The 72089-nt window shown below is 41.6% G+C and overlaps 1 long non-coding RNA gene across 1 annotated transcript; it reads left to right on the top strand.

Annotated features, from left to right (window-relative positions):
- The first annotated feature begins 11843 nt into the window (after nucleotides 1–11843).
- On the top strand, nucleotides 11844–33991 carry LOC115462763. The gene is made up of 4 exons (XR_003940954.1): nucleotides 11844–11855; nucleotides 18090–18092; nucleotides 32623–32629; nucleotides 33909–33991. It is a non-coding gene; the product is annotated as an uncharacterized LOC115462763 (long non-coding RNA).
- The last annotated feature ends 38098 nt before the right edge of the window (nucleotides 33992–72089 follow it).

Genomic DNA, 72089 nt, shown 5'->3' on the forward strand with positions numbered 1-72089 from the left:
TGCGAAAGGAAGGAGGACAACATATCATTTGATTACTTAGTTGACAAGACAATCTTGGCAAAGTAATAGAAACTATATTTATTAGTAATTCTGAAGTAGTGCTGTGCAAAATATGAAAAAACAAGCTAGATGTAAAATTTGTTGATAGATCGAAAACCATTGAAGGTTAGCAATATAAGAAGACATGCTTACGGAAGCCTGGTCCTTCAAAGGAAAATCTAGAAAGAAAGCAATATTAAGGGTAAGGGATTGCTCAAATAATTTAGGAATGAAAGCCCCAGGTATCTATTGGGTCTGCCTTGAATCTTCCCCTGGACCACACACTAAACAGATAGTGCTGCAGCAGTCAGACAGGATATTCAATGGGTCTCTCTGGTTATATGCCACTGAATATCCTGTTGAGACCAAGTCAGTGCTAGTTTACTGGACAGGAGCCTCTCCTACCTGGTTAACTAGTGCAGAATATTATTTTTACAGTTTATAACTATCAAATTTTATGCACACGAGAAACAAACCCATTCATAGTTATTTAAAGCACAAAACTATTTTCTTATCACAAGTTTGTAAATAGCATCTGTTTGTAAAATTTTGTATACTTCACAGTGGGGGTTATTTCCAAAGCCTTATTCACAATTTTCATATGGACATTTTAGCATTTACACCTAGAAACAGCATCCATATGCAAAAGGAGATTTTAGAAAGGGCTCAGCTTACACTTGGATGTCCATATTACGTAGAAATTACAAGATGGAGGGATGCTGGGAGTATGGTTTGGTCGTGGCCTGGGCAGGTCAAAAACCTACACATGTATTCCCTATTTCATAAAGAGAATGCTCATATTTGACTTAAAATTTTCACGTGGAGATTTTCAGCTGCTCCCTGGAATGTATAAGTTTTTAGAAAGTGTTGGTTTGGCCAGTCATGCACAGGAAGGATTAAAGGAGTTATGTTCCTTAATCCCTGATTGTTTATTTCACTCTCCAAGTTAAAAATAAGGATTACAGTCTCTATTTAATTAGCAGCATTCACATGTATAAGATTGCAAAACAACTGAGATATACGTACAATTGCTACCCTATCACTCACCCAGAAGCTTACGTTTGCAGCAACAAAATTGCACACAGCTCTCCTCTGACCCAGAACTCTGGAATTCCTTACTGACTCCCCTCAGGTTCTATCCCTCCCTCCAGCTCTTCAAGGCACATTTGAAAACCCACTTGTTTAGTGATGCCTATTCCTAAGCAGGATCCTCTCAGGGTGGGCCTGGAATGCACAGCTGGCCTTATGTGCTTTCCTCCCCTATCGTTTCTATCATTATTGTAGTTCTCCCTGCCTTCCCCTTATTTTTCTGTAGCTCTTGTTTGTACTGTTCTACTTTCACGTTATTTGTACTTGATGGCATGCCACCTAGACATCATTTTGATAGGCAGGATAGCAAATCTCTAAATAAACTTGAAACTTGAAAAGGCTCTTTGTTGGTATTTTCTAAAATACCACCAAAATTGAGCATGTCCAGACCTGTACACCTCAAATCCAGTCTCTACATTATATGTAAAATGGGGCTCCAGGTCTAGAACAGAAGGTTGAACTGTTTCAACAAAAGGTTGTCTCACAAGTTTGTAATGAATGATATGATGGTCCCTAAAGGGCTCTACTTTATAAAAGGACATCTATGTGAAATATACAAAAAGCTGCCCAGATATTAAATGAGCATACATAGGACTGTATTTTATGTGATCCAATATGCTTGGTTATCTGAGCACTGGCATTGAATATTGATGGTGACCAGATGACTTCCAGGTCTGCCCTGACTCTACCCCAGTGCCAGATGGTGTTAGGGCCATCTGCCTGGTTATTCAGCAGCACTATCTATGTAAGTGCTACTGAAAATCTGGGTACGGCAATCAACAGGACATATCTGGTAGGCGCCTCTCCTACCTTGATACATCCCGCTGAATATCCCTACATATACGATGAAAGATTTCCAATAAAAACTGGCTTCATTTATACAGTTGCATGCAAATATTTGCAGATGTGCTATAAAATGTTCTAACACTGGCTGCAGGATGCTTATGAAATGCGGAAGAATAAGAGGGCAGGGGACACTTTGTTCTGTTCTTAAACCATAGACATTTTCGTCATGTAAAGCTAAAAGGGAGAGGGAACTGGAGGGTTAATGAGTTATCATATAACAAGCAGACACATTTTCTGGAAGTAGTTGCAGATATTTTCATTGTTCATTATGCACCATGTCCACACATGTGCAGCCAAGCAATATGAATTTCCAGAAAGGCATTTTTTATTCTGGCTGCAGACTTCATTGAGCATATTGCTAAAAAGATATGGCAGAATGAAATGTAAATATTCTGAACATATTTTACCTAATCAGTTTTTTCTTTATTTCATGCTATGTATATCTTCCTGGAAGGCTGCACCGATTATGGGATAGCCTACGTTTGTCAGTTTTAAATCTTATTGGGGTTTTTATATTTCAGTTAGATGAAGAGAGTGGGTTTAATCTAAGTAGGATGCTTTGTAAGGGGAATAAACAGTTTGAAAGCATTGTCTTTACAAGCTCCAACAGATCCAAGTTGCTGAGTGTGTGGATAAGCTATCTTAAAGTCACCAGAACCACTCCTGCAAGCTGCATATATATTCCTAAAGCAGATATTCATCTTTGTCTTGTAATTCCTTATCTATTATTAAAACCTGTCCTCCTCAGAACACAGCTAAATGTGTTTGACTTGTGGTGTATCAGGGCATTGAGTAATTTAAGTCTACAGAAATGGTGACTGTGCTTATATTATTTAATATAATGCTGAACTGAGTGAAAAACTGAATTTGGGCTTCTATTTCTTCTTCTTCCTCAGTGCACGTGGAGGGGCATTTTCGAAAGAAATGTCTAAATCAGAATTTGGACGTTTAACAAAGACGTCCAAATAGGAAAGAAGGTCATTTTCGAAAAAGATAGATGTCTATCTTTTGTGTTTGAAAATACTATGGACATCCTGTGATTTGGACGTCCTTTGTTTTGGTCCATTTTCAAACGAAAGACATCCAAATAAAAGATGTCCAAAACAGAGGAGGAGTGGCTTAATGGTTAGAGCAGTGAGCTTTGATCCTGGCAACATGGGTTCAATTCACACTGCTGCTGCTTGTGACTTTGGGCAAGTCAAATGTACAAGGGGCATCTAAGTCTGAATTTGGACATTTTTTGTAAAATGTCCAAAATCAGAACAGGAAAGGTCATTTTCTACAAAAAAAAGTATCTCTTTTCCTTCTGAAAATGCCGTTTGGAAAATGTTTTGTGATTTGGATGTTTTATTTTTTGGTCCATTTTCAAACAAATACATCCAAATGCAAAACATACAAAATACACAAGAAAATCCACAATAAGGTGAAACCATTCACATGTTCTAAGTGTGGTAAACGCTTTGGTTGTAATGTAAATATCAAAGTGCAACAGAAAGTCCACGCGGTAGAGAAACCATTTGCATGTATAGAGCCTGGTAAAAGCTTTGGTTAGAAGGTAAACCTCACAATGCACCAGAGAATACACACAGGAGTGAAACCATTTACATGTCCTGAGTGTGATAAAAGCTTTGGTTGGAAAGAAAGCCTCACATGGCATCAGAGAATTCACACAAGGATGGAACCATTTACATGCACCGAGGATGTAAAAGCTTCAGTTGCATTGGGACAGCTAATTAGGGAATGTACACTCTTGCTATGAAGTATGGAAAAATAGCACTCTGGTATTTAGATATATGTAATGAGACCTCTTTTTCATTTCTAGATCTGAATTCAAAGCCCAAATATAATGATAAACAATAGACACAAGGCTCAGATGTTATTTAAAAAAAATAGAAAGCATGGCATCAGGTAGAATAGTGGAAAAGTGATATCCCAGGAAAGCAATAGGGCATCCTTGGGTGCACTACAGTGGACTTTATAAAATGCTCCCAGGTATACATCTTACCATTGCTCTCTTACCTAGTTTGCAGAACCCCCCAAAACCCACCCAAACCCCACTAGCCCCAACTGTACACCACTACCATAGCCCTTACAGGTGAAGGGAGCACAAATATGTGGGTAAAGTGGGTTTCTGTTGGGTTTTGGAGGGCTCACAGTTTCCTCCACAAGTGTAACAAGTAGGGGGAGGTAGAAGCCTGGGTCCACCTGTCTGTAATGCACTGCACCACTACTAGACTACTCCAGGGACCTGCATGCTATTCTAATGGATCTGAGTATAACATCTGAGGCTGGCATAGAGGTTGGCAAGTAATATTTTTAATCACATTTTTGTGGGGTAGGAAGGGGATAGTGACCACTGGGGGAGTAAGGGGAGGTGAGCCCCGAGTCCCTCTAGTGGTCATCTGGTAATTTGGAGCACCTCTTGTGTTGAGTAGAGGAGTAGTCTAGTGGTTAGTGCAGCAGACTTTGCTCCTGGGGCAGTGGGTTCAATTCCCACTTCAGGTATTTGTTATAAAAAACAGGTCTAGCTTAAAATCTTGGATGCTGAAAGACATCCTTGTCTTAGGAACACCCAAGTCCTGCCTTGAACATGCCCCTGGCATACCCTCTTGAGATTTGGACATCCTTCTGACGGACTTCAGAGAAAGACGTCCAAAAAAGAGGTTTTGATAATACTAATTTGGATGTTTCTGTGAGATAAACATCCAAATGCTGACTTATGTCACTTTTTGAACGTCTATCTGTTTTGAAAATGAGCTTGATAGTCAATTTGAATGTGCAACTTAATTGATTAATGAGCTAATTAGCACCAATAATTGGATGCTAGCAACTAATTGTTTAAATAGTTCACAAGCACACTAAGAATTCTATATCTTTGAAGAAATCATATTTGGTATGCTGTAGAGGATCTTCAGACCTACTGCTTCTTGGCTACTATATCTATGGTTCTTTATGTAGTCAAATGCACATCCTCATTGATCTAAAAAGATGTTTTATTTTCATATACTTTTTTAACGCACTTTTTTTTCATTTTTTTGTTTCCCATTTACTTAAATCTTCTTCATATGTCATATTCATTTAACCCAACATTTTAAAATATCTTCTTCATTACTTAACTGGCAGCAGAACGCTAACTCCAACTTTCATCCACTAGGAACCTCAGCCGACTTTGCCAGGTTTCAAGACTTCTTCAGGGTGGAGGTTCTCTGCAAATAACAACATGTAAGTTAGACGATGCCTCTTCACTCCTATATGTGAATACAACCTTAGATTTTACTTTTAAACAACAATTCTTCCTCCTACAGCATACCTGTTATTATTATTATTAGTATTTATTGCATTTGTACCCCACATTATCCCACCTTTTTGCAGGCTCAATGTGGCTTATAGGGTGTTAATATGGTATAGTCATTACATAATTTTACAAACAGTTGGTAATAAACTGGAAGTAGAAGAGGAATTAGTTAGAAGGTATTAGGTAAGGTCGTGTTAGAGGTGTTTTAAAGCGTTTGGGTGGTATACGGAGTAGTTTGTTTCATCAAGGATTATTTTTGTAGGCCTTGTTGAAGAGAAATGTCTTCAAAGATTTCCAAAAGCTAGTTAAGTTGTCCGTGGTTTTCAGGGTCATGGGCAGTGCGTTCCATAACTTCTCCTCTCTCCTTCATATGAAACAAAATGGCTGCGGCATCTGTGCGATACGCCCGCCTTTAAATCTTCATCAACTGATTGTACGTGTCTAAGTTCTGATTGGTGGACTGCCTCCTACCTTTCACCAATCAGATAACGGACCACCAATCCAATTCTGAATGTAACCCTGCTGGGTATAACGTGTTTAAATCAAATATCCACTTCTGCTCTTTCAGGTTGAGGAAATAATCCAGGTTGCCTCCCTCCCACCCCAACTGGACACTATCAAGGATCCTCCATTTAATATCTTCCAACTCATGTTTCTTCTCTATCCAGTGTTGAGTTAGTGGAGCACTCATCACTGCATTTTTTACTCTTGATTTATGTTCATTCAGGTGTTTTTTGATCGTCCTTGCTGACCTCCCTATATATATTAAAGGGCATGGGCATAAAATGAAGTAAATTACATTTTTCGATGTGCAGTCTGTTCTAGTTCGTGCTGTGATCTGTCGTTTTGAAACCGGATGTTCCCAACACGTCCCTTCAATGGTTGATGAACACCATTGACAGCTATTACATTTAAAATGCCCTGGAAGCTCCGTTTTTCTGAACTGTGCTACAAAAAGGCTTGACCCCAGATCCCCTCCTCTTCGTCCTCAGCTCCAGTATCAGACAGATGTTTTTTTTTCTTTCAGGAAAGAATGTTGCTAACCCAAACACTACTCTCTCCTCCCAGAACAAACACCCAGCTGATGGAGTGATGTGCTGTACTGCATGAGAGAACCCCATCCCCACACACCCCCTTCTCCTCTCAAAGCTCTTCTGTTTCAAGGCCTCCTATCTGTACCCTTCTCCACCACCGCTAACTCCAGACTCCGTCCCTTCTGCCTCGCATCACCTTATGCCTGGAACAGACTTCCCGAGCCCATATGCCATGCACCCTCCCTGCCCATCTTTAAGTCTTTACTCAAAACCCATCTCTTCTCCCTTGCTTTTGGCGCCTAACCACCTTCCCCATTCATGATACACTGACTACACTGACTACATAGTTTGTTATCTTTAGATTGTAAGCTCTCTTGAGCAGGGACTGTCCTTCCCCATGTTTTAACTTGTACAGCGCTGCGTAACCCTAGTAGCGCTATAGAAATGCTAAGTAGTAGTAGTAGTAGTAAGGCCTCATAACAGTTTCACTATCTATGTGAGCACAGACTACTCCTACTCCTCCTCCTCTTCCAGGAGACAGATGTTTTCTTACAAAACTCTCTGATCTCATGTGGCTGTTTTAAAAGGTATTGTTAACAACACGCTGAAGCGCCCCATATGGAGGACAAAGTTGCTAGTTTCAGAACTCCAGGTCATAATTTTACATGATCATTGATGCATATCCAGCACAAATCATGCAAAACACAGGAGTTCTTTTAGTAAAGAAGACTACCTCCGAAAAACCCTCCCTCTCCTTCCCAGGCAGGACAAGATCATGTGAATGAAATGTATAGTCCAAGCATGTTTGAACAAGTCTGTAGGCAGACCATAAGGGGCGTAACAGGTCAACATGTGATTACATGTGACAAAGAGATATAAAGGAAAAAAGTGTTACTACCACCCAGTTACTTTCCATCTATTCAATCTGTTCAGAACTCTGCTGCACGTCTTATATTCCGCCAGAACCGATATACTCATATCACCCCTCTCCTCAGGTCACTTCACTGGCTTCCAATCAGATACCACATTCAGTTCAAGCTTCTCCTTTTTACCTACAAATGCACTCAGTCTGCTGCCCCACACTACCTCTCTACCCTTATCTCCCCTTACGTTCCCACCCGAAACCTCCGTTCACAGGACAAATCCCTCCTCTCATTACCCTTCTCCACCACCGCCAACTCCAGGCTCCACTCATTCTGCCTCGCCTCACCCTATGCTTGGAACAGCCTTCCCGAGCCCTTACGCCAAGCCCCCTCCCTGTCCATCTTCAAGTCTTTGCTTAAAGCCCACCTCTTCAATGCTGCGTTCGGCACCTAACTCTTACCTTTCAGGAAATCCAGACTGCCCCAATTTGACTGCCCCTATCAGACTAACTGTTCACGTGTCCTTTAGATTGTAAGCTCTTTGAGCAGGGACTGTCCTTCTATGTTAAATTGTACAGCGCTGCGTAACCCTAGTAGCGCTTTAGAAATGTTAAGTAGTAGTAGTAGTATTGGGGATCAGAAAGATGCATTAGCTAAACATGAATACCTATGAAACCCCTAACATACAGAGGGCCAGAAGGGGTAAACAGGCCTTGTTGCTAAAGAGGGAGCATCAGTTCAGTCTTTTTCTTAAAGGTCTTGACACAGAGACTGAGGGCTATCCACCGGTAATCGATCTGACAGAATTACAAAACAGCGTTAGCAACCAGAACGTCCGGTATATACCTGAAATGGTAACAGATGACCCATTTCTATCCCAGGAAAAGACAGAGTCCTTACTGGATAAACTGCCATGTAGACAAAACCTGTTTGAGTCCCAAGAAGTCAGCGGTCCATCCTTGCAGGATGAGCTAGCTAATGGGCAAAAACTGCTCGACTCCCAATAAGTCAACATTTCTCTAACAGAAGACCTAGATAGTGCCCAGAATATACCAGTGACTGATAATGTAATGGATTTGACAAAAGATACATTTGGAGATACCATCGATGACACAGAATTGTATAAAGTGGCTGAGGATGTGGAAATCATGGATCTTCTAAACCAGGTGAAGGAATTGTCTCCCTCAGTTTCAGAAGTATGCATGTAGTTTTGTTTTCTTTCTGACAAAATATGATCTGGAGGGTTTACCCTGTAGTTGTTTTTTTTTGAACCGCATTTAACAGACTGTCAATATTCTGTTGCAGGTGAACCACAAAGAGTATAGAGACGTTGCCAAATGTCAAAGTATACAGAGACTTTGCAAATGGGTCTCTAGGCCTCAGGATGTCCGTGATATGAGATTGTGGCATGGTAGCTGTCTTATTAAGCAACCAAGGATCCATGCTCTTTACTGGAAAGCGTCTTCAACTCACTCATATGAAAACCAGTTTACTGCATGATACATCACTGCTGGTCCCTGGCTATGGCTAAAGACTGTCACTGTTGTGTGCTGGATAGGTGGGAACTAAACTAGCATGCATGCCTGAAATGGCACCCTAATGTAAGAGTGCAGAAACTATGGGCACTGTGCTTAGAGTATATTCTAGGTGTCATTCTGATAGCTGGGTATAAAATGGACATACTGATGGTTTTTAATTAAATTATTAGCACCATCATGGACCTCATCAAAAATGTAAAATCAGCACCTAATACTTTTGAAAAACTAGATACTATGGCAAACCATTTGAAGGTGCAAGATTATATAAATTGTATTATACTCAAAAGAAAACTTGATTCCTTTTACAAAAGTCTGTAGTTCTCAATATATTTGTATTTCTTTCAGACTTTGGGACATTGTGGAGCTTTGGGGGGGTGTTACAGAGGAGGGGGGATCTCCTTGTTTGTCCAATTGTATTCCTTAAAGACAGGTTTAACCAGAAACACCTCCCTATAGTCCAGGGTATGTGCCAGTAGGAAAGAAGAATATAAGGTTTGCATGACCTTTTTTTAGTTTTTAAACTAAAAACCCCCCACCACAACACAGAAATGGAATCTACAGAGAGCAGTGACAGTGATATAGTAAGATTTGAAAAACATGACATTGTCTATTCACACAAACTAATATAATCCTTAATGTACCAAAGGCATTTGTGCCCTATGCAGGAAGAACACAATCATTTTGTCTATCAGGGGCCAGGGAATAACAAAAAAAAAACCTGAAAAGTATCTGGCCATATACTGCTAGAGCATGCTTACAGCAGAAGAAAAGATTCTGTCACGACCAAATGACCATGTAAGCGCTTGCAGGTTCTTAAGCTATTGTGTTAAATCAATCAAAGTATTTAGGTACATGTGTTTAATGTGTTGGTATACCATCACGCTTATTTTCGAAAGAGAAGGACACCCATCTTTCAACACAAATCGGGAGATGGGTGTCCTTCTCGCAAGGTCGTCCAAATCAGCATTATCGAAAGCCGATTTTTTGACACCCTCGACTGCTTTCTGTCGCGGGGACAACCAAAGTTCATGGGGACGTGTCGGCAGGGTAGCGAAGGCGGGACTGGGGCGTGATTAGGAGATGGTCATCCTCGGCCTATAATAGAAAAAAGAAGGGCATCCCTGATGAGCACTTGGCCGACTTTACTTGGTCCATTTTTTTTTCACGACTAAGCCTCAAAAAGGTACCCGAACTGACCAGATGACCACCGGAGGGAATCGGGGATGACTCCCCTTACTCCCCCCAGTGGTCACTAACCCCCTTCCACCATAAAAAACAAGTTTAAAAATACTTTTTAGCCAGCCTCTATGCCAGCCTCAAATGCCATACTCAGGTCCATCGCAGCAGTATACAGGTCCCTGGAGCAGTTGTAGTGGGTGTAGTGTACTTCAGGCAGGTGAGTTTTAGGGGGGTTTGGGGGGCTCAGCACCCAAGGTAAGGGAGCTATGCACCTGGGAGGAATTTCTGAAGTCCACTGCAGTGCCCCCTAGGTTGCCCGGTTGGTGTCCTGCCATGTCAGGGGGACCAGTGCACTACAAATGCTGGCTCCTCCCACAACCAAAGGGCTTGGATTTGGACGTTTTTGAGATAGATGTCTTTGGTTTCCATTATCGCAGAAAACCGAGGACGACCATCTCTAAGCTCAACCTAAATGTCAAGATTTCAGCGTCCCCGACCATATTATCAAAATGAAAGATGGATGTCCATCTTGTTTCAATAATACACATTGCCCCGCCCCTTCGTGGCACCGTCCTTAGAGTTGGGCGCCCTTAGAGATGGTCGTCCCCTTTCGAAAATGTCCCTCCATATATTTTCACTACTAATCAAATATGATGTTCAACAAGCAAAAATCTTCACACACTGACTTAGTATATAGATTGACAAGGAAGGAAAAAGCCTTAAATAGCTTCAGGGATATCTCCCTTTAAAGCTGATTTGACATGTATAGGCTTAACAGTTCATCATCGGCATAAAAAACCTTCCATTGTTAATACACCTGCTGTTAATATATAGCAATCTGTCAATTTCTTAACAATCCTAATACTTTTAATCTTCAATTCAACTTAGCTTAAAATTGCTGGGATCACTGCCATTCTATATCCATTCCAGAAGTATAGTATCCAGAAGTAAGCTGCCTGTATGCCAGAAACCAATGTTGGCCACCATTTCATCCAACTGCATCAGGGTTAGTGGCAAAGTTTTCAAGTGCTCAGCCTCTTTGAGGCTTTTTCCTTCCTTGTCAATCTTTATACTAAGTCAGTGTGTGAAGATTTTTGCTTGTTGGAGAACTTCGTATTTGATTAATAGTGAGTACTTTCCTAGTTCTCACCTTATTATAGGCAAAGATCTGCTACTTACAAGGTATGCAGGAGGGACACTTGTTGGGAGTTTTTGGCTGGTGGGGCTTGGGGATCCCTGCCAGCCACATCATAGGTATGCTGCTACTGGGTGGGCCTGAACCCAAAGTGGGTGGGCCTGGGCCCACCCAAGCCCACCCTTGGCTACGCCACTGCTTGTAACTGCTGCCATGTGGAACCCACTAATCTTACAAAATGGTGCTTGTAGATGTGGCTGTGTGGTGTCCATACCAGTGGCATAGCTACTATGGGGCCACGGGGGCCTGGGCCCCGTAGAGTTGGCCCTGGACCCCCCTGCCGACGACCTTCTCAACCCCCCTTTCCCGCCGCCAACCCGCCGTCTGCTACCTTTGTTGGCAGGGGACCCCAACCCCCGCCAGCCGGTCTTCTTCCTTCGTTTTGTTTCTGAGTCTGACGTCCTAATGTCAGACTAAGAAACAAAATGAAGGAAGAAGACTTCGGCTGGCGGGGGTTGGGGTCCCCCGCCAGCAAAGGTAGGCGACGGTGGGCAGGAGGGGGTAGAGAGGGTCGTCGGCAGGGGGGGGGTCAAAGTTGTTGTTGGTGGTGCTGGCGGCAGCAGGGGGTGTCGGCAATGGCGGGGGGGGGGGGGGGTCGGTAATGGCGCTGGGGGGGTCGGTGGCACCGGGGGGGGGGGCTAAAATGTGCCCCCTCACCTCGGGCTCTGGACTCCCTTCCCACCGAAGTCTGGCTACGCCCCTGGTCCACACGGTGCTGTGTTGGTAGCCATCTTGACAACCTCTCCCCCGGCAGCGGGTACCTGCAAACAAAAGGATGTGTGTTCATTAGTTTCATGATGTTCTACTTTTTTTAAATCCCAGGATCAAGAAAAAGAGTTGACTGACAAAACTTCAACAGCAGGGGAACAGGCATAGTCACAGTCATTCACCAATCCTAGAGACAAACCCAACCATAATGTTGAGAAAAGAGGAGAGAACATGAACAATGCTGCGACTGCCAATCACCTCTACTGTTCAAAGAAACATCACAACCAGAGCAGTGGTTCAGCACACCAAAAAAGTAAGCATCTATGGTTTTTTGGTTTTTTTTAAAGAACAGCTCTTGCATCAAGCTGATTCTAATTCAAGGTTACTTAAGAATAGATGTTGCATCTTTTCTCATGGCTCCTGTTAGTCTTACAAAATGGCATTTGTAACTGAGACCATATGGCATCCACACATTGCGGTGTTGGCAACCATCTTGTCAGCGCTTGTTATTCTGGAGTCAGAAAACAACAAGGCATATGGTCCGCCAAATCCAACGTGGTAAAGTACAACAAAAGGCAGACCTTGTGAAAAGCACAGTCTTTATTAGTCAATTGAAAGCTCCCAAAGGTTTCAACATAAAACGCCCGACATAGCCATGCTTCGCCATAATAAAAGGCTACATCAGGGGCAGTAGTAACTTCAAACACAAAATAAAAAAACATTCAGATCCAAATCATAAAAACCAATGCAAAACATGAATTTGAATCATATCAAAAGAAGGAATAGAGGTACAGTTTTATGATTCGGTCATTATCGATGAACTCCCAGTTTCTCCTATGATATATCGTGCAATGTGATAAATAAACTGTGCAAAGACCTCCCCTTTTCTATTTTCGTTCCCTACATGCTTCCATGTTTTGCCTTCAGGCGTCTTCAGGGAAACAATAAGCTGTGACGGGGACTTCCCGTATCAACCTCCAAAGCAACAGGATGCCAACGCAGATATTCAATGTCAGGAGCCGCACATGCCCCAGCATTGAATATCTGGGCTTAGCTGAGCCCACGGCTGGAAGTGGCTTGCATGCCTCTTACTGCCACAAGCTGAATATCATCCCCTGTGTTGTTTAATGCAATATCTTTAATGACGGAAAAATAACTACACAATGTAGCAATGTAGCATAGTTTCATGCTTCAGTTTATTTTTGATGTACCACAAATCATATGAATATGCATCTAAGCGGTTAACAAAATATTAAGAAAAAAAGGTATGAATTTCCATTATTGACACTATTTAATGTATTGCGTGCCAACCCAGCTGTTAGTGCACACTCTTCGAAATTGTCAGCTTTATGTGTGTTAACTGAAAATTTTAACACCTGATGGCACATAAGCACCTAAAAATCTAAAACAATACATCATTCTCTGAAATTTTATAAATGACAGCTGAGTTTAATTTCATCTGGGCTTGCAGTATGCTGTGTATGTGTGTGTATCATATTGCAGGCTTGAATCATTTACTTTTAACATTGGAAAATAAAGTTCAAACTAAAATGTGAAGTACGTGGTAATTCATACATTGCGTACATGTGTGGTTTTGTGGTGTGTTCCACTTGCACACGTCACTTAGAAGGAAACTTAAATCATTTTTGGATACACATTGCAAACGTTGCTTCCAGAAAACCAATGATTTCAATTCTTTGAAGTAATATTTTTCATATTCTTTTATTAAAGCTGGGCAGGCAGAGCTTAAAGAGAACATTTTATTCTTTTGCTATTTCATATGCCTAATCATTCCTTCACCCCTCGAAGAGAAATGAAATCCCATCAATCATTCTTCGATTTCCTTTCCTCTGTTGAGATATCAGTTTACATTGCAACTACCCAGCACTTTCATGCTTCTTTACTAGTTACCACTAAAACTTAAAGACATCCTCTGTGGTTTGCAATATATGTGCAAAGAACCTATGTGAACTTTTATGTTTCTTCTCTGTGGGTTTCTTATATAAACCTTCAACTAGCAGATGAATGCATAACACATTAAGAACTTTATTTTGTAAATGAATGATTATGTGAGGCAATAACAGAGTATCTGCTTCTTACTCCTTAAACAGGAGCACTAGACAAGGATGTCCATTATCTCCCCTATTATTTAATCTGGTATTCACACCGCTCTTGTGTGCGATAAGATAATCCGATGGAATTATTGGCATAGTAGCCATGAGTATAAGCTCTCTGCTTATACAGATACCACTGAATTCTATAAATGACACTTTAAATTGCATGTGCAATTTAATTAATGGCCAATTAGTGCCAATAATTGGAATTTTAACAAGCAATTATTGATGCTAATCATGTTTAAGGGCCCTGTTTACTAAGGTGCGTTAATGTTTTTAGTGCACCTACACTTAGTGCGTACGTTAACCATGTAGGTGCCTATAGGGATATTGTAGGCATATACATGGTTAATGCATGTACATTTTTAATGTGCATTAAAAACGTTAACACGCCTATAATGCTGCTTAGTAAACAGGACCCTAAGTGTGTAAATTTAGGCACGGGATCCGTACGGGTCCAAAAAGGTGGCATGGCTATGGAAGGATCAGGGGTGGATCAGGGCATTCCTTTAATTTATGTACATGGTTATAAAATTCAGGGGATCTATGCCTAATTTGGGTATGGGGATTTACGCCAGGGTTTTGTTGGTGTAAACAGCTGCACCTAAAAGTAGTCGTAATTCCCGACGCTAAGCACTGTTCTATAAACAGTGCCTATCTTTGAGCACCGTTCATACAATATGTCACGGTTGTGCCCAGGTTCCTTGCTTACAGACACCTTGGCCCCCGGTGGTTAAACCTGGCGGGTGCTGGGAACTGATGGCTTACCATTTCCCATGTTCCAGAAGATATGCTGGTCCAGTTCGGATCTTCCAGCCTTCCAGAGTGTTTTGGGAGTTTTTTGGAACCAAGCAGTACCCGTACTTAGTGAACTCCCTTGTAGGTTGCCTTTATTAACCACCTGGGTAGGTCTCTAGTTTGCCTTGCAACGGAGTCCTTAGAGGTATTTCCTTTGGTGAGAGTTGTTGCAGTGTGTCTGTGCTATTTTTTCCCTTTTGTGTCTTTGACCCTGCTTGTCTCCTGGATTATTCTCCTGCCTGCCCAGACCCGGCTTGTTTCTGGACTATTCTTCTGCCTGCTGCCTGCCCAGACCTGGCTTGTTGTTGGATTATTCTCCTGCCTGCTGCCTGCCCAGACCTGGATTGTTTCTGGACTATTCTTCTGCCTGCCCAGACCCGGCTTGTTGTTGGATTATTCTCCTGCCTGCTGCCTGTCCAGACCCGGCTTCTTTCTGGACTATTCATCTGCCTGCTGCCTACTTGGGACCCCAGCATGTTTCTAGTGTGACCTGCTGTTTGTCAGCCGGCTGCTGTGTCCTGCAGTTCTGCCTTCCTGTCCTGTCCGGTAAGTCCTGCCGGCCGCTTGCAGCCAGGAGCTCAACTCCTGGTGAAGGGCGGCTAACTGCAGGTGAAGTCTTGCTCCAGTCCACTGTGTTCCAGTTCCGTTTGCTTTGTCTTGTGTTTGGGTGATTCTCCTGCTGCTGCCGCCTCTCGGCAGTGGTCCAAGGGCTCACTATCCAGAGGTTAGCCAGGAAACCTGACACAATAGCACTTAGAGCTTTTTTTTCGGCACCAAGTTTTTAGGTGCTATTTATAGAATTTAGTCCATAATGTTCTTTATCTATCTGAACTGGATAAAAGGGTCCATTCACTATTACATCTGACTGATACCTTTGAAACATTTTCAGGACACTAGGATAAATTCTGAACTAATGTCCTTGAATGTCTATGTGCAAGAGATATGTTTACTCAATTTCCCTTTCAATGGGAAGTGAAAGGTATGAAATATTTAGGAATGTAGTGCTGCCTGATTTGACAACCACAAAGGGATATAATGAACAGACAACTATAGAACAGGTTAAGTGAACATGGAAGCAATGATCACTTTATATTTAATTGGAGGGGGAGGTTAGAAGCTATCAAATATCTATTGGACTGATTATCATGAATGAGTATGCTCCCCCTATTGTTCTCCACCAGGTTTTACAAAGAAACAGAGTGTCAATGCATCTCTTAAGGCAGTGTAAAAGATACAGAGCTTTACAAAGGCTTAAAGATTATAGCAGAGTAAATGTTACACAATGTTTCTAATATTCCACATTTATATTAAGCCAGGTGCTTCTCTGGATCCATGGTATGGAACTTGACATGGTATCATTTTAACTGAATTTGCAGAGTATGTTAATTGTGCCAATGAAACTATCGTATCTATTAAGTGTATGTATGCTAAAACGATTGAGAGATAACCCAGTTATGACCTCTGCTTTTAAAACCCTTTGCTTGATGCTGCCCTTCCATCTGCAGCAAAGGACCCCCAAGAGGTTCTGATCTGGTTGTCTTTGCACTGTGAGGCAGATTGTTCCAGTATATGTTGGAATTCATAGATGAACATTATTTGGACTGTTGATCACCTTCTGATAGAGGAGTGCGTTATGACATTCCAGGAGTTATGGAGAAAATATGCTATTCCCTTATTGTAATGTTTTGAATTGTTGCAACTATGTTATATGCTTAAGGTGTGCAAATGAGATCTCTACTCTAGCCCTGGAATGTGGATGTTTTGTGCTATGGCTAGTAGGTCTAGGACCTCATCTTTAGAAATCTAAAACAATTACAATGAAAGAATACAAGGTCTATCTCAACCAATCTTAAATTCATTTGGTTTCAAGAAGCTGGGACATGTCTCTTAGAGGCATAATGAAGCTCTCTGTGGACTCATACCATCCAATGCCCAGATTGAGCTTCTTTGATCCAGTTTTTTTTATTTCATCAAACACAGAGTGCTATGGACCTCAGCTCGCCTCACTCTATGCTTGGAATAAACTCCCTGAGCCCATTCTCCAAGCCCCCTCCCTGCCCATCTTCAAATCCTTGCTCAAAACCCACCTCTTCAATGTCGCCTTCGGCACCTAACCATTATACCTCCATTCAGGAAATCTAGTCTGCCCCAATTTGATTGACTGCACTTTTTGTCCTTTAGATTGTAAGCTCCTTTGAGCAGGGACTGTCCTTCTTTGTTAAATTGTACAGCGCTGCATAACCCGGGCAGCGCTTTAGAAATGTTAAGTAGTAGTAGTAATAGTCATGTACATCTCATATAGGAACCTTGGACCATATGCTCTTTTTCTGTCCTCCAATACAGTATTTTTTTGCAGCAAATGAGGCAAAAAGTATGTTCAGTGTTGTGTATCTGTTACAGTTATGCAAGCAAGTGCTAGGTGGGTACTAATTGGTAATATATAATTTTTGCATACAACTTGCTTCACATGTAAATACAAGCAGGCCTTCACAGGGAGAGGCATAAGGGTGGGGCATAGTCATGTCCTACAGTTATCTGCATAACTTATAGAATACTGTTAGTTATAACATAGATACTATTATTGAAGTCACGCTCAATGCGCCTCATCTTGGAGCCCAACGTTTGGTACCCTTTATAGAATTACCCTCTAACAATACTTTCTAATGAATATAGTGACTTTATAATCTAGTCCTGGGGTTCTCAACCCAGCCCTCAGGATACACCCAGTAAGTCAGTTTTTCAGGATATCCATAATAATTGTGTACTAGAGATTTGCATGCAATGGAGGCAGTACATAGGTGAATCTATCTCATGCTTTTTCATTGCGTATATCCTTAAAACCTGACTGATTGAATGCACCCAAGGACTGGATTGAGAACTGCTGGTTTCTAGTCTATCGTAAGATCCACAGAAAAGGGGCAACTCTATAACTAGGCACCCTGAGACTGCACAGTAGCGAATTCTATATGGATCACTGGAATTTGTGCATGGATTTGAGATCCATGTGCAACTTAATGAAGAAATTGGCACCAATTGACCACTTAATTGATTCAGAGATCTCCCCTGTGCCTTTTTTTTATAACTTGGCACCTAACGTTTCCTGCAAGCAACCCGAAAAGGGGATATGGCCATGGGAGGGGCATGGGCAGATCATGGGCTTTCCCAAAAGTTAGGTGACAAGTTATAGAATAGGGCTGATCTTCACCTAACTTTGGGCACTCAACTTACCTCTATTTCTATCAGGTGTAAGTCTGGCGTCCAAAGTTAGATGCAATCTGCGTCCTATGCCAGTACTCTATAAAGGTTGGATGCCCTTTACAGACTAAAGGCTCAGCACCCATCTTTTCAGCACCTAACTTCCATTGCTATATATAGAATTTTCCCCAAGAAGCCTGTTTTGTAATGGAGCCTAGATGCCTAGATTCTGTTATAAAATACTAGAGTAAACCAGAATTGACACATCTAAATTATAGGCACCTGCATGCAGGCGGTGTAAGTGCCGTTGACTAAATGTGGCAGAGACACACATAACAAAGTATTCTGTAAGCTATGCACCTAAGTGGGAGCCTACTTATGTTCACCAATGCTCCGCCCTTGTGTTCACCCCTGTGCAAATATGCACTATGGGGCCCTTTTACAAAGGGCGCAGGAGGGCAAACGTGTGGGTAGTGTGCGCCCAATCGGCACTACCGCTGGGGTAGCGCATACGCTCGGCGGTAATTCTGATTTTGGCACATGCCAAATCCCACAGTAGAAAAATAATTTTCTATTTTCTACCACGGGGGAGTGTTCCCGGCAGATTCTATTTTGGTAATCCTCAGAGATATACATATATATACCTGTTGTGTAATCTCATGGTAATTATTGTGTGTGTGTTTGCTTGTTATTTCCACTGAGTATTATATTTTATTACTGTCTATATAATAAATAATATATTTCACACCTTGGCATAGTGTTTCTTGGAAAGTACCAGCAGAAAACAAACTTGGTTAGGTGGTGTTTTCTTACTGTAGTGAATAATCCCTTAGGCAATGATGAATCTATATAACCGCTATGTTAGGTGAACGTGGTCACTGGGCTTTGTTTGCCAATACGGTGATTAACAGACAGCTATACAGCACTAAAACATCTGTCTGCTATAACCCCATTTCTAGCCTGCATTTAGCTGTGAGCCATGAGCATTAAGTAACACAGCATGTCACGCTAAGATAGTCACTGCCATTCTTGATAATTTAGTTTCAGCATGTTAAAAGTTTGTTTACCACTGAGAGGACCAGCTTTTTCCAGAGATAATTCCACCAACGTGAGTATGCACAGACCAGGCAATGGAACATGGTGAACCAATCTTGCTAGCTGCTATGGTGATGCAAATTTGTTGTGCCAATACAATAAACAAAACATATATTTTGGGCTAATTTATATTCTCGTAAAAAAGAATCTGTTTTAGCTCAGTATCTTATGGTAACCAGAATGAAGCATTTATCTTGCCTTGATGGTATTCACATTTTTAGCACCCAAGCCAGAAGCCAACAGCCTTTAATTTCAAGCTTTACCACAGATACTTTTGGTTTCTTAAATTCTTCACATAATTCCTTTAATGTAAATAGCACATAATCCCAACTCTAATGAAAGAAAGCATAACAAGTGATTTATTCAGGGTATATTTTTACAAATATATAGAATGGAGGGAAACTCTTGATAAATTGAATTAAAGATTATTAGACTAACTATTGTTTGCCCAGCAGGGCAGGAACAAGACCAGTGTTGCTATTGGTGATTCACTTGAATGAATATACACTGCGTTTCACAAAAAACTGCATAACTCTGTCAAAACCTGACTGATTTTAATAAAATTTAGGATATATCATCCTGAATAAATTTGCAATAAGCCTACACTCATGCCGGCCACCTCACCTAAACGAGATCACTTCACTATCTGGCTCTTCAGCTATCACCATGTTTTCTTCACTGTAAACTGATCTGGCCCTGCTACTTCTTGAGTGGAGATCAGTTGAGCCTATTTCTCTCAGGGGCCCTTTTACTAAGCTGTGTAAGAGTTTACGTGCGCCCAATGCAAGCCAAAATGGAGTTGCCACCCGACTACCACGTGGCTCTTGTGGTAATTTCATTTTTGGCGCGCATTTGATTAGCACATCTGAAAAATATTTTCTTATTTTCGGGCGTGTGTAACGGATGCATGCCAAGTGGCATTTGGTGCACGTAGGTCACTATCACCCAGTTACCGCATGAGTCTTTACCACTAGTTCAATGGCTGGCAGTAAGGTCTCAGACCCAAAATGGACGTGCGGCAATTTTCATTTTGCCGCACATATATTTTCGGCAAAAAGAAAAGGCCTGTTTTAAAGGCAAGCTAAAAAGTGGATCAGTGCATGCCCAAAACCCATGCCTACACTACCGCAAGCATTTTTTCAGTGCGCCTTTGTAAAAGGACCCCCTCAGTTTCTTCAAAATATATTCTACGTTTACCCTCTTCAACCTCTTTTCTGGAAGCTTTTGCATCAATCTATGAGAACCATAATCTTTTCCTGGATACAAATTTGTAATAAGGATCAGATCCTCCTGACAGAAAATCATGGAAACTTTTTTTGATTAAAGCAAAATGGTATCTATGTGTATACCAATATACCATATGGCAAAGCACTCGCTATTCTGAAGAAAACCCTGAACAACGGAACACCTTATGGATTCCAACCAACTACTTGATCACATTCAAGTCCTTTGCCCTCAAAGCAAATTATTTTTGTTTGCAAGGTCAGTTCTACAAACAAGTTAAAGGCACTGTCATGGGTGAAAACATGGCACCAGAAGTAGCTTCATTATACATTGCTGATTTTCAGTTCTTGAACACCCACCCTTTCCAAGAAGAAGTCTATTTTTGGAAGAGATACATCAATGATATCTTGGTGTTATGGAGAGAAGATGTTGAACACATACATTCCTTTCATGAATGGATCAACTCTATGAACCCAAATCTTAAGTTTATGCTTACCTATAATTTATAGACAATCCTATTTCTAGACATTCTTATTATTAAAGAACGATACAATGTAAGCATAATAGTGATGGAATATCTAATAAGCACACAATTAGAACATTCAAATAACACTGCTATGACCCTAATGCTTTTCTATAATACAGCTTACCATATAGCTGAGGGGCCAAATGCAGATATATAGATGGGGACAAGATTATACAAGAAACCTACAGATAAAAGCCATTTTTGCATTTTCAGAGCTTCCATACCAGGAGTCTCAAAGAAAATCTATCCTTCTGTCAATTCCTCAGACTTAGATGTTTATGTGGCAAGAATTTGATCACCAAGCTCAACCCACAGCAGAACGATTCAGAGAACAAGGATATCCACTCAGATGTATTAAGAGTGGCATCAAGAAAGCTATGGCTGCCAGTAGAGAAGATCGCCTAACTAAGAAGGCTGAATGTTCACAGCCACCAGCAAAGGTAATTTAGAATACAGTTTAAGGTGTTATTGTTGACTTTCAGGGCCCTGAGAGAGGGTAATCCAGCTTATTTGTCCAGTCTTACCATATCTTATGCTCCCACTCATTTGTTTTGCTCCTTGAATGATCATAATTTAGTTCTCCCCTGTCAAACCCTCTGGGAGTCTACTCGGTCATCGGCTATTTTCTTTATGGCTCCTGTTTTGTGCAATAAGCTATCTCAGCAACACCATTCGGAACTTTCCTACAACACTTTTAAAGAGGGTTTAAAGTCCTATCTTTTCTCAATAGCATTTCAGGTTTCATGAGAAGTAATAGAAGGTGGGTGATTGCAGTGGTCACTGTGCTTATTTTTTATTTTTCCCCTCCTCCTCTCTCTCCCTTTTACATATTGGTATGATTGATATGCCTTTCCTGTTTTAAATGGTGTTCTTTTCAGTTGTTTTTTTATGAGTTTTTATTGTGAATCGGCTAACCTAGGCTCATCCAAATTTGGTGATAAATCAAATTTTGTAAATAAATATAAATAGAATAAACATAAAGGGTTGCTGCAGTTCTGGAGGGGTCCTGAACCCAAAGTGGGAGGGGGACCAGGCCTCCAAGCCCCCCCCCCCCCCCCCCCCGTGGCTATGCCATAGGTCTAACAAAGAACAGTTTTAATGCTTTTAGCCTCTTTTTATCGTGGATTTAAAATAAGTTAATTAGGAAGTATGTATTTTATTTATTTATTTTTGCATTCTTGTATCCCACTATTATCAGAAAAGAAGTTTCGGCTCAAAGTGGCTTATAATTTACATTTTGGTGGAGTTACAATAGTGTTGTGCAATGTGGAGAGGGCATCTATAGTTCATGTGATATGAATGTCATCACAAAAAATATTTTATTTTGTTATTCTGTTATTTCATCATTGTGTTGTAAGATATTTCACTTCATTGTTTGATTGACTGCACAGTTTTTAAAATGAGTGCCCTAATATTTGATTATTATAGTTTGCTGACTATTTGATCTACACATATTGGAATGAACCCTTTGGAATAGCAATCATAGCTGGTAAATTGATCAGTTTTTATTTTGGTATCGCCTTCTCCTTTTTATTAATGTATCCCACTCTTTATTCAAGAATCTCCTTTTTCCATCTGTAACTTCACTTGATCTGTGTTTTAAACCATAGTATTTGTTATTTTCAATTTTACTGTATCACTTGAGCATTTAGAACTTGAGTTGTTCTTAATTTTATCATTGTCTTGTATTATTATATTTATATCGGATGATCAATGTTTTTTGAAAGACTGTCCATTCATGTTATGTTATTTTCTTTGTAGGTCCCTGAGGCACCAATTCCTGAGGCACACATGCTTTTTTCATATAGTATAGGCTTATTTATTCAGGATGATATATTCCAAATTTTATTGAAATTGGTAGAGTTTTGACAGAATTATGCAGACAAAATGCATTGTAAATATATATTTTTTGAAACACATGGCTGACATGTAATGTGTTGGTACCAGTGACATAAGCAGGTATAGAAGGGTGATTCTAAAAGCCAAATTAGTGCTTTACATATAAGATGGAAATACAGATCCCCCAATGTTGAATTCTCAGAAATGCCTTCAGTTCCACTTACAGAACACTAGAGACAAGTTGTGTTCTGGATTCTCAATGTACGCATTAAAGTGAACTTTAGATTGATTCATTGATTGATTAATTTCAATATTTGCACCCCACATTTTTCCAATAGTAACTTGGTTCAAAGTGGCTTACATTGCAAGTTTAACAGAGATGTTCGATCAAAGGTTATTTAAGTTTTCAGAACTAAGAAAGTTTTGGGAAAAATGGGAACCTATTCTGATGGAATCAGCTCCACTATAATCAGAATGGAACCTGATTTCTGGCATTAACAATAAAAAGTGAGATAGAACAGTTTTTAAATCAGACTATGGGGGAAAACTGATAGTAACTCAGGAATGCATTGCTCAGAGCCTCAAGCAGGCACAGCAGGGCCTAGTTTGGTACCACCCACCCTCCTCAACTCCTACTCACCCCTAATAGAGCTTTACATTTATAGTCATTTATTCTAATTAGGATGACAAGGGAAGAGTGCTCTTACAGAGTTTTAATTACATTTCATTACTTTCGAAGAAGAAAACACTAAATAAATCACACATTATACCATTTAAACTAAAGACTTTTTAAATATTAGACTAATATCCATATTGCTTAGCGGGTGTTAAATTATTGAAAAACTAAAAAATACTAAGATGGAGATAGCAATCCAGCAGTGAGAGGGCTGCTATCCAGTCTTTTGCATTGAGTGTCACATGTAGGATCATCTCCCAGTTGGTGAGCGGTTATATGTGTGTGCCTGATGCAAAGATCTCCTAGTTCTCAAAGAATGGGCCTGTTCTCTTGGGGCTAGAATAGCAGACTGAGAGGAGCTGAAGGAAACAGAGAGGTACATAGATGAGACCTACAGGGACATTGTAGAGAAGTTCCACCTCCAGTCTGGCAGCACCTGTGCAGCCTTGGAGGAGGCAGGTCTCCAAAAAAGAGAGCATCACCCTGGTGAAGTAGGAAGTACTCCTGTAGACAGGACCTGCCCACCAGGGGATGCACTATCCTCTCACAATGAAGATATGTCTCCGAGAACTTCTGTCCAGGTGGGAAGGGTTAGAACAGATGCAGATGCAGCCCACTGCATCTGCATAGAAAAAGCTCTGGTCCAATTCCAAAAAGTAGTAACCACCATGACTTTGAGAATTAGATCAGAGTTTTTTTCTCTGCAGTTGCTGTAAGCTACATTCTTGTACTTTTGCTATTGGATCTCATTTTGCTTTTAAACACAGGTTTTGCAGAAACATTTGTGACTCCCGACAAAGGTTTTTCCCAAACTTGCCCAGGTTGGGTCCTTTTTCCATTAAAGTTGACATTTGGAGAAACTCTTGTTGTGTTTGTTCTTCCTTAGATCAGTGCTGCTGTTTGGTTGTCTGTTGTGCCTCTGCAGTAGCCTGTCTGCTGTTTGTTCTTGCTCTTCATGTGAGCCATTTTATAACCCTCTCTTGTCAGCAAAAGAAAGCATGTGATGTGTATTAGAAAATGTGGTATTGTGCCACATCAGACTATAGGGAATGTAACAGACAGCTCAGTGTTATGTTCCCAAAGACCCATGATGCACCCAGCCCACTGACCTGTGCACTCATCTGGAACTTTAACATGCTCTCTATAGACATATCTACACATCTTCTCCCCCATCCCCCAGTTGTAAGCCACTTTACTATATAACAAGCTCTGTGCAACAACACCTGAGGACATGTGTTACAGATATCTACAGCCAGTACACACCCCCTGCTGCTGTCAACACAGTCAATAGAAAGCCACAGAAAGCAGACAGCAGTTGGATGGGGGGGGAGGCTGGGTCCTTCTAGGAACCACCACCTGTAATTAATATTCCCCCAGACACTAACAAGACCTAGCTTTCCAATGCTGAAAGCTTATCACATGGATGTTCAGTGCTAAAGCAGATGACAGGGAGCTGGAACATGAGGCATGGTGCACACAGCACCCAGAAGCTCCTGGACACCCCGAATATAAGAAAACCCAAGAAGATCCAGGTAGGGGTCACTTTAGAAATATTCAACCACATATAGCACTTGATGGGGGAGGGTTTTAAAAGAAAGATGGGGTCACACAAGGTAGCTGACAGCATGGGGGGCGGGGGGAATGCTGGCATCACATGTCCTCACCATTTATCACCTGCACGCCCATGTTTTTCATGACATATGTATCTGCAGGAGATCCTCTAAATTGCTGGCCTCTCTGACAGGGCCAGGGCAATGGGAGATGCCCCAAGTGCTGTTCCTCATACTGCTTACCCTGACCAGGAAGACACAAAACCAAGATTCAGGCTGGGGTCACATTTGGAATTTTCAACCATGTTTAGCACTGGAGTATGGATGAGGTAGGGGGTAGGGAAGGAAGGCTTGAGTTAAATAGAGTATTTTACAACATGAACACCACTGGAGGGGGAGATGAGATGGAACATGAGTCCTCCCTCCTCCATTACCATTTTGCATCTGTATTTCCTAAATATTATCACATCTTTTCACAGAAAATGTGCCTGCAGGAGATTCTCTCTCACTTACTGGGTTCTCCAGTGTACCCAGTGAGGCTGAAGATCCCCCGGGTTGGGTTCCTCCTCTTCACTATTACCCTCCTCCTCCCTAGCCTGTTGCCTAGGGTTTGGCTCAGGCTCTGGCTCTGGCATCCACCTTCTAATTGCCACAAACTGCTCATCGGTAAGGTCCAGAAACCTGGGCTTGGGTCTGGGCCTGTATATCTGCTACCCTGTCCCCCTCCCTCCTCTGTTGGGCCTCTCCCTCCTGTATTATCCACAACCCCAGGAACCCCTCCATCACTGTGTGCTGCGGTGACAAACACACTCACAAACACTAACTCACTGGCACACACACAAATATACAAACAATGGTGCACCTACAATGATGGGAACACTACAAAGGCAAATGGCTGCAGTGCACCACACATACTTATACAAATACAACACCTAAAACTACTATATACACCCACACACAGACCAACACAGCAACTTGCACGCAGGGTGGAGGATAGGGAGAGCAGGTAGTGGGAAGAGAAGATTGGAGAGATGTAGAGAAGGTATAGGTGAAGAAGGTAGACAAAGAAGATAATATGAATATTGGGTTTGCAAACAGCAAAACCACCAAGTAACCAGCAAATCACAGAGGAGCAAAAGCACATTCTCTGGAGTCCTAAAGATAAAATGGTGTCTGCCTGAGCATTAATTAGTAGCTGTGTAATGCCTGAGCACTAATTATAGCAGCTGTGTAATCGGCGCTGAAATAAAAATGACAACGCCCATGTGGGTGTAGTAATTATACATCAGTGCAATTCCAGCATTCAGAGTGGAAACTGTGTACAAAGTAAACAAATTACCATTTCTTTTTTTATGTGGTATTTGAGGGCAGACTATCCCTTGTAGTAGTTGAACTCACAAGTCTTCCATCATGAGGCAAGTGTCCTAACCATTACACTATCTTACCTAGTGGTATGGGTGGCATCAGTCACTAGGTTTATTTTGCAATGAAGCAGGATATTGATGCCAAACTACTGATCTTTGCTATTTTGTCTGTCTCTGTGTTCCTGTAGAGCATGTATTGCATTGTGAAGCATTTTTTTGACTGGCAGGTGGAAGTGTGTAGAATAGGGGGAAATAACTCAAAGCTATAGGATGGCGCATATAACACTTATATGAGGGACCTTCAACTGAGTCTGACCACCTTCCTATTAGTATCTCATTTCACAGAGATTCCAAGTTATCCATTTCCAGGCAGGAAATTTTGAAGCAGTCCTAGATTTCTAGCCACCCTATCCTGGTGCATTATGGAACTTGCAGCACTCATTTCAATGGGCAGTGTCAGGCACTGTTATCCCACACTGCTTGGAATATAAGTCAAAAACCAGGACTAGCCCAAAATCAATCTGGAACTGTGTAACTTGGCATCTCTGGTACCCATGGCCTTCCAGGAATACTGTTACAGTAAACACGTGACACACAAGTACACATGGCACTGACCCGGGGGCATGACTGTTCTTTGTTAAAGTATAGAACAAAAGCACAAGGAGCCTTCAAGACCCTGTTCTGTCCAATAAAATTGAGTTGATGCTCCTTGTGCTTTTGTTCTTTGCCCCAGTGATAGTGTACTTCGGTTTCCCTCTCCTATGTCCTTTGTTAAAGCGTGACATGCTACCTGTCCTAATCTGTACACTCCCTCATCTACTATGTAACCTTTACCGTGTTTGTCATCTGAAGATATGTTGGTAGGTGCAGAGGTATCTAGCTCAGTGTCTGTCTATGGCTGTCTGGGTCTGTTTTGTCAAACCAAAGCGCTCTCTCCATGACTTATGGTAGCTAATTTGGTTTATATGTGTTTGCTTCTGAGGTCCTACAGCTAGACTTGAACCCTAGTCAGTAGCATCAGAGAGTAGTGTGTTAGCTATAAGACCACAGTACAGAAACAGCTTGGGAATATGTTAGTTATATGGCGTTCTCCTACCTGCATTTGCCATCAACTAACACCAATGTGTATGTGGCAGAGTTGGGAGACTTTCATAGGCATATTGGCTGTATTAGATGATAAGTAAGGACTTCTGTAGAAAAACATTACGAACATTGTTTAGTAGTTTTCTAGAGAAACAAATTCATACAACCTACTGAGTTTCAGGGATAAGTCTTTTCAAACCTACACTTTATGTAAAGTGTGCTGTTATGTAATAGTACTGCTAAAATCTTGCATGTGATAAATCCATTTGCTGATGTTTTGCAGCTGGATGCTTCTTGCTTGAACTCCTTGCTCTTGAGGTGAGAGTTGCACTTGGCTAACCATGACTAATAGTAAGGTACAGAGTGAAGAGAGCACTGGCACAGGTGTGTTACAGTTTTGGTTACTTGTTAGTGTGACAGAAGTGGAAAATCCTGAAAAGAGATCAAATCTAAATGTAAAATGTTATAAGTAAAATATAGGTACATGCTGGATAAACGCTGTAAAGAATGGCGCAGAGATTTACATCAAAGAAAACTTGGTGTAAATCTGAGTGCCAATATCAATGCAGGATGCAACGAATTCTATCACTATGCACAGAATTACTAGGAATGCCTACTTTTTTGAGCGGAATGCCCCTTAGATGTGTGCATTATAATCTAGTTGTATTCTATAACATGCTGTGCACAGATATTTCTGTGCTTAAATTCCAATTAGTGCTCATTATTGCAGGTTGAGCCATTAAATCGGTTGCACTGTTTGGGGTTACGCGCAAAGTCCCACATGGAAATTTCTTTGCCTACTTTAATGTAATTTGAATGTAGAAACATAGTTTGGATAGAGCAGAGGTGGAGTTGTAATGTATATGCATATTTTTAAAAATATGCGGGTGCACAAATAGAATACACATGCAAATTTACACCAAATTTGTGCATCAGTATTTGCATGCTACAAGAACTAGTTCTGGAAGCCTGTTTTATAAAGGCGCATTGCCGTCTATGTTGCTTTACAAAGTAGTCTTATCAACAGAAATCAAACAAAATAAAACATGGAAAATAAAATGATACCTTTTTTATTGGACATAACTTAATAAATTTCTTGATTAGCTTTCAAAGGTTGCCCTTCTTCCTCAGATCGGAAATGTAGTCTTAAAATAAAAGTAGTCTTAAAATAAGCACATTTTGGACTTCTCACATAGGCATCCTCCTATAAAATACAGCCTTATATGCGCACAGGGGGTAATTTTACAAGAATACACCTTCATAAGATTTCTAAAACTTGCCTATTTTATAAAGGCAATATTGATTACATTTTTTCTTCTTTTTTAGACCCTTTATATAGTTTTTTTTGGGTCATATTTAGGATTTAATGAGCATTTGAACTGGAGGTTTATTAAATTGATTTCCCCATATGCCTAAGCACTGCAGATTTTTCTCTCATGATTAGATGTAAATAGGAGAGTTTTTCTCTGCAGTGTAAGGTAGGTGGTGGTAGCCGATGATGAATGTCAGTCAGTGGTGTCCTAATTTACATAAAGGTACCCTGGACGTATGAGGCTATATATTATTAAATGATAATATAGCAGTTCATTGTCTCATCTATATCCTGTTGATTTGGAGCAATTAGAGTGAGTTTAAGTTTCTGATATTGCATTGCTCTATGCAGTTTTGAATTGGTCTACTTTACTTGGTCCATTTTTTCATATGCCAAGCCTCAAAAAGGTGCCCGAACTGACCAGATGACCACCAGAGGGAATCGGGGATGACCTCCCCTTACTCCCCCAGTGGTCACTAACCCTCTCCCACCCTCAAAAAAAACTTTAAAAATATTTTTTGCCAGCCTCAAATGTCATACCCAGCTCCCTGACAGCAGTAAGCAGGTCCCTGGAGCAGTTTCAGTGGGTGCAGTACACGTCAGGCAGGCGGACCCAGGCCCATCCCCCCCTACCTGTTACACTTGTGCTGGTAAATGTGAGCCCTTCAAAACCCACTGTACCCACATGTAGGTGCCCCCTTCACCCCTTAGGGCTATGGTACTGTTGTACAGTTGTGGGGAGTGGGTTTTAGGGGGGTTTGGGGGGGCTCAGCACTCAAGGTAGGGGAGCTATGCACCTGGGAGCATTTTCTGAAGTCCACTGCAGTGCCCCCTAGGATGTCTGGTTGGTGTCCTGGCATGTGAGGGAGACCAGTGCACTACGAATGCTGTCTCCTCCTTGACCAAAGGGCTTGCGAGCTTGCTCTGCTCTCATTGCTGACATCACCCATGGCTACAATTAAACCTGATGCCCAGTGATATGCCACTGCTCCGCATGTCACCTAAGGCGCAAGCCAAAGGCACGCTCCTTAGTGCACTCCTTTGCATAGTGACTGAGCAGCAACTAAGTAAGATTGTTTAGCTGGAATTTCTGTTTTATGGTTTATAGTTTTATTTGTGGCGTTAGAGGCTTAAAGGTGACTCATTGAGTGGGCTAAAGGGGAACTAAAGGGTTGGGAATTTCAATGTTTAAACTGAATGCTTTGAATGGTTTTAAGTGTGGTGTAAGTGGTTGTAGTTTCCGGAAGGTTGTCAAATCATGCGTTGTTTTTATGGTATTTGGTAATTCATTCCATAGTTGTGTGCAGATGTAGGAGAAGCTAGATGCATGTATAGATTTGTATTTAAGACCTCTATAGTTGGGATAGTGGAGGTTTAAGAAAGTGCGTGATGAACTTTTGTTGTTTCTTGCTGGTAACTCTATTAGGTCAGACATGTAAGATGGGGCCTCTCCATAAATTATTTTATGAACCAAGGTGCAAATTTTGAATGCAATTCGATCTTTTAATGAGAGCCAATGTAATTTTTCTCTAAGGGGTTTGGCACTTTCATATTTCGCTTTTCCGAAAATACTTCTGGCTGCAGTGTTTTGGGCAGTCTGGAGTTTCTTAATAGTTTGTGCTTTGCATCCTGCATAAATGGAATTACAATAGTCCAAATGGCTCAATACTAATGATTGCACCAGTTTGCGGAATGTCTCCCTCGGGAAGAAAGGTTGCACTCTTCTAAGCTTCCACATTGCATGGAACATCTTCTTTATAACAGTTTTCACATGGCTATCTAGGGTAAGATTTTGGTCAATTATTACACCCAAAAGTTTCAGGGTATCCACAACAGGAAGAGTATGGCTTGATGAGGTTTAGAAGGATTTTTGAGTGGCAACATTTTCAAATGTGTTTTCTTCATTGGGGTGGAAGCAGATGAGGAGGGAGCTGATCCACAAGGCAGGACATATTTTGGATATAATGTTCCCTTCTGTAGTTACCCCTTTACCTTGGTCAGATCATTATTCTCTGTCGTGTATAGTGAAATTACAGGACATGAAGAAGGAAATTGTCCATTGCTAATATGCGAGGGCCACTAGATTTTGTAGCAACTGAAGGAATCTTTACTCCACAATTGAATAATTTGGGGGATGCATTCATGGATTAAATTGTAGAACATTGGTTCCTTTCTTTGACTACTTGTCTTGACTCGTTAGCTCCACTTGAGACTAAGGTTTTTCATAGACAGCATGTTACTTCCTGGTTTTCCATGAAGCTGATTGAGTTTAAGCAGGTACTACTGAGAAAGTAAAGGAGATGGAGAAATTCTCCAGATTATTTTACTCAGTTGGTGTATAAAAATTGTCCGGAAGAATATCACAAGAAGTCTTTTTCAGTGAAGAAGTCTTTTTAAGTTAAGAGAATCCAGGAAGCAGACTCCTCTCCAAAAGAATTGTTTGGGATAGCACAACATCTGGCAGATTTGGATCAGAAATGAGATTAATGGATATTACAATTGATAACCAGAATTTTGATGACGCATTTTTTAAGAAAGTAGAGAATATTAGGGTGGTGTTTCTATCTCAGGTTTTCCCTGCAAGTGAAAGGGATGAAGAGAGACATGATAGATGATGTGAATTTTCTCCAGTAATGATATCCCAGGTTGAACAAGTTTTTTACGTGGTAACTACCTCTTACATAAGTACATAAGTATTGCCATACTGGGAAAGACCAAAGGTCCATCAAGCCCAGCATCCTGTTTCAAACAGTGGCCAATCCAGGTCACAAATACCTGGCAAGATCCCAAAAAAGTACAAAACATTTTATACTGCTTATCCCAGAAATAGTGAATTTTCCCCTAGTCCATTTAATAATGGTCTATGGACTTTTCCGTTAGGAAGCCGTCCAAACCTTTTTAAAACTCCGCTAAGCTAACCGCCTTTACCACATTCGCTGGCAATGAATTCCAGAGTTTAATTACACATTGAGTGAAAAACGTTTTCTCTGATTCGTTTTAAATTTACTACATTGTAGCTTCATCGCATGGCCCCTAGTCCTAGTATTTTTGGAAAGGGTAAACAGATGCTTCACATCTACCTGTTCAACTTCACTCATTATTTTATAGACCTCTATTATATCTCCCCTCAGCCGCCTTTTCTCCAAGCTGAAGAGCCCTAGCCGCTTTAGCCTTTCCTCATAGGGAAGTCGTCCCATCCCCTTTATCATTTTCGTCGCCCTTCTCTGCACCTCTTCTAATTCAACTATATCTTTTTTGAGATGCGGCAATCAGAATTGAACATAATATTCGAGGTGCGGTCGCACCATGGAGCGATACAATGGCATTATAACATCCTCATTTTTGTTTTCCATTCCTTTCCTAATAATACCTAACATTCTATTTGCTTTCTTAGCTGCAGCAGCACACTGAGCAGAAGGTTTCAACGTATCATCAACGACAATGCCTACATCCCTTTCTTGGTCCGTGACTCCTAACGTGGAACCTTGCATGACATAGCTATAATTCGGGTTCCTCTTTCCCACATGCATCACTTTATACTTGCTCACATTAAATGTCAGCCTCCCAGTCTCGTAAGGTCCTCTTGTAATTTTTCACAATCCTCCCTCCTACCTCTTCTAATCCTTTAGATGTCTGCTCTCCGATGTTATTAAAATCATTAAGGAAACAGCTCTCTCGTTGCTTGGATGGTTAACAGATTTCTGGATGAGGGGATCATCCAGCAAAGATTAAGAAAGTGATTGTGAGGCTTCTTTTGAAAGCTGATGGGCTAAAGAATTCAAAGATAGGTAATTATAGGCCTATATCTTCCCTTCTCTTTGTGGGAAAAATCCTGGAAAGCTGGTGTTGTTTCAGCTCCAGGATTTTTTGGAGGAGTTTCAAATTTTAGATGAGCTTCAGTTTGGTTTTAGTCCTAAATTCTCTATAGAAATGCTTCTGGTTGCATTGTGTCACAGTGTCAGGGCAGGTTTTGATAAACGAGTAAGCTTTATTATGGTGGCTTTAGATGTGTCCACACCCTTTGACACTGTACATCATGATCTGTTACTGGGACATTTAGAAGAGGTGTGAATTGGAGGAAAAGTTCTTTCTTGGTTTGGTTCCTTCCTGGAAGATAGGTCATTCCAAGTGGTAACTAAGTAAGGCTCCTCTAGCTAGATGATGATTAATTCAGGAGTCCCTCAGGATCTGGCACTTTAATATTTATTTGGCATCCCTGTGTAAATTGTTGAAGGGGCTGATGGTATCTTACAAGCTTTATGCCGATGATGTCCATTTCTTTTTTCCAGTGGAGGGGTCTTTGGGGCATTTGACCACCTGTGATCATTTTTGTCCATGGTTGAATGCTGGATGACAAGGAATAGACTTAAAATCAATATGACAAAAACTCAGATAACGATTCCTTCAGCTTGTTCTGATTTGAGTTATCCAGGTCACTTTGAAATTTGAGAGTCATAAAATTAAGCAGGAGATTAAACATCTAGGTGTGCTGTTGGACTCCTCTTTGTCCTTAACAAATCATGTGAGAGTGTGAAAAAACCTTTTTTTTAAAAAGATGAGATTACGTAGACGATTGATTGGATGAGGATTTCAGGCTTGTAATCAATGCTCATATTTTGCCGCTATTTGATTATTGTAACACTTTGTTATTGGGAGCTCCTGGGTATATGAATTCAATCTCCCCAGGTTGCCCACAATGCAGTGGCGAGAGTGTTGACACGCATAACTAGGTTTGAGCATATAATGAGATTTCATTGGATACCGGTTATGTGGTGTTTGAGATTTAAGATTCTGACTCTCATTTATAAATGTATCCATCGAGAGGCAGATCTGACCCTATCAGCTTTGTTGAAGATTCACTGTACACAGTAGCCCCTCCACTCTAGTGGGTGATTGTTGTTCCGTCAGTGAAGCATATATGTTTAAATGATAATCAGTTAAGAATGTTTCAGGTGCTAGAATGTGGAATCAGCTTCCTGAGAAAATTCACAATCTGGAAAATTATCTACAATTCTGGAAGCATCTAAAGGCTTTCTTGTTCAGTAGTGCCTTTGAATTGGAATAGGAGTGTAGGGAGATATTGGGTGCAGTGATTTTTAGGGTTTCTGATCTTTGGTTTTAGGAGGGGGAAAAACATTTATGTACTGGTTTGTCTTTTTATTATGCCAGTTTAAGTGATTATATAATGTTATGTATGTATGTTGTTGGAGATTTTATGTTTACATGTATGGATGTGATATACTGTGACCCTCCTAGAATATAAGATTGAGCTATATAAAAACTGTGGTATAAATAAAATTTCTATAGCACTACTACAGGTTGAAGCAAAAAATTAACCCTCTAGAGTTTTTGCGGTTTTCTCAGCAACCAACTTTGAATTTCAAAGAGAAATTTTACGTACTTATTTAGTCATCATACTTACGTATTAATATTAAACCACATTTAATTATATTAAGCTATGTTGATGTTACTGATATTTTATCTAGCAATTTTTGCATGTTATAAATGTTCAATCTAAAATACAGTAAAATAACGTCATTCAAATGATACAATTAACAATGTGTGAGAATTCTGGAGTCACTCTGAATGCTCAAAGTGTCCACCACAAGCTTTAACACAGGCTTTCAGTCACTTTAGGAAGTTCTTAACAGTCTTGTCAATTAGTCCCTGTGGCACATTGTCCCAGATCATCTGCAGGGTTTCCTTGAGTTTGGCAATTGTTTTCAGCTTTGGGTGGAGCTTGTGATAGGCCTCCAACATTGCTCTCCAAACAAAAGTCTACCTCATTGTGACATCATTAACAGTAATCTGGTATCCTGGGTTTTTTTTTATATATATAATGGTAGTTTTACAGTGCAAACATTTTGGAATGCGCAGAAATCTCTGGGTGGTTATACAAAAAGTCTGTAACTTCTCTGTGTTTATAGGTAATCTCATTCCACTTGACACATAAACGTAGATAGTAACAACAAAGCTGTAAAATGTAAGGTGGAAATTCCAAGTAGTTGCTGAGAAAACAGAAAAAACTTTAGGGGGTTACTTTTTTTGCCTCACCCTGTAGATGTACCCAGCGCTGTGCACTAAACATTTATTTATTTATTTTAGAACATTTATATCCCACATTTTTCCCACATGTTAGCAGGCTCAAAGTGGCTTACAATGTACTGATTAGGCTAGCACCAGACCAGTGGTGAAACGGTTACAATTAAAATTGAGAGGATAGAAGGAACAGGTATGAGACAGTCCCTTCTTGACAGAGCTTACAGTCTATTTGAGACAGATAAACAGGACAATTAAGGGATTAGGGAATTACTTATTGTGGGAATGATTAAAACAGATATAGGTGCTGAACAGGTGAATAAGGAGTTAGGAGTTAAAAGCAGACTCAATAATGCACAAATACTGTTTCACAAATTTATATCTGTTCCAAAGCAGGTGTAAATGTGAGCACACACTCAGTATATGTACAGGTATTTGATAAAGTACACATACACGTTGCAAATCCACCCCAGTTCCACTCACTGAAATGCCTACATTCAAATTGCATGAACATCGGCACTTAGTTGCCTTATAGTTTTATAAAAGTTTTTTTGCACAGGTTAAACCAACTTTACACATGTAAAGGATGTAAGGGCTTTATAAGGGGTTCATGGTCAGTGATGAACAAGAAGTGTTGTCCCAGCAGATAATACTAGAACATCTCCAAGGCCAAGTTGACAGCTATGGCTTTCTTTTCAATCACTGCATAGTTCCTTTCCCTAGGAAACAGCTTATAGTTAGTGTTGGCCACAGGGTGTTCTTTCTCACTTTTTGGGCTAGGACAGCCTTGAGCCCCACATCTGACCCATCCTTCTGCACCACAAAGGGCCAATTGAGCACTTGCTCTGAACAAATTTACTGCTTCAGGGTCTGGAAAGCGGTATCTATTTCCGACGTCCACAGCAATTTCTCAGATTCACAGTGGAGGCATCGGCAGTCGGTGTCACTGCTTTCCTCTAAGCCTCCATAACCTAGCTCTGGCCTACCTTTTTATATTTCCTGGGTCATGCCCTTCTGGCTCCACCCCTCCCGTCACTTCCCCCTTGGGGTTTTATGGTGGCCTGACAATGTGAGGGAGTGTTCATAAGGGGAAGTGGCAGCATCCTATAGACTCCCTCACAATTACACAGCATGAAATCAAACAAATGCATAATAAATAAACATAATGCAATTTATTTTAAACATAGTTTATTTTTCCACTTACAGGCATGAATACTCTGAACATGGTGCAATACTACAGTATTTAAAATTTCTGTAAGTAAGGAAACAGTGTAAATGTGCATTATGATATATATATATATATATATATATATATATATATATATATATATATATATATATATATATATATATATGGTGAACTGTGTAGATGTGTTTGCAGAAGTGCCATACCCTCATCAGCAAACAATATAAAAAATAATACTGGTAAAACATTTATAAAAGTATTTAATACATCACATGAATTTCACAATGAAAGCATTGTGTTACTTTATTGTTAATTGCAGGTCAGAGTCTACACATCTACTGCTCTTTAACTTAAACACAGATAAATTAGAGTTGAAGATAAATCATTGGGTGAAATAAATGAAATGCAAGAATTGCACTTGAGCAATAGGTGCAGGGACTCCAATTCCTACAACACAATCAATAAAAATCCTGGGTGTGATCATAGATTCAAACAGTAGTCCAGCAATGCTTCTGTAAGTTGTGATTAATTTGCTCTATTCGCCCTCTTCTTGATCAAGCTGCACGATTAATCTTGATTCATACCATGGTCATCAGTTCCTTGGATTACTGCAAAGCCTTTCTTTATGATTTCCAAGTTAAAGACCTTAGATGATTACAACTCATACAAACTACTGTGATTAAATTACTAACAAGATCAAAGAAATATGACCATCAGGCTTATTTTTGAAAGGGATCACCGGCGATCTTCCAACACAAATCAGGAGATCGCCAGCGATCTCTCAATCCCGGCCAAATCGGTATTATTGAAAGTTGATTTTGGTCGGCTTCAACTGCTGTTTCATCGCGGCGTCGGCCAACCTTCAAGGGGGCGTGTTGGGAGGGTAGCGAAGGCGGGAATGGGGCGGGGTTACGAGATGGTTGGCTTCACCTTATTATGAAAAAAAAAAAGGCCGGCTCGAACGAGCATTTCGCCGGCCAGACTTGGTCCAAGTATTTTTAGGACCAAGTCCCAAAAAAGAGCCCTAACTGACCAGATGACCACCAGAGGGAAGTGGGGATCACCTCCCCTTACTCCCCCAGTGGTCACCAACCCCCTCCCACACAAAAAAACCAAACAAACATTTTTTGCCAGCCTGTATGCCCAGCTCCCTGACAGCAGTATACAGGTCCCTGGAGCAATTTTTAGTGGGTGCACTGCACTTCAGGCAGGTGGACCAGGCCCATACCCCCCTACCTGTTACACTTGTGGTGGTTAATGTTGATCCCTCAAAAAAAAAAAAACCCACTGTACCCACATTTAGGTGCCCCCCTTTACCCCTTAGGGCTATGGTAATGGTGTAGACTTGTGGGCAGTGGGTTTTGGGGGGGGGGGGATTTGGGGGCCTCAGCACACAAGGGAAGGGTGCTATGCACCTGGAAGTTAATTTTGTTTTTTGAAGATTTTTTAAGTGCCCCCTAGGGTGCCCGGTTTAATACCTTATCCACCTTTGCCCGGTTTAATACCTTATCCACCTTCATATACCTTCAGATCATCATGTCAAAGTTGGCTTGTTGCACCTACTTTCTGTCAGATGTATTTTCCAAGCAGTAAGAGAGGAAATTATCAATGTGGGCTACCAATGAGATGTGTTATTAGTTACTAGGGTGTTTTTGTTTTATTTATAAGCTCTATTGTTGTTTTGGACATCTGAAAACTGTCATTTAGATGTCCATATTGCAAGGATGTCCAAATCCCAGTTATATAAAGCCAGTATAGGGATGTCTAACATTGCAGTACATCTATTTGGCAAGGGGGTGTGGTCTGGGTCTGTTTGGAGTGGGACTAGGGAGAGGCCAAAGTATGGAAGTCCAACTCCAATCACAGAAGGGGAAGGGACTTCCATGTCTAAGAAAATGGATGCTGTTATTTAGACCTGGTACTTGGCATGTCCAGGTTGCAGAAAAGTGCTCTGATTGATCAGCAAACGACAACACAAAAGAAGAACGGGAACCCTAGCAATCCCAAAACCATGCCAAACAAAGCAAAGGTAACAAATGAAGGAAGCTAGATGATATTCAAGGAATAAATATTTATTCTTAAACATCTGAGACGCGACACGATTTCTTTTTCAGTCAAAATGGCCTGCTTCAGGAGTCTTCTAGTGGATGTTTTTTTAAGAAACAGTAGCTATCTGATTTATAATTAATATATTACAATGCCCTGTTGACGGGGCTGCTGGTAAAAAAACTCAATCAAATGGCGATGGAATGTCACCGAACAGCTTGTAAATTAAGAATCTCTGGTGGCCAAGCACTGATATGTGATCACTCAAAAATGTAACATTTTTGAAAATAAATTCACCCAATCTATTAACTATTTCAGCGTCACCTGTGGAGCTTTAGCAAGCATATAGGTAAGACAAGGATCCAATATACAATTTCCCTTTTCAAATTTTAACATCAAATATTTAATCTCTCATGTCTCTATTTCCTTAAAGATTTATTTATTTATCCCATTAATTAGCCTGTCCTCCTGACAGCACAAAGAATGGGTTAGAAATTTACATTTATAATATAATCCAAAAATTAGAGCTAAAGAGCAAAAATCTAAAATCTATAACCAAAATGCTCTTACTAGTATATTATAGACAAAGGAATTGAACTTAATATTAAATTCATGTATTTTAAATAACAGAAACCTCAAGAGTCTAGGGTGCCTACAGAGATGGTCTACCCCTTAACAGGCTCACCATCACTGCTTTCAAGATTACCTCCAAAACCAACTACAGTGTAAAAAAACTCTCTACTGGAGAAAAGACACTCAGGAGGAGTTAATACGTCACGTCTACCAGTTCTACCCCCTCTCCCCCCCCCCCCCCCCCCCCCCCGTTAAGGGGTAGACCATCTCTGTAGGCACCCTAGACTCTTGAGGTTTCTGTTATTTAAAATACATTAATTTATAATATAATACAACAGCAAAACACATAACAAAATAAAATTAGACAATAGTTCCAGCCTGACAATTTCCATTTCAACTCATCAAATTGCCAAACTAAAACAAATACTTTTTAACAGCCTTATGAAATCCTAAAAGATCATTAATGGATCTCACACAGGGAGGAACCTTGTTCCACAATCAGGTCATGAAATAAGAGTTAAGCTGGAGAATGAGCACACTCCAACTGAAACCATTTGGCAGGAGGTAAAAGGAAATGCCTCTCACTCTGAGAATGTAATGATTGCTTAGGAATATAAATTTACCATCAATAATAGAGGAAAAAATAAGCCACACTTTAAATGTGTTTGGGAAAATCCAAATCATACATTTGCAAATCCCTACTACTTCAAACAAATCAGTTCTACTAAATAGTGGTAAAAAAGTGCTCATAAACTTTCAATGGACTGATACAGACCCGTAGATCTTAACTAAATCCATGAGGTCTAATCATGGCACCAGTGGCGTACCTAGGGTAGTTGACACCCGGGGCCCGTCATTTTTTAACACCCCCCTCCAAAATCCAATACTAGGCATACTGAGAATACAAAACACTCAGGACCTATAGAACAATTCTACCATACCATAAGCAGTAATTTCTACGAGTCACACAAGGAAAAGAAAAGCATCTTAAACACTACAGTGAGCACTAGAACACCAATTCACCTATTGTAAAACGAAACCAGACAGAATAATACAGATCGTCAATCCTGCACAGTCAAAGCCAACTGAAAGCCATATCTTTTTCACAAACACAGATACACCCTAATCCACTATAAAATAAGTAATCATAAACTTTCTATTTTAGACAAAAATTAAACTGAAACCCCAAGATGCCTGACTGCATACAATGCAACACCACAGAAACAGAAAATGTCCCCTAGCACTGTGCAAAATATAGACAGCAGATGTAAATTTGAAAAAACTAACAAATACCAATCACCACTTTACAAATTAACAAATAGAAATAAAACAAATAGTCCAATAAAATGGTATTATTTTATTTTCTATAATACATTTAGCTTTCAGAGGCCAAAACCTCCTTCCTCAGGTCAATACAGTATAGTGCTGTTACAGTATCCTATCCTGACCTGAGGAAGGGGGTTTTGTTCTCCGAACGTTAGTCAAAATGTATTTTAATTAGTCCAATAAAAAGATTACCTTATTTACATGTTCTATTTATAAACATTTATTAACACAGCTACAATACTACTTTATCCTAAAGCAAAAAAATAAAAATATATATTTTATTTACAGTTTGTTGTCTCTAGTTTCTGCTTTCCTCATCTTCTTTTCACTGTCTTCCTTCCATCCAGCATCTGCCTTCGCTCTCTCTCTCTGCCATCCAGTGTCTGCCCTCTCTGCTGTCCCCTCCATCCAGTGTCTGCCCTCTCTCCCTGCCCCCTCTCCCTGCCCCTTCCATCTACTGTCTGCCCTCTCTCTTCCTTCCATCCACATCTTCTACCTCTGCCCCTTCCATCCATTTGCCCCAGTCTGCCTTCTCTCCCCCTTCCATCCACTGTCTGCCCTTTCTCTCTGCCCCTTTAATCCACCATTTGCCCTCCCTCTCCCATGCATCCAGGGTCTGCCCTCTCTCGCGCTCCCCCTTCCATCCAAGATCTGTCCCTTCTCTCTCTGCCCCCTCTTTTCAGCCCCCAGTTCCAGCCCCTTTATTCCACCTGGGCGTCCCTTTCGATTATGCCCCTCATAGTAAGCTAATCCTACAGTGTGTGACTTGAGCAGGACTGTACTGAGCTATAGCTACACCCTGTGTGACTCACCCACTGATACCCTCATGTCCATGCCAATGAGAGGAGCTGGGCTGGGAACAAGCTTTGCACTCCCCTCCATATCTGCATCTTTTACAACTGCACTTCTCACACAGCCTTTGGTAGGGTGGTGGACTTGAGTGTGCGGGTCCAGTGAGAAGATGTTGTAGCTGTAATGGAAAGGCCTCTTTTGACTGCTCATGTTTATGTTTCAAGTCCAGCACCTAAATATTACATACAATAGGAATCCCCAGACCCCATTTTACAATGATAGACAAGCTTCCAAAGCATTTGCTGCTTTTTTATTATGAAACAAAACAGCTGCTGCTATTGCTAAAGGACTTAAGCAGAATTCATCCTCACCTCTGCTTTCAGTTCAAATATATCCCCCTATAGCATTGTTCAGTTTGTTCATCTATGTGCTCCAGATTTTGAAAAGAAATAGTGGCCTTGTTTCTTGGTTTAGTCAGGTTGCATAAATTTCTGTAACACAATGGTATCAGTCCACATAGAAAGAATGGTTGGCTTCATGGGACCAGCAATCACCTGCCTTCCCCCACCCCACCACCTTTCACATGATGCCCCTCAAGCATACTGGTTACTTGAGATCCACCTTTCTTATGCATGAGAGATGCTACTGTGAGTGTCTGTATCGGGCCCTGTTCTCTTTTCTGTGCCTGTGTCCGCAAACTACAGCCAGGAGCATGCAGCAAAAGGGGCAGACATTGGTATGTGGTAAAATCTGCAGCTGTGCAACTCTGCGACGGTCACGGCGGAGAGAGGAGTCAGTCAGGAGGAGCCAAACACTGAGGAGACCTAGACGTTACTCTGCAGCAGCAGCAGCAGGAAGGGTGAAGGACAAGGCGCGCAGGGTGCCGCAGGGGGAAGGTGTCTGGCGTCATTACGTAGTAGTCCAGATGGGCGCCTGGGCGGGACTCGTCACGGACCCGGAGACTGAGAGGGAGGGAGAGAGAGAGAGAGAGGAGCCGCTGCCGCTGGAGGAGACAAATGAGCCCGCGAGCTGCAGAGGTGTAAAGGCGCGCGCCGGTGCAGCGTTAGCAGGAGACGGTAGAAGAAGAAGTTAGAACACCCCGTCGTCACCCCCCCATTGGCTTGCACCCGGGGCGGTCCGCTCCCACCGCCCCCCCCCCTCGGTACGCCACTGCATGGCACTACTTTATATTGAAGCTTTTCTAAATTTTTTTATATCAAACCATCATGATATAGTGCTGTAGTGCAACAAAAATATAATACGGAAGTATATAAAGTTTAAACTTAGCTTCAATTTGAGATGTCCTGGGTCCCCAAGAGACCCAACTTGAAAAACAGCTTTTCAAGTTGCTTCAGTTTATTCTGTCATGATTAAAGAGTAGGGATTTGGGATTTTATAACAAACATAGGAATATAAATTGGCAGCTTATCGGAAATATATCTTCATGCCATCCCATAAAACACTTTAAACACCAACATCAGTTTTTTGAAAGTACAATGTTTCTTAATTGGAAGCTAATGCAAAGAAGAAAGAGTAGGTGTAATATAATCTCATAAACCTAAATTCTTCTTCAACAGCTGCATTTTGAAATACTGAAATCTTTTAAAACTCTTATCAGGTGCCCCACAAACAATGCATTGCAATAATCAATGCATGAAATTACATAACCATAAAGCAACTGAGCAAAATCAGATGCTGTAAAATAAGTATGAATCCTGCATAATTGGCATAGATAATAAACTGAGGAATAGACCAGCTGAGAAATATGGTTATCAAAAGTTAATTCAGCATCTCACAAAACTCCCAAACTATGTATCTGGTCTTTCACCACTATCTTAGACCCTTCCCATGATAAAGATGGATGAGAAAACTGATAATTACAATAGAAGGATTGCAAACATCCAACACACAGAATGAATTATTCAGTCTTGCCAAAACATGCTTAACCTGATCCCTTTTCAAAGTCAAAAAAGTTGTCCATACATTCTTCACCTCTATTAAGCATTGCATTTCAGAAGGAAATGGAAGTGCTTTAAATTCTTGTGCAATTGAAGTCACCTTAACCACAAATCGTTTAGCAAAATCATCACAAGTATGTTGAGATGACAATAACTCAATGCAATGTCAATAACTGGGCATACATAAATATTAAAAAGCAATGGGGACAAAGCACCTTGTTGTACACCATATTTCAAAAATGTAGGTTTAGAAAGTTCAGATTCAACCAAAACACTCTGGAATTTATTCTCTAAAAAGAGATCTAAACTAGAGTAGCACAACATGACATATTCCAATTTCCATTAATCTAATTAATAAAATTGTGTGATCGAGTGTATTGAAGGCGACACCTAGATCCAATAGAACCTGTAAGACATCATTGCTTTTATCTAAATATTTTGAACAATCATCAACAATGTCCAACAAAACAGTTTCCATACTATGGAATTTCCTAAAACCAGACTGAAACTCAGAAAAAATCTCCTGCTTCTCAACAAAATCAAGCAGTTGTGTTAAAAACCATCTTTTCTAAAACTTTACATAAAATGGAAAATTAGACACTGGCCTAAAATTATCCAGCAGACCTGTGTCTAATGTAGGTTTCTTCAATATTGGTCACACTACTGTGATTTTACATAAGTACATAAGTATTGCCATACTGGGACAGACCAAAGATCCATCAAGCCCAGCATCCTGTTTCCAACGGTGGCCAATTCAGGTTACAAATACCTGGCAAGATCCCAAAAAAGTACAAAACATTTTATGCTGCTTATCCCAGAAATAAGGAGTGGAGCTTCCCCAAGTCCATTTTAATAATGGTCTATGGACTTTTCCTTTAGGAAGCTGTCCAAACATTTTTTTAACCCCGCTAAGCTAACTGCCTTTACCATATTCTCTGGCAACGAATTCTAGAGTTTAATTACACATTGAGTGAAGAAAGAGTTTCTCCAATTCATTTTAAATTTGCTACTTTGTAGCCTCATTGCATGCCCTTTAGTCCTAGTATTTTTGGAAAGAGTAAACAAATGCTTCACGTCTACCCTTTCCATGCCACTCATTATTTTATAGACCTCTATCATATCTCCCTTCAGCCATCTTTTCTCCAAGGAAAGACCCCTAGCCACTTTAGCCTTTCCTCATAGGGAAGTCGTCCCATCCCCTTTATCATTTTCCAAGTCTTAGGAACAATTCCCAATCTCAAAGAGTCATTAATCAAAGGCATAACAGACTTAAGCGTTACATGATTCACAGCCACTAGTAAAGATGAAGGGCATGGATCAAAAATTAAAGCTAAGGGATGCAATGAAACATTTAATTTTCCGAGGTCATCCAGTGAGACAGCCTAAAACTGACCTCAAATATTACATTTAGCTCTCTTCTGAGCACAAGAATCAGATTGATCTAACAAGACTGTCCAACAGCAATTTTCTTTAATGCCAGATCCTTCTATCCCCTCCCCTATTCCAGCTTCCTTATGCATTTAGACTAGAGAAGGAAATTTTAAGTTTTAGAAGAATGTTAAAGATATTTTAGAGGATGTGTACCCAGCCAGCATGGTAAAAATCCCATGCTGTTTAGTATGGGTTAAAGTGGGATACTGGCAAGTTATGGGCAAAGAGAGAGAGAGTGGCCAGCACTGACATTACAGCACTGACATTACTGCTGCTGATAGCTTGGGTGGCCTTAAGACTACCGGCAGTAAAGGTAGCCGTGGCCCCCCAAAAGCAAGACACCCCCAAACTTTCCCTCCAACTGCCTCACCCCTATCATCACCCTCCTGATCATTACCCATCCCAGCAAAGCCACCCGCCCCCAAAGTGTATCAGTATAGACCTCATCAAAATGGACTCCTCATGTAAAGACCCCCTCAATCTAAGTCCTATCTGAAAAGACCATACCCCTGACCCCCAAGGATTTACCCAGGGATATCCCTGGTCTTCTAATGGAAGGGGCAGGAGCAGTCTTCCTTTGCTCCTATCCTATTGCCTCCCAAGTTGAAAATGGCAGCTCTGATTCCTCTTGGAATCACTGATCCCTCTCAGCTGAGCAGGAGTCCTCCAACTGCATTGCTGCCAGGAGAGGGTGGTGCTTCAGTACTGTGTTTTCAATTGCTAGAGACAGACAAGTTACCTGGAGTCCTGCAGAGCTTGCCTGTCCCCCATTACTGAAAATCTGATAGTGAAACAGCACCCTCCACTGGCAGGACTGTAGAGGGAACAGTTGTTGGAAGGAATCTGTAAAAACAAAAAAAAACATTGCAGCAATTGTCTTTGCTTCACCACTCATACTCACAGGCTCTGCAACGTCCTCAGGAGCCACATGATCCCTATTTGGCAGAAAGGAGGCAAAACAAAGCTCTTGTTTCATTTTCCTTGACCCCAAGACAAATTTGGTATTTTAGGGACAATCCCTCCATAAGGCCTGAGACTCCTGGGAGGCCAAAAAGAAGCAAAGGACAATCAAACTCTCTCATTTTCCTGTCTCCAATAGCCCCCACTGTTTGGGTTCAGGGCCTGAGCCACTGGAGCTTTAAGCTAATTTAACTCATTATCTGTCTTTTAATGGCAGAAAAGAGGCAGAATACAGTTTTCCCTCCAGAATACTTCAATGTATGACTTCTGTGATATCATTAGCTCCTCCCCTGCTGATTTCCAGTGCTGAAAGCCAACTAGATAATAAAATCCAATATCATTCCTCATACATATGCTAGGGTACATGGTACTTCTGCATTACAACACAGAACATGTAGTCAGTATTAGGATTACCACAAAAGCAAACACAATACTCACTAGAGCTGTTGGTGAACTAGATCACTTATGCTTCCATGGAAGAGCAGGAAGTAAAACTTTCATTTCACAAATGATTTATAAGAACGAAATTTCCAGTTTTCACACACCTTACCTTTGCAAAATCTACTATAATAAAATGCACCCTCATCGTTCTGAGAACACTGACGTCACTGTAGGCACTCACACACAGGTTCGTAACTTCATGGTGGTGAAGCCACAACATTCACCATGTCGGCAGGCCCCGCCCTCGCGTCACACATGATGACGTTGAGGGCAGGACACGAAAAAAATCCAAATCAACGAACGGAGAGCAGTACTCCTCCCCTTCCAACAAATCCCAGCCGAAAACGCCGACGTGACCAGCACCCCGGCCCCTTTCAACACATCGCCCCGCCCCTTTGAAGGTACCGGCCCGCCCCCGGTAACACACTCTTCCCCTCAACACCTTCCCACCCCCCTGTCACCTCCTATCCCCTTACGCCAATATCCCTGGTGGTCTAGCGGTACCTGTTCCAGGGGTGTAGCCAGACACCCAATTTTGGGTGGGCCTGGGCCCAAGATGGGTGGGCAGAAGAATACTGCCTTGTCCCACAAGTGATTTGATCTCTCCCTCTCTCGCCCGCATACCATATGGTCTCTCAAACATCCCCCCACCGGCATACCTTTTAAATAGAAGATTTTCACTGGCAGCAACTAATACACTGGCAGCAACTAATACTGGCAGCAACACTGCTCATGTTGGCCCCACAGCATGTATCAGTCGCTGCTTGCTGCAGGTGAAGATCTGCTATTTACAATGTATGCAGGAGGAACAGTTGTTGGCAGTTTTCGGCTGGTGGGGCTTGGGAACCCCTGCCTGTCACATCATAGGTGTGCAGCTACTGTGTGGGCCTGAGCCCAAAGTGGGCGGGCCCACCCTTGGCTACGCCACTGACCTGTTCGCTCGGGCAGGAACGAAGGAAACCCCGCTATCCTGCCCGCAGCGCTGCTGCTAGCTGCCCGGCTGCATCGTGTCTGAGTCCAGCTCTCGGTGAATCAAAATGGCCGCCGAGAGTTCAAGCTGCCTCGCGAGACTTCAACTCACGGCGGCCATTTTTAAACGCCGACAGCTGGACTCCAACACGATGCAGCAAGGAACCAACCAGCACCGCTACGGGCAGCAAAGAGGGGGCTCTTTCTTTCCTGCCCCGACTGAACAGGTACCTCTAGACCACCAGGGAGACAAGCATAAGGGGAGGGGAAGGGAGTCCGGTGCCGGCTAGGGCCTGTTTCATCACCGCCAGAAGCGGGCCTTTCCCACTAGTAAATAAATAAATAAATACTTTTTTTGAACATCTCACTCTGAGACAAGCAGCAAGATGAGGTGGAGAAGCATTTCCGAAAGGACATCCAAGACAGAATAGGGATGTAGAACATCCCAAATGGATGTCCATCTCACATGTATTTTCAGACAAGAAATTTCAAGATTTCCTGTTCGAAAATACATGACATGGACGTTCGTGTGCTGGAGACGTCCATCACGAACAGCCATTTTACAAACTGGAAAGTCCAATTTCTGAACTGGGGTGGGGGGGAGAAGATAAAACAAGGGACATGGCCATCTGTATGGCAGCATTCTTAGAAAATGGTCACAGAGATGTCCATGCAGTATAGTAGTTAGTGTAGTGGACTATAAACAAAGGGATTCAGGTTCAAATCCCACTTATACTCTTTGTGTGTGTGTGTGTGTGTGTGTAATTGTGTGTGTAATTGTGAGCCCTCCAAGAATAGAAAAATACCATCTATACCTGACTGTATACCATTTCATAGCTTTCAGGCTTGCAGGTGGCTTATATATTTAGGAACAGTAGGAATTTTTTCTGGAAGGCACACAATTTAAAAAAATTAAAAAGGATAAAAGTGGGATTTGAACCCAGACCCCTTGGTTTATAAGCTTTTGAATTAGCCACTAAGCTACTCCTCAACCAGTAGATGGGTCTGTTCATAACGCCCATAATACCTGAAGCTATCCTTTCCAGTTTCACTTTCACGGGAGAGGGATGGCAACCACTAAGGTATTAAGGAGGTGTCATGTTTTAATCCTTATTGTGGCCAGCTGCTCAATCAGAGTACCTTTTTGTACACTAGACGTGACTGCAACAGGTCTAACTCAGTATGTCCTTTTTAGACTTGGTCATTTCCTTCCTTTCGGTAGTCACTGTTGGAAGCCCTAAGTTTGGGCCCTCCCTAGTCCCACCCAAAATACACCCACAACACTCTTTCTCGCTATTTGGATATACAACAGTGTCGGACATCCCAATCCTGCCTTTGCAAAATCAGGATTTGGACATTTCAATCACATGAATATCAATTTTGGCATTTTGGGTCAACAAATATAAAGGAAACAGACTGTTTCCATCACAAACTTAGCAAACTTTTGTCTGCAGGCATTTTGGGTCATCCATATGCTTCAAAAATAAGCACCTTAGCATTTCTTCCACAGTGCAAACGTAAAACTAATAGTGAAACTCATTTAATAAAATTAGGCCCTCCATATTTTCCTGATGGCACTATTACACCAACACTGAAGCCTGAGCAAATTCTAGCCATGTGAGACTAGCCAAATTCTAGCCAGAACAGCTGTGCTTCACTATTACCTATATACTCAGGATGGTGTCTCCATATCGGTTAATTTTGCATATACCATGACAGTAATGAACTTCATGTCTTTGAGTGCCTGGGGGTCCTTTACTACATGTATCAAACGTTGCTTACACTTAGACTATTTTGTGTGTTGATGTCACGTTGGACCAGCTCAAATAAGAGTAGATAAAATGCTTCAATACACCAAGCATTAATATATTGTCTCTGAAAATCCTTGTCCAAACTATAATTTATCTATTTTCATGTTCTTGGAATCATGCAATGATTTTTTTTTCTTTCCATTTAATTACTTCCTAAATACTATAGTACATATATTTTCCTCCTATTATCCTTTAAATCTGACTAATTGAAATGTTATCAAGAGTAGACATCTACTTAGAAGCCCATATTGATGTATCTACAAAGCAAATAGCTCACAAAAAAATGTTCTTTTTGAGTGGATGGCTTAACTTGCTAATTGTCTGCCAAACTGATTTTTGGGGATGGAAAAGAATGCTTCTGGCAAGGTTTCATAGGGAAATGGGATATGAGATTTATGATCCTTAATAAAACTAAAGTTTGATTTGTTGAGCAACTGTGTATAACTTGAGCCTTTTAAACCTGCTGAAGCTTGAAGGAAGGGTAAGAAAGGAACCGGGGAGAGACAAAAAGAAAGAGTGAGGTTTCACAGCGAAGCTTTAAAATATTTGGATCACCTTCAGCTCACCCTTGCATGAAATTATTTTGGCATGCACGGAAGATGGATTTGGCGTCTAGGCATTTATGCAAGAGAAATGCAAGCACAGAGCAAAGAAGGAGCAAAGCATTCCTATAAAATTTGTTGTTTTTTTTCTCCAGAAAATGCTTGTTTGATCAACCTACTTTTATTATCTTTGGACAAACAGGCTATTATCTAGAACATTTGTCTGGCCTCTCTAACAGGAAGAAGAGAGAGAGTAAGTAAGTAAAGTGTTCACATGAGTTCTTAAGACTCTGTGATGTATCAGCTTTTTAAACAGTAGTTTGTGAACTAATTTAACCAACTCACCCACAATTGCTGGTATAGATCTTAATAAATCCATTGGTTACAGCCCCTGCATTATGTGGTTTTGCAGGGGAAGAATGCAAAAAAAAAAAAAAATTAGAAAAGTTTATGATTTCAATAGTGTTTATCTACCAACTGCTAATGAAGTCGAAACTTGTGCAAACATTGCTGCTGCTCCAAAGCAGTGAGTGGGACACTATTCCCTCCAATCAGGAGGAGATATACCAGGGTCCTCAAGTTCTGGTAAGGGCCACAAGTCCCTTGTGCCTCATCAAGGGCTCATGAATGGTTTTCAATAGAGACATTGCAAGTACAATGGCATGCAAATGATTGGGGGCATCTTTTACTAAGGCACACTCACGTTTTAGCATGCACTAAAATTGTGGGCGCTCTAAACATTAGAGACGCCCATTGGAATGCATTGGCGTCTCTAATGTTTAGCGCGCCCACAATTTTAGCGTGCGCCAAAAACGTGAGCGTGCCTTAATAAAAGACCCTATGGATATCTAGATTTCAGGACTATCCCCCAGATTCTAGATAGCATGGATGGAGATCCGTGTCAAAATTCAAGCGTATTCTATAACAACGTGCATAACTTAATTGGCTTAACAAGCCAATCAGCATTGTTAACAGCTCTTAACAAGCAATAAGGAGCACTAATTGGCAATAATTAGAAGTTATGTGCATAACTCCCTAAACATATTCTGTAATGCACTGCACATAGATTTTTATGTATGCAGGCAAAAGGGGGCATGGTTATGGGTGGAGAAATAGGGGGTTTCAAAATTTATATACATTGTTATAGAATATGGCCTTCTGCGCCTAAATCTATGCGCCAGGATTTACACCTCATTTTCATTGGTGTAAATGGAGGCGTGTAGTTTTAGGAGCCAGGATATCAACTAAGTGTATCCTATATGCTGCACCTAAATCTAGGCACCGCTTTGAGAATACGCTTGGACAGAAATGTTTTCTGTGTGGATTTTCTAGGCGCCATATATAGAATCTGGCCCTATATGTGTGTTTGTATGTTCCAGAGAATGTGCTGTCTATGTATGCATCTGCCATCATGCATGTGTGATGATGCCACCTAGAATCTAGGTGGTAACATTTACATGTGCATTTAAAATGTTTGAAATAGTAGCAGATACATGTGTATATGTGCACTCATGCAAGAATGCTGCATAAATTCTATTCTGCAAATACCCACTTAACATACATGGCGTGGGTGGGGGTCCCCTTTCACATGGAACTTACAGAATACTTTAAGTTATACAGGTATATGCCACACTTAGGCACTAACATTGCCACCAGCTCATGCTTAAGAGTTAAGCTCATAGAAACCTGGTTACGCTAATATTCTCTAAAGGAATGGAGGTGCTTATGTTTCTTTAAAGAAAATACCTCAACTGCGTGCCCTCTGGATGCCTAAATCTAGGCCTCCTGTTGTAGAATTGCTCCCATTGGGCTAGATTCTATATATTGCGTATGAAAAATCCACACTAAATAAATTTCCACCTAAGTGTATTCTAAAAGCGGCACCTAGATTTAGATGTGGTGTATAGAATATGCTTAGTTGACATCCCAGTGCCTAGAACTATGCAGATCCATTTACACCAAGGAAAACGTGTCAGAAATACCGGAGCACAGATTTAGGCGCAGATTGGCATATTCTATAACAGTGCAAATACATTTTGGAACACCCATGATTCACCCATTTCTCCATCCATAACCACGCCCCTTTTTTACTCTGAGCATTAGCATTTAGGCACTGTGCATTACAGAACAAGCGTGAAAGGACATAATCGAAGGGGACGCCCAAGTTTTGCTGAGGACGTCCTCGCAAAACATCCAGGTGAAGGGGCGGGGAAGCTCGTATTGTCGAAACAAGATGGACGCCCATCTTTCGTTTCAATAATACGGTTGGGGAAGCCCAAATCTTGAAATTTAGGTCGTCCTTAGAGATGGTCGTCCTTAGACTTGTTTCTGATTTTCGGCGATAATGGAAACCAAGGACGCTCATCTCAGAAATGACCAAATGCAAGCCCTTTGGTCATGGGAGGAGCCAGCATTCGTAGTGAACTGGTCCCCCTGACATGCCAGGACACCAACCGGGCACCCTAGGGGGCACTGCAGTAGACTTCATAAAAAGCTCCCAGGAACATAGCTCCCTTACCTTGTGTGCTGAGCCTCCCCCCCCCCCCAAAACCCCCCAAACCTACTCCCCACAACTGTACACCACTACCATAGCCCTTACGGGTGAAGGGGGGGCACCTACATGTGGGTACAGTGGGTTTCTGGTGGGTTTTGGAGGGCTCACATTTACCACCACAAACATAACAGGTAGGGGGGATGGGCCTGGGTCTGCCTACCTGAGGTGCACTGCACCCACTAAAGCTGCTCCAGGGACCTGCATACTGCTGTGATGGACTTGAGTATGACATTTGAGGCTGGCATAGAGGCTGGCACAAAATATTTTCAAAGATATTTTTTGAGACTGAGAGGGGGTTACTGACCACTGGAGGAGAAAGGGGAGGTCATCCCTGACTCTCTCCGGTGGTCATCTGGTCAGTTCGGGTACCTTTTTGTGCCTTGGTCGTAAGAAAAACATGACAAGGTAAAGTCATCCAAATGCTCGTCAGGGACGCCCTTTTTTTTCCATTATGGGTCGAGGACATCCATGTATTAGGCATGCCCAAGTCCCGCCTTCGCTACACCTCCAACACACCCCCGGGAACTTTGGTCGTCCCCGAGATGGAAAGCAGTTGGGGACGCCCAAAATCGGCTTTTGATTATACCGATTTGGGCGACCCTGGGAGAAGGACGCCCATCTTCCAATTTGTGTCGGAAGATGGGCGTCCTTCTCTTTCGAAAATAAGCCTGTTAGTGAGTTATGCCCGTAAATTCTAATTATTGCCAATTAGTGCTCATTATTGCTTGTTAAGTGTTGTAAAAAACATCAGTTGGCTTGTTAAGCCAATTAAGTTACATGCGTTGTTATAGAATACGCTTGGATTTCAGCACAGAATGGTAAGCGCAATATATAGAATCTGGCAGATTATGTGGAAACCATCTAATTGTATTTTTTCTGATACTTGTTGCAGTGTTTGGGTTAATTTTACTGGAACAATAGCACCCAATAATTAAAGTGCAAATCACTTTTTTATCTTAAGCGGCTGTTAATACTCACATTCATCTTTATAGAGTGTTTGTTTCAATAAGTGCTTTTAGGGGACTGGATGGTACAGTGGATTGGCACAGAGTGGCATAGTTACTGGTTCAAAAATAGCCCCCTTAGTTACTAACCTGTAATAAAATAGCACAGCAAATTATTTTTTCATTGCTGTGGCCTAGAACATCATGGGGTTAATTCAGTACAGGTTGTCTAAAGTTAGGCACCTAACATATGTGTGCTAAGTTTGAATAATTATTCCCATAATTGCCATTATAAAATATTAGTATTAGCGTAAATACATATTTGTTTGCTTAACTTCAGGTGTAATCACTTCACCATGTCAAAAGGCTGGAGTAAATGCTCATACCTAAATGTTGTCAGTTACACCAGGTCCCCACCAGCTACAACAGTGATGGCGAACCTATGGCACTCGTGCTTGGAGGGAGGGAGGGAGGGCGGCCTGGTGCTTGGTGGGAGGTAGAGAGGGCTGGCTGGTGTTGGGTGGGAGGGAGGCCTGCCTGATGCTGGGTGCTGGCTGGGAGGGAGGGAGGCCTGATGCTGGGTGGGAGGCCTGATGCTAGGTGCTGGGTGAGTGGGTGGGAGGGAGGCCTGATGCTGGGTGCTGGGTGGGAGGGAGGCCTGATGCTGGGTGCTGGGTGGGATGCAGGGAGGCCTGGTGCTTGGTGGGAGGGAGGGATGCCTGCCGCTGGGAGGGAGGCATGCCTGGTGCTGGGAGGGAGGGCGGGCAGGAGGGCAGGGGGGAGAGGAGGGTGGCTGGACATGGGTGGCTGGAGGGGAGAGGAGGGTGGCTGGACATGGATGGAGGGCAAGAAATGAAGAAGAAAGGAGGAAAGTAAAGAAATAAATGGAAAGGAAGCCCTGGAAACGGAGTTAAGAGAACAGATAGAGAGCAGCAGAATCAGAGACTAGGACCAATATGGATAGAAAAACAAAATCACCAGACAACAAAGGTAGAAAAAATCATTTTATTTTCAATTTAGTGTTTGGAATATGTCCAATTTGAGAATTTACATCTGCTGTCTTATTTTGCACTGGGTATACTGGAGCTGTAACAGCTTACAGAAATGATTTATAATGAAAAAAAATCATGTTATTTTTTTCTCCTATACTAGTATAATATTTTCAATGATGTCTGTTTATATGCGCCATGGCTGGTGTAAGGGGTGTGGCTATCGTAGGGGTGGAGTCATATGTGGTGACCCCGCCCATAATGAGTACCAGCACCTGCGATAAATAATTAGATTTAGGGTTGCTGTTTGCACTCGGTCTCTGAAAGGTTCACCATCACTGAGCTACAACGTTGCTTGGGGGTCTAGGCCCAAAGAAGGTAGGCCCATGCCGACCCAGGCCCACCAATGGCTATGCCATTGGCTGATGTAGAGCCTTTGATAAAACACATGCAGAAATGGATGTGCATATACTGGCTATTTGCAATTGGAACACCCATTTTAAAATTGTCAGTGGCAACACGACAACATAGACAAATAAGTATTGGCACTAATGTACGTATATTGGTAATTTCAGAACACTGACTTATAAATGCTGACACATAGATGTGTATGCTTGCCATTTTTGAAACACAGACATTTAGGTGTGCTCAGTTAAGCACAGTGTCCAAAATCATTTAGCACTATTGCATTTGAGGGAGAAAAACATGGGGGGGGGGGGGGGGGGGGCAATATTCAGCCCAGCTAACTCCCACGTTCAGCGTTAATGCCAGATATTCAATGCTGGGCCATTTCCGGTGATCAACATTGAATATCCAGTTCAGCCATACATTTTCCATTTTGCTTTATAAGGGTTCTCAGACTGTCCTCATATTCCTTAATTTCTTGAGCTTGCTTCTAATCTGGTCCCAAGATTCAGCCTGTTGAATGTGGAGGGATTCCTTCTTTTCTCTTAGTCTTCTTATACATGCAGTTGCTTGCTCCCTTACCTTGTGTGCTGAGCCCCCCAAATCCCCCCCAAAACCCACTACCCACAACTGTACACCACTATCATAGCCCTTACGGGTGAAGGGGGCACCTACATGGTACGTGGGTACAGTGGGTTTCTGGTGGGTTTTGAAGGGCTCACATTTACCACCACAAGTGTAACAGGTAGTGGGGGTGGGCCTGGGTCCGCCTGCCTGAAGTGCACTGCACCTACTAAAACTGCTCCAGGGACCTGCATTCTGCTGTCATGGAGCTGTGTATGACATTTGAGGCTGGCAAAAAATATTTAAAAAGTTTTTTTTAGGGTGGGATGGGGTTAGTGACCACTAGGGGAGAAAGGGGAGGTCATCCCCGATTCACTCCGGTGGTCATCTGGTCAGTTTGGGCACCTTTTTGAGGCTTGGTCGTTAGAAAAAATGGACCAAGTAAAGTTGCCCAAGTTCTCATCAGGGACACCCTTCTTTTTTCCATTATCGGTTGAGGACGGCCATGTGTTAGGCACACCCCAGTCTCGCCTTCGCTACGCTTCCGACAAGCCCCCGTGAACTTTGGTCATCCCCGCGATGGAAAGCAGTTGAGGATACCCAAAATCGGCTTTCAATTATGCTGACTTAGGCGAGCCTGGAAGAAGGACGCCCATCTCCCAATTTGTGTCGAAAGATGGGCGCCCTTCTCTTTCGAAAATAAGCCTGTAAGTATTGTAAAACTTCCTTCCTTATCTTAAAAATGTATTTCCACAGCCAGCTAGTTTAAGGAAACAGGTGTTAGACTGATTAGGAGACTGTAGAAGGTCTTGCCTCACTGCATTTCATAGATTATTTTGTCCTTATTTTAATGAAAATTGAAAATTTTAGAAAATTCCTGTAGAAAGTTATTTTTCTGACTTCTGCAATTAAAACTCTTCAGCCCAGAATCACTTGCTCATTTTCAAAGCACTTAGCCTCCCAAAGTTCCATAGAAACCTATGGAACTTAGCCTCCCAAAGTGCTTTGAAAATATGCCTGTAACTCAGGAAAAAAAAACAGAAAACAAACAAAAAAAACCCAGCCACATCAACAACATCCTGGCAGGTCCTCACTTCTGAAATGCGTAAATAATATCAGTTTCTGAACTTGGTGTCTGCCTCTGGGTCTTGTACTTAACTTACCACCAGACAGGTGCTATTATGGACACCATCTTGGCAACTGACGTCACCAGGAGCAGTTCTCCTAGATGTCAAAATTAGCAGCCTTAGCCACAGAATGTAGCCTGTGGACACATGCCCATAGGCACATGTCCAAAGGGGCATGCTCAAAGGGGCATATCAGGCCCTTTTGGATCTCCTTCAGAACCCTTCAGATCCAGGAGCAGGAAACTAACTCTATTTATCTGGATGGGGAAGAGAAAAGCTATTGGCCATGATTTAAGACCCTAATGACCACCATTTTTTAAACATTGAAGAACCATCTAATTCCAGAAACATTAGTACTGTCACTTACTGCTGCATCTTTAACCTCGAGGAAACCTTTCCATTGTAGTTTGGGTACTTTTGACCCAAGATGATAAAGTTCCCCTCTCCAGTTCTATTGAAAAGAGTGTGGTATCTGCACTAGTTACAGAGGTTTGTAGCCCATCAGGGGCTCCAATTCTGATAGTAGTACAAACAGAATCCATTAATTTGACAGACCACTGTAAGTAAATTATCTGAATATGAGAAGAGGTTAAATGGGGCTGAGGAACGGGCATGTAGGACTGATTCCTCAATTGCCACATTACAAGCTATCACTGTTTCTATAGTTTTAAAGATAAAATAGTTAGAAACTATGGAAAACTTCTCTAGGGCTAGAAATTTGAGATATTTGAATTTTCTCATTATCTTGCCACCCTTGAACTGGGACCTGTACTGGGACTGGTACTATTTAACATATTTATAAATGATATTGAAATCGGGACGAGTGAGGTGACCAAATTTGCAGATACAAAACTATTCAAGGTTGTTAAAACACGTGCGGACTGTGAAATATTGCAGAAAGACCCTAGGAAACTGGAAGATTGGGCATCTGAATGGTAGATGAAATTTAATGTGGAGAAATGCAAGGTGATGCACATTGGAAAGAATAATCCAAATCACAGCTACCTGATGATAGGGTCCACCTTGGGGGTCAGCGCTCAAGAAAAAGATCTGGGTGTCGTAGATAATATGCTGAAATCTTCTGCTCAGTGTGAGGCGGCGGCCAAAAAAGCAAACAGGATGCTAGGAATTATTAGGAAAGGGATGGTGAATAAGACTAAAAATACTATAATGCCTTGGTATCACTCTATGGTGCGTCCACACCTTGAATATTGTGTTCAGTTCTTGTCACTGTATCTCAAAAAAGATATAGCGGAATTGGAAAAGGTTCAAAGAAGAGCAGCTAAAATGATAAAGGGGATGGAACTCCTCTCATATGAGGAAAGGCTAAAGAAGTTTGGGCTCTTCAGCTTGGAAAAGAGATGGCTGAGGGGAGATATAATTAAAGTCTACAAAATCCTGAGTGGTATAGAATGAGTAGAAGTAAATTGATTTATTACTCGTTCCAAAAGTACAAAGACTAGGAGATACTCGAGAAAGTTACATGGAAATATTTTTCAAAACAAATAGGAGGAAATATTTTTTCACTCAATGAATAGTTAAAGCTCTGGAACTCTGCCAGAGGAGGTGGTAACAGCGGTTAGTGTATCTGGGTTTAAAAAAGGTTTGGACAAATTCGTGGAGAAAAGGTAGTCTGCTATTGAGACAGACATAGGAAGCAACTGCTTTCCCTGGGATTTGTAGTATGGAGTGTTGCCATGATTTAGGTTTCTGCCAGGTACTTGTGACCTGTCTTGGCCACTGTTAGAGAAACAGGATACTGGGCTAGATTGACCATTAGTCTGACCCAGTATGGCTGCTCTTTTCTTATGTTATGTAACTTCTGAAGATGAATTGGAAGGATATCTTGCCATATTCTCAAACAAGTGAGGATGCGATAGAAAGAGGTTCTTTCCCTGCTTATGCTAACACAGCATTAATAACCTCAATACCTAAGCCAGATAAACCAAGAGAACAGGCCGAATCATACAGACCTATCGCTCTCCTCAATGTAGATACAAAACTATTAGCAAAACTTTTATCGGAACATTTAGCCCCAATATTCCCCAGACTGATTGGGAAAGAACAGGTAGGCTTTGTTAGAAATCGACAGTCGGTCACAAATGTTAGAAGATTATTATTGGCGATGGCCCAGTGTCAGGAAGAAAGTAAGCCATCCCTGATGCTAAGTTTGGACGCTGAAAAGGCCTTCGACAGGGTTAATTGGGAATACTTGTTCCGTACATTAGAGCATATGGAATTTCAGGGCTGGTATAGCAATGCGTTGCAAACTTTGTATTGCAAACCTGCGGCAGCACTCGTGGTTAATGGGATTCAAGGCAAGGAGTTTCCTATTCACCGAGGAATGCAACAAGGATGTCCCTTGTCCCCTATGCTATTTGTGCTCTCCCTAGAACCCTTGCTATGACATATATGCTTATCCGGGGGGGGGGGGGGGGGGGTGACAGGAGTGAGATTAGCAGAGCAACATAGTAAGGTGTTTGCATATGCGAATGACGTACTAGTGATACTAACTGATCCCTCTCGCTCCGTGGGACCCTTAGTGAAGGAACTAGAGACATATGGGACTTTTTCTGGGTTCAAGCTGAATTTTAATAAATCGCAGGCCTTGTCAGTGGTAGCAGATAAATGAGCACGTGGGCCAAGGGTCCTTCCCTTTAAATGGGCAGTGGACAATTTAAAATACTTAGGAGTACTGATTCCTACCGACCTCAAAAAACTGTATGAGTACAACTTGTAATGTCTCTTAAAAGACAAGCAGAGAATTTTTCGGACATGGGATTTTTCGGACGTGGGAATCCTTACCAATAACATTGTTGGGGCGAATAGCTCTGTATAATATGTTTGTGGTCCCAAGATGGCTTTATGTATTCCAATTGTTGCCTTTGTATTTGAAAAGAAAAGATGAGCAAAAATTGAACAAAATGTTAAGGACCTTCCTCTGGAGAGGGAAAAGAGCACGCCTTTCACAACAACTTCTACATACACCGGTGGAGTATGGTGGACTGGGCCTAATAAACATGAAGTATATAACAGTTGCAAGTGGGATGAGACATGTAAATGACTGGTTTCGGTCCACATCAGACTATTCAAACACAGAGTTGGAATTACAGTTTTCGCTGAATACGCACTTCAGTACTTATCTACATGCCGTTGGCAGTGAGATACCACAAGCACTAAAAGTAACAGGAATCATGACTACCGCCAAGGCGATATAGAAATGGGTGTGTCGATTGTATAACTTTTCACTGAAGGTGACACCATTTCTGCCAATCTGTAACAACCCAATGTTTCCACTGGGTAATCTATATCCAGCTTTTCGCAGATGGCAGAGAAAGTGGATAGTCTACCTGCTGCAAGTGATTACACCAGAAGGAAAACTTAAATCCTTTCAAGATTTGCAAGCTGAATTCTCCATCCCTCCTGGAGACGCTTTTTACTCTACCCAACTAAGACACACGTTAACTCGTTACTATGGACTGATTTAACAGAGGATGTTCAAGCTGAAATATCAACAGCTTACTCGCTAGAGGCACAGGAGAAGGTACCACTTTCATTCCTTCACCGATACATTAAAGACATGATCCCTGAGTTAAATTATTCACAGATACTACAGGCATGGAAGGCCGATATCTCGCTTGTGTTGACAGTGGATCAATTTAAAGCACATATATTGGCAATCCGTAAACATACTGTGTCCGCTACATACTGGGAGATGCAGTATAAGTTTGCACTGCGCGCATTCATTGCTCCCCAGCGAGCATTTCATATGGGTGCGTCGCCGTGGGGAACCTGTCCCAAATGTGGTGTAGAAGGGGCCGCTCTGGGCCACATGTTTTGGACTTGTAAAGGGATCGCAAAATTCTGGAAAGATATAATATTACAAGTGACAAGGATGTGGAAAGTGAAATGGCATTGCAACTCAGCACTTTTGTTTGGATACCCTGCTTTAAGCCAACCCCCCCAGAGAGGAATGAAGGCGTTTGTGCAGAAAGCTATAATGGTAGCAAAGCAAGCTATATTAACAGAATGGACAACCAATAGATACTCCACAGTACAACATTGGAGAATGAAGATGATTGCACTCTCAAGGATGGAGAGGATGGACATACGTGACCTTTCATCGCCAAGAGCAGAGGAATTACAACATTGCTGGAGTCCGTTCTGGAACACCTAGACCCCGACGGCACGGAGCAGCTTATTGAATAGATAGATGTTGTCATTGTGGGACAGTCACTTACATTACCGTGTATTATAGAATTAATGTTGATAACGGGCAGATAAAGTTGAGGTATAAGGAGGGTGAGGAAAGGGGGGGGGGGAGGAATTGGGATAGGGTCAAGGGAATGGGGGAGGGACGGGTATGGTTGGGGAGGAAGGGGAGTTCGTGTAATAGAGGTCAAGCATTGTAAAATGTAAAATATTAACATGCTATGTACTTTGGTATATTGGTTCAATAAAAATGATTGATACATAAAAAACTGATAAAAGCTGATTAAAGTGATATTTAAGACAGAGGCAAAGCCAGACCTCGATTTAGGAGGAGGCATGAACCCAAAGTGGGAGGAGGGCACATTTTCCCTGCATCCCCACCACTCTCAACTCCTGCCATAACCCCACATACCTGGGCTGGCAGGAGTCCCCAAGCCTTGCCAGCAGAAGCTTTCCTGCAGTGATATTCAATGCTGTGCTGCCTGCTCTGCTTTCCCACCCTTGCATGCATGCATGCTCAGACCTCCAGCCCCCATGTCACTTGGGGGGTCGGGTCAGGGTTCGTGCTCCTGTGGGGTGGGGGCTGTTGCACTGGAAGGAATTGTGGGCCTGCTAGCATGCAAATGCATGTTAGACAGGGTTCACCATTTCTCCCCAATGGTATGGAAACCCTAACACCAGCTCCAAGCTGGCGTAGGGTTTGCCGTGGACAGCACTTTTATGTTTGGCGTGCTGCTCAACAATCATTGGCAGGAATACATTTAGCATGCATTTGCATGCTACATGCTCTAAGAGCCCTGTTTTGCATGCATTTGCTTGCTAATTGCATTCAGAGCCCACAAGCCTCTAGCGCCTGCGTTTGCTTCTGATCATCAGCCCATCTGTGTGTCAGAGTCTCTTTAAATCTCACTGAGAATGTAAATCGAAATTAAGACTTATCTGATGATTTTCAAGCTTCCTTGGATGATCTTCTTGAGTGGAAACAGTGGAGCCTTGCTTCTTTCTTTTTCTTCCTTCCGCATAGAATGATGAAGAACAGCTGCAGTGAAACCTACATCCTACTACTAAACCCAAAACAAAATGGAGAGCAAACTACCTCCATATCAAGTGTGTGTTGTGCAATCTGTCACTCAGGATGTGTTCCTAAAAATAAATTCTTTTATTTTAAGAATCTAAATACTGTATTTATCTATTTCTTAAAAATAATGTATTGTCTTGTTCTGATATTATCTATCTCAGACTTATTTTCTCCTCACTATGGGCTTCTTTTCAAAGCCGCTCTAGCGATTCCCATGCGGCAAATGATAGGAAGTCTATAGGAATTGAATGGACTTCCTCTCACTTGCCGCACCGGGAATCGGTAGCATGGCTTAGTAAAAGAGGCCCTATCTGTTGTCTTCTTAGCTGACTCTTTCCAGAAATACTATTCACTTCACACACACAGTAGTAATCATTTAGAAAAGATAAATGTCTTAAAAAAAAAAAAAAAGCTATTGTAGTATCCACTACAATTTATGTTCAGTGAAGTCGCTGAAGAAAATAACCTTCTCCTCCAATTCAGAATCTTTCTTAGAAAATTAAAACACTTCCTGAATTAAAAATGTAACTGAGGCATATCTCAAAGCTTCTACAGTTCAGAGTTATTTCTGTATGAAATTAAGATCTAACGCCAATAAATCTTCCCTACTGAATACAACAATAAAGTACTCTTCAAACTGTATATACTTTTCAGGTTTCTCACAGAATTTTAAATTGTTTTAGTTCTCTCACCTTCCCTTTAAGATCTCAGAACTTTTCAGTTGGATGTAAATCACTACTTAACTCTAATAAGCATCCAAACAACTTTTTACTTTACTCTAATAAAGTATTTCCTTTCATAAAATGGTCACAAAATTGTTAAAAGTCTACCAAAAATACATTCACACTTTAGCTCTCACTTCCATTCACCAAACTTCTTCACTTATTAATCAAATTATTTATCTCTTCAGCTCGCACTTTAATCTCCTAGACTCTCAGACACACACCCTGGCAGTTCAGAGTCTAACCTTCTTCTCCCTAGAAACTCTAGAAAAATCCCCAGGAAACAGGTTCCTTTTGTGAGCTAGGACATTCTTGGGAGACGACTTGCCAATCAGCCCTGCACAGCCCAAATGTTTTTAAAACAGTCAAAATTATCCTATAGAAACCTCTCATTTTCACTTTTTAACACCATGCAACACCTAATAGGCAATGCTTTTTTTGTGCCAGAATGCGCCGGTACGGTGTACCAGCACCTTTTTTTTTAACCTCCCGAGTCCCCTTCTCACTGCTCCTGTTTCCTCGCATGAGAGTCCAGGTCCCCGATCAATCAGTACACGACCCGGCCGGCACCAGCACTCTCAGCCTTCGAGCCTATCCACTCATGGAGGCCCTGTTAGTACCACCCCTCTGACACATACATGACTTGTCAGAGAGGACGGAACTAACAGTGCCTTCCCAAGCGCGTGGCATTGGCGCAAAGGCTCGTTAGTGCTTGTGCCGGGCCTTGTACTGGCTGATGCTGGGGGCCCAGACTCTCAGGCAGGCAAGCAGTGGGAGGAGGAGGATGGGCTGGGGGAGGGAGAATCGCTGGACATGGCAGGGGAGGATAGGGAGGAGAGGAGAATTGCTGGACATGGATGGCAGGGGAGGATGTGGGGAAGGAGAATCGCTGGACATGGATGGGAAGGGAGGGTAGGGGAGAGAGGAGAATCGCTGGACAAGGATGGCAGGGAAGGACAGGGGGCAGAGGAGAATCACTGGACATGGATGAGAATGGAGGGCAGGTGAGAGAGAAGACATGCTGGACATCGATGTAGGTGAGGGCAGGGAAGAGAGAATCGCTGGATATGTGTGGGAGGGGAGGGCAGGTGAAAGATGAGACATGCTGGACATAGATGGAGAGGAGAGCAGGGAAGAGAGAAAAGAATTGTTGGAAAAGAGAAAAGAAGAAGATGCACATGGATGAAAATGAGGGAAAGGGAAGAGAAGAGAAAAACTGCACATGGATGGAGAAAATAGGAAAAAGTTATACCTTCTCCAGTCAATTCCACAGAGAAGGACCCAGCTTTTACTTATGGATGTAGGGCAAGAAATGAAGAAGAAAGGAGGAACGTAAAGAAATGAATGGAAAGGAAGCCCTGGAAATGGAGTTGAGAGAACAGATAGAGAGCAGCTGAATCAGAGACTGGGGCCAACATGATAAAAAAAACAAAGTCATCAGACAACAAAGGTAGAAAAAATAATTTTATTTTCATTTTAGTGTTTGGAATATGTCCAATTTGAGAATGTACACCTGCTGTCTTATTTTGTACTGGGTATACTGGAGCTGTAACAGTTTACAGAAGTTATTTATAATACTGGTATAATATTTTCAATGATGCCTGTTTATACACGCCATGGCTGGTATAAGGGGTGTGGCTAATGTGAGTGTGGCTACCTTATGGGCAGAGCCATAGATGGTGATTCCGCCCATAATGAGTGCCAGTACCTTTTTTCCTACAAAAAAAGCATTGCTTATAGCTATGCTTTCTAATAATTATTGCAAAAATCTGCACTGGTAAATCTCTTTTAACCCCAAACAGGAAACTCACAATTTTTAGCGTTTCACAGTTAAAAACTTCATCAAAGATGGTCACAACACCTCTTTGGGACCTCTGGGCTCATGAATTATTCAATTTATAACAGTGCATGAGCATTTTAAATACTTTAAACATTTTATTTTAACTAAAGGTGCCAGAGTCAGTCTCATTTAAGAGACTGGGTATGCGCAAAAACGTTGTGCCATAAACAGGCTATTATTATTATTATCATTTGTATAGCGCTACCAGACGCACGCAGTGCTGAACACCTGACATAAGGAGACAGTCCCTGCTCAAAAGAGCTTACAATCTAAATAATACAGACAGACAAGACAGGCTATGGCTGGGCTTTCCTGGACACTCCTTTTTCTCCCATCAAATCCTCTTATGTTTGGGCCATTCCTGCTCCTGTGGCCACTCTATTAAATTTAATTTGGACTCCAGGACATTAAAATTTCTTATTTTTATTCCTCCAAGATCCCAGGTCAAAAACGCCCCCCCCCCCCTCCCAGAGGTAAAACTCATATTTTAACCAAGGGTTACATTAATCCCTTTTTTAATTTAAAACTATCAACAGAATTGATAGTAAAGACTATTCAACACAAGGGAAACATGGTCTCTGTCTCCTACCCCTCCCCCCCTACTAACTGTGCTGTAGTGTTTTGCAATATTTCAAATAACTGGACAATTTCTTGGATAGCACCTTTAGCAATGCTTTGTGGTACTATGATCATGACAAAATCATGGCCTAAACTGCTTTCCTCAGACTCTCAATGCTCATATAATCTTTAATCTGTCTAATCACTCTTAAAAGTAAAACACTGTTTATTCCAGTCTTGAAATATGTGCATCAAATTAAAGGCTTTAATACAACCATATTTTAAAATTCCTGACTGATGCTTTAAAAGCAAGTTGTTTTACCCCAATCTTAAGGCTCAGCTCAGTCTTCAAACTTTCCCTCTCATCTATAAAACTTCAGATTAATATTAACCAGTTAATTCTTTAATTAGGATGCCTCCTTAATTAATCCTATTAAAATTGTTAAATTATGGCAACATCTTACTAACCCCAGTGCCCAAAGATACCAAGAAAAAGAGTAGTGATCTGTCCAACTACCGGCCAATAGCTTCCATCCCCCTTTTCGTGAAACTCATGGAGAGCTTAGTGAATAAACAACTTGGTGAGCACTTGGACAAGTTCAATATTCTGAATTCCTTGCAATCAGGTTTCCGGCCGCTCCACAGTACTGAGACTGTCCTCGTCACTCTTCTGTCCAACTTCAGGAGGGAAATATCAGTAGGGAAAAGTATTCTGCTCTTACAGTTTGACATGTCTAGTGCCTTCAACATGGTGCACCATGGCATCCTGCTGCGGCTCCTAGATTATTTTGGTGCCTATGGAAACATACTGGCCTGGCTGAGTGACTTTCTTACGTCAAGAACTTACCAAGTACATGCCAACTCTACCTTATCACCTCACTGGAAAGCAGACTGTGGAGTGCCACAGGGTTCCCCACTATCACCAACCCTCTTCAACATGATGTTGATTCCCTTGGCAGCGGCTCTTTCCAAACTGGGACTTAACCCATTTATCTATGCAGATAACATCACTATCTTCATCCCTTTTGAGAAAGACCCAAATGAAATAACTAGTAAGATCCGACAAGGCTTTAGCACCATGCTAGACTGGGCCAACTCGTTTCGATTCAAAATCAACGCCGAGAAAACACATTGCTTGATCCTCTCCTCTCGCTTTAACAAACTTAGGCCTCCTACACTAATCACTCCTGAGCTCGTCCAGCCTATTTCGGAGTCCCTAAAAATCTTGGGAGTTATAATTAATAGATCTTTGACACTGGAGCAGCATGTGAAATCACTTTGGAAGCTTAAGCGTATCCAGCCTTATTTCCCTAGAGAGGTTTTCCGCAGCCTAGTTCAGTCCCTAGTTATAAGTCATCTCGATTACTGCAACAGTATCTACGGGGGATGCACATCCATGTTACTAAAAAAACTGCAAACTGCTCAGAACACGGCAGCTCGACTCATCTTCGGTAAATCGAGATTTGAAAGTTCAAGCCCACTACGTGAGAGGTTGCACTGGTTTCCTGTGAAGGACCGTATCGTTTTCATGATCTGTGCATTGGTGCACAAAATCATCTATGGAGATGCTCCTGCTTACATGGACGCTCTCATTAACTTGCCACCCAGGAACTCCTGCAAGTCAGCTCGCTCATATCTCAATCTCCAGTATCCAGTTTTCAGTGGCCTAAAGTATAAGACTGTGTATGCTTCCTCTTTTTCTTATCTTAGCACTCAATTCTGGAATGGGCTGCCCCAAGTGGTCAAATTCACCACTGATCACCCGACCTTTAAGAAGCGGCTGAAGACCTTCCTTTTTGGTAGAGCATATGCTGTGAGCCCTCCTGGTGCCTCATCCTTCTGAACCTCGGCTGCCACAGCGACAACTTGTCACCTTCCCCTCTCTCCCGCTCCCTCCTGCTGTTCCTCTTTCCCTATTACGCCTCTAATTACTGTATTTTGTAATATTGTTATTTAATAGACTATTGTACGCCACATTGAGCCTGCCCATGGATGGGAATAATGTGGGATATAAATGCCATAAATAATAATAATAATAATAATAATCTGATTAATACCCTCCAGTCTTTGTTGCCAAACTGCCACAATCTGTATATCACCCTCAAACATATGAAAGAGCTCAGACCTATTTCCTCCAAAACTATAAAGGAATCAGAAATATATTGAACAATTTATGGAACTCTACCCTATCAACTCCATAGGTCAGAGCTGTCGAGAGGAAGGGGCAAGGGGGGGGGGAATTCCCCAGGGCCAGACCTCCAAGGGGGTCCTGGTGCCAGGGGTCTCTCTCTCTCCTGCTGCTGATGGGACCAGGGTATTCACGTCCTGACAGGAGCAAGAGAGAGAAAAAATCTCCGGCGCCAACCCCCCCTTGGAGGCTGGGGTGGAGCAGACACATGACTTTGGGTCGGGGCCTCTGGTTTGGCTGGTGGGGGTCCCCAGGCCCCGTCAGCAGAAGTCTTTCTCCAGCGCTGTTTTTCACTCTGCCACATTGCCTGCCAAGCAGCTGCTTTTCCCCTCAGGTCGCGCACGTTTGGTTTTGAAACCGCATAAATAGGACTAAATTACTAATGTGCAGGGACATACATCAAATTACCTATCTTTGTAGTAATCCCAGGCAACTATATTTTGTTATATATTATAATAGCAGCCAGATGTAGTCTCACAATTTGTACCATTTAGGAATATATAGACAGTTAAGAAAAAAAAAAAATATATATATATCCCTTAGAAGGATCCTCAGAGTTCACAGTATCTTTGTTGCTTCAACTGGATTCTGCCAGAGCAACAGTATTTAGATCTTCATCGATCCAATTTTGTTTGTTTTATTTCTAATTTTTTTTTTTAAGAATGATGTAATTATATTATCTGTCCTTGAGAATCATTCAATAACTTTCACCATTTTTGTAAGCAAGCTATAATGCAAGTCTGTTGTTTTTGAACCTCTTCCCTGATGAAGTACCAAAACCTGGCCATGTTGGTGGGGGTTCTTGTGAATTTGGAATCAGCTGCAAGTTAAGTGGCATTATTTTATTATATGCCTTATTGAATGTGATAATGGTGAAAGTTATTGAATGTTTCTCAAGGAGAGATATTACAATTATGTCATTCTTTAAAAAAAAATAGAAATAAAACTTAAACCAAATTGGATCGATGAAGATTTGCATACTGTTGTTCTGGCACAATCCAGTTTAAGCAACAAAGATGCTGTGAACTCTGAGGATCCTACTACAGAAACACATATTTTTTTTCTAAACTGTTATTATTATTTTCCTAAAGGTACAAATGGTGACAATACATCTGGCTGCTATTGTAATATATAACAGAATATAGTTGCCTGGGATTACTACAAAGATAGGTGGTTTTAAAACCAAGCATGCGCGACGTGAGAGAAAAAGCAGCCACAGGGGCAGGGCAGGCAATGTGGTGGAGTGAAGAACAGCGCTGCAGGAAGACTTCTTTTGCTGGTGGGGCCTGGGGATCCCTGTCAGTCAAGGTATTTGGAGTTGCGGTGGAGGGAAGGCAATGGCTGCGATCTAGGGGGACAGCAGCCCTGCCCCGGGCCCGGCGGTGGCCCTGCCCCTACTCAGTCTCTTGGCAGCCCCGCCATAGGCCACGACCATGAGCAATCCTCCCCCACCCCCCCCCCCCCCAACCTGCTGCAGCCATCCTACTAGAAAGGAATTAAGCCAATGTAGTTCAGTTCCCCCAAACATCTGTCTCTACAATCTGTAGATCATAAGCAATTTTAGGTAGTTTAGGGACTGAATATATTTCCATAGTAACAGTCTGATGAGAAATTATTTTGATTTTCTCTCAACAGGACTATGTGCTCTTTGGAACAAGCATCCAGTTAACTGGATGGCTCATTTAAATGTTCTATGCACATCTCGTCTGGTTTAAATTGATTCAATATGTTTTTCTGAGAAGAGTAAATATTACATACAGCTAGCAATATAAGCCAAAGCTAATTAATTTTGGTCAAAACCTCCTTCCAAATTGAGGCATCACAAATGGAACAGTTTGGGGTTATTCTGACCCACTTAAATCATATGTATAGGCAGTCTAAGCCAATCGACTAAATTAAATATTTCTGATTGTTTCAGTTCTTTTCTGTACATTTATTGCAAGCTAGGTTTGAGTTCACAGTAAGATCATAATTATTTACCATGGGCCCATAGATCCTCCTAACCCTATTCTCCCTATTTCCCTCCTCTTCCCAGATTTTGAAAATAAAAATATAGAAATGTGCAATTGTTAGAATGAATTCAGTTTGATTAAAAAATGTACTGCATATTAAATCAATTTCAACACACATTAACCTATAAATTAATGCACATTAAGTTAAATAATGTGTGTAAAAATATGTGTAAAAATATTGTAATGAAGACTGAAATTTTGATTGAAACAATGCCTCCTATCTTTAAGTATGTTCCAGTAAAAACATATTAAACATACTTAAAAATATTTTCATTAACTCTGGTTTTTGTTTTATATATTTATTAAACTAATAATGGTAACAATACAGGAAAGAAAAACACAGACATATAAGCATAGGATATTAGGATGGGAATTGGGACATTCAGATCAGGACACTCACAGTTCCCCAAGGCACTGCTGAATGTGGAGCCTTTGATAAAATACGTGTGCATTTGCTGGCTGATACTGTAGGAGCAGCAATTGCAGAAACCTATTTTGGCAGAAAAAGGTGGCTTCACTTGGCAGCTTTCATGTACAAATGCCAGTGATTATACATTCAAGTGTCAATTTTCACTGCTTCCACATATGAGTGCCAGCGAGTAGGGATGGGCTGTGGTTTGCAACATGGGAAATGTCAACGACATAGCCCATTTCATTGCATGTTGTTAAGAAATGAAGACAAGCATCAACATGACAATTCATTTTTTTTTCATTTCAAAAGAATTTGCATTCTTTCCTGATAGTGTGCCCACTTGAACCATCGTGCATGAGTGAACCCTAAATAGTACCATCGGGAAAAGAGTGTGCACTGTCTGATAGACTGTGACCTCTTTGTAAATAGTGTACAAACTCAACAACTTTGCTTCCATGACAACAAAATTTGCTAATGAAAATGAATAAAAAAGCATTCCCAGAAATCACAGGGAAAGTAACATGAAAGAACATTTTCTGGTTGCCCATCCCTACCACCAACTAGACATATCAGTGTCATATTCTAGATCAGGGTTTCTCAATCCATCTAGTCAGGTTTTCAGGATATCCACAATGAAAATGCATGAAATATATTTGAATGCATTATTTTCTTTGTATGGATATTTCTCTCATGTATATTTATTGTGGGTATCCTGAAAACCTGACTAGTTAGATGTGTCCTGAGGACAGAGTTGGGAGCCCCTATTCTAGACCAGTGGTTCTCAACCCAGTCCTTGGAGCACATCCTGACAGTCAGGTTTTCAGGATATCTACAATATACATGAGATAGGTTTGTATGTTCTACCTCCTTGCTATGCAAATTTATTTCATGCATATTCATATGGATATTCTGAAAACCTAACTGGCTGGGTGTGTCCCGAGAACTGGGTTGAGAGCCACTAGTAACTGCAACCAATTAAGGGGTCCTTTTACTAAGGCATGCCGAAAAATGGCCTGAGCTAGTGTAGGTGCATGTTTTGGACACATGCAGATCCATTTTCCAGCGCGCCTATAAAAAAAGACCATTTTTTGTTGGCTGAAAATGGACGTGCGGCCAAATAAAAATTGGCACATGTCCATGTTGGGCCTGAGACTTTACCGTCACCCATTGACTTAGTGGAAAGGTCTCACACGTTAACCGAGCACGTACACTGCCGATTACCGCCTGGTTAGAGCCACACGGTAGAAAATAAAAAATATTTTCAGACACGTGTATCAGATGTGCATAAAAAATGGAATTACCACCCGGGGCATACGGTAGCCGGGCGCTAGTTCCAAACTGACGTGTGTTGGATGCGCATAGGCGCCTATGCACCTGTAAAAGGGCCCCTAAAAAGGGAAGTTTTTAAATGTTAAAAGCTATGCATAGTACCAGAAAGCTAAGCACAATTGCCCCATCAAGTGCTCATTTCAAATCCTGACTAAAACAAACACTTTGTAGAAACTTATTCATGCATCCTTTGCAGATAGGGAATTTCCATTGTGGGAAATACATGAATAATTTTTGACCCACCTAAACCACACCCAAGACCCAGCCCCTTTCAATCTGGGCATCCTAGAGCATCTATGTGTGAGAACAGTAGCATTCTGATATTGCCATTAACAAATGAATCCAAATTAGGCCCTTAAATGTACTCTTCAGTAATATCCACAATCTCTTTCAGTAATGGATGTGTTCGAGGGAGAGGAAAAGACTTCAGAAGCTCAGATATTCCTACAAAATAATTGTAGATCTGAACATAACCAGCAGTTTTTATGACTGGTGATGGTTGTGCTCAGATCTGCAATTGTTTTATAGGAATATCTGTGCTTCAAAAGTATTTTCCTCCCCCTCGAACATATCAATTAATGAAAGAGATATAAAATAACTTACAAAGGGTATTGTGAATTTACACATGAATGCAATCCACATGTGTAAATGCTACTATTTTCACAAATATATGCCAAACAAAGCTTTTTAAATGACCTCCTATATAGTAGATGATGCATGCTAAGCATGTATTCTATATCTTCAACTATGCACATAATTATCATTTTAGAATAGTAGCATAGGTTAGAAGTTATGTGCTTAATTTTATGCATGAGCACTTACACTAGATCATTGGCTGGTGTAAATTTTGTGCCTAACTACTGTGTGCATAAGTGCTAAGAAGAATAGCCATACTGGGTAAGACCTATGATCCATCTAGCCCGGTATCTGGCTTCCAACAGTGGCCAATCCAGGTCACAAGTACCTGGTAGAAACCCAAATAGCAGCAATATTCCATGCTACCAATCCCAGGGCAAACCGTGGCTTCTCCTATGTCCATCCTCCAGGAACTTGTCCAGACCTTTTTTAAACCCAGGTATGCTAACTGCTGTTACCACATCCTCTGGCAGTGAGTTCCAGATCTTAACTATTATTTGAGTGAAAAAATATTTCCTCCTATTTGTTTTAAAAGTATTTCCATGTAATTTCATTGAGTGTCCCCTGGTCTTTAGCCTTTCCTCATATGAGAGGAGTTCCATTCCCTTCATCATTTTGGTCGCTCTTCTTTGAACCTTTTCTAATTCTGCTATATATTTGAGATATGGCAACCAGAATTGAACACAATATTCAAGGTGAGATAGCACCATGGAGTGATATAGAGGCATTATAATATCTTGGTCTTATTTTGCATCCCTTTCCTAATAATTCCTAGCATTCTCAGCAGAAGATTTCAGCGTATTGTCTACAATGACACCTAAATCTTTTTCTTGAGTGCTGACTCCCAAGGTAACTATGGCCATTTTTGTACCAGGGTGAAACGGAGACTATGAGATGTTCTAGCTACTTGGATGGGCTTAAATCAGGAAAGTTTCCCCTGAAGCAGCTATATTTTAGCAAAACAGGGTTCCCCTGTTGGGACTTTATGGGACTTTGAAGAATAACATAAGTATACCGCAAAAGTCCGCGTAACAATCATCATCCATGATAAGTAATAATTTCAAGTGACTCTTAACTCAGCATAGTGCCTCTTTTATAAGTGCTTGTAAGGGTACAGTGGCAGAGTTATTGTGAATTTGATGTGGTGGAGTTTTTTTTTAAGACTTATGATTAAAGTGGTGCCCTCATTATACCAGTGGTGTACCAAGGGGGGGCGGTGGGGGCGGTCCGCCCCGGGTGCACGCCGCTGGGGGGTGCCGTGGCGCACGCCTGCTGCGAGAGTTCGCTAACCTCTCTCGTTCGCTGCAGCTCCCTCTGCCCCGGAACAGGTTACTTCCTGTTCCGGGGCAGAGGGAACTGCAGCGAACGAGCAAAGTTAGTAAATGCAGCAGGCGCGCGCTTCGGCACCCCCCCTCAGCGGCATGCACCCGGGGGGGGCTCTTTCGCGGGGGGTGTCTTTCACCGGGGGGGTCCGCGCTGCATCAGGGGGGTGCGCTGCACCCAGGGGGCGGGGCGCCACCCCGGGAGTCCGCCCCCCTAGGAACGCCACTGCATTATACAAAAGGCGTGTCCTTTAAAAACGAGGTGTTGCCGATATCTCTGAGGTCTTTTTTTTCTCCACTTTTTTTCATTATCACCTGCCACAGTTGTCCACAAACACGTTGTTTACATGGTAGAATTGTTGGAAAGTTTCTGATAATATATTCTACTTATTCCACAAATGTATAGGGTAATTGAAATCACCCATTATTATAATGTTGCCCTATTTGCAAGTTTTCCTAATTTCTGTAAGCATTTGTTCATCTGTCTGTTTGTTCTGTCCTGGCGGATGGTAGTACACCCCTACCAGTATACTCTTTCCCTTCACACATGGAATTTCTATC

The sequence above is a fragment of the Microcaecilia unicolor genome, chromosome 2 (assembly GCF_901765095.1).
Source record: "Microcaecilia unicolor chromosome 2, aMicUni1.1, whole genome shotgun sequence".
In the NCBI taxonomy this organism is placed as follows: Eukaryota; Metazoa; Chordata; class Amphibia; order Gymnophiona; family Siphonopidae; genus Microcaecilia; species Microcaecilia unicolor.